A 72,089-nucleotide genomic window follows, 5' to 3' on the forward strand; every position below is an offset into this window, starting at 1 on the left:
AACCTGGTATCTCATCTCGGACCATAACAGACTCGGGCTATAACAAACTCTGCCTATTACATTATTGGCCTCACAAAATCGGACTAGAACAAAATTCGTATATATTATTTGTTATTAAGTCTCCCAATCAAAAAATAGGTGGGAGAGAAAAAAAGATTCTAAAAGTGGGAGGTGGGAGATAAGGGGCGGGAGGTGGGAGAAGGGTACCCCCTGTCCAACCCCTCCCCTATGGAATTTTATTTTTTTTAATTTTCAAATGACTATAACTTGAAAACAGTAAGTGATAGACACACGCGGTCTTCAGTAATGATCACAGGACAATAAAACAAATCAAGTAAAATATAGGTTGAGTCCCTAGGGTCAACCCACCCTCTTTCAATTTGAGAATGTGCTTTATCTTGTAAACAGTCGAGATACCCACACCTAAACCATATATATTCTTGTATGGGACAATAAAACAAATCAAATGAAATATAGGGGGAGTCCCTAGGGGTCACCCCAGCCCCTCCTGTTTGAGAACTTGTAAACGGTCGAGATCCCCACCCCTAAACCATATATATTCTTGTATGGGACAATAAAACAAATCAAATGAAATATAGGGGGAGTCCCTGGGGGTCACCCCCACCCACTCCTGTTTGAGAACTTGTAAACGGTCGAGATCCCAACCCCTAAACCATATATATTCTTGTATGGGACAATAAAAAAAATCAAATGAAATATAGGGGGAGTCCCTGGGGGTCACTCCACCCCATCCTGTTTGAGAACTTGTAAACGGTCGAGATCCCCACCCCTAAACCATATACATTCTTGTATGGGACAATAAAACAAATCAAATGAAATATAGGGGAAGTTAACGAGGGTCACCCCACCCCCTTTCTTTTTGAAAACTTGTAAACGGTCGAGATCCCCACCCCTAAACCATATATATTCCTGTTCATGATTTCAAGAAAATTTGAATGACATGCAGGGTTAATCCCTAGGCGTCACTTATGCATATCACTTTACTAGACCAAACCAATTTGTACTGGACTTTACCCAATGTCAGGCGACCATGGGAATGACTAATTATGGGAGCTTTGTTTGGGAGACTTCGTAACAGCATCCTGTTACAATTATTTCTTGTATTAAGTAAAATATTTTAAAAGTCGGAAAAAACCGTTAACCACACAATCTACTAATCGTAGTCCGAGTTTGTTCAATATATAACAATTCAAACAAGAAAACTAACTGCTTAATTAGTAATAATACAATTTACTAAAAACAAATATGAAGGACCTTAATAAAAAAAAAAAACTTAATCACAGGCCCTTTACATGGGATGGGCACAGAAAGAATTTAACAGAGCTTTCTGTATATTTGATTATTTTAAATCTACAGTTTAAGGTTGCAATAGAAATTATCAAAATTTGACATGACAAACATATGAAAAAAGTGATTTTTGATGATTGCTGATGAGACACTGGTTTAGGGAAAAACACCAAAGCTGTGATTAAATACATAATTGAAATAATACACATCTACAACCTATTTGAAATAATACACATCTACAACCAATTTGAAGTAATACACATCTATCACCTATTTGAAATAATAGACATCTACAACCTATTTGAAATGATACACATCTACTGTTGCAAACTTTCCACAGGTGCTATCCAGCACTTTGATTCATTGAATTGTGCACCGGTGTTAACTTTACAGTCCTTTTTTCTCCTGTGTCTTTATGGCATGTTAACAAAACTTTCCCAAACATATCTGTATATGTTGTCATATATTATTGCATAACTAAATATTAAATATGATTATTTTTTGTCGTTAATTTCCGTAGATATTTTTTAATTTCTTACATGTTGGAAGCGGGAGTATACATCACTAATCTCTGGCAATCAAACATAAATATGACAAGCTAAATTTGTGAAACATTCCCAGAGCATGATTCCATAGAAAATTTTTCTCAGTTATCATGAGGGACTACCGAGAATTGTCCAAAATGTCCAAAAATTGCTATTTTATAAAATCCCCCCTTTTCACCTTTGATCACAGTTTTCAAAAATCTGCACCACTTTGTCACTCTACGACATGCTTAAATCAAAGGGTATTATATTTATCTTCAAAATAAGACCAAAATTAGCTATTAGGTATTTTGATCCATTCATTTTTAGCTCACCTGGGCCCGAAGGGCCCCATGTGAGCTTATGCCATCACTTGGCGTCCGTCGTCGTCCATCGTCTGTCGTCGTCTGTCGTTGTCTGCCGTCGTCGTCGTAAACTATTTCAAGAATCTTCTTCTCTGAAACTACTGGGCCAAATACCTTCAAACTTTAACTGAATGTTCCTTCGGGTATCGTTTATAAATTGTATCCGAAGTTTTGATCAATTAACAAACATTGCCGCCATGGCTAAAAATAGAACATAGGGGTCAAATGCCGTTTTTGGCTTATATCTCAAAAACTAAAGCATTTAGAGTAAATCTGACGGGGTAAAAATGTTCTATAAGTCAAGATCTATCAGCCCTGAAATTTTCAGACGAACCGAACAACCCATTGTTGGGTTGCTGCCACTAAATTGGTAATTTTAAGGAAATTTTGCAGTTTTTGGTTATTATCTTGAATATTATTGAAGATAAAGATAAACTGTAAACTGCAAAAATGTTCAGCAAAGTAAGATCTACAAAACAGTTAATATGACAAAAATTGTCAATTGACCCCTTAAGGAGTTATTGCCCTTTAAAGACAATTTACACAATTTGTTCATCATGTTTGCTAACATTTAAAAATCTTCTCTTCTGAAACTACAGGGCCTAATACTTCTAAACTTTAACGGAATGTTCCTTAGGGTAACTGGTTTATAACTTGTATCCGAAGTTTTGATACATTAAGAAACATGGCCGCCATGGCTAAAAATAGAACATAGGGGTCAAATGCAGTCTTTGGCTTTTATCTAAAAAAATAGTCAATTGACTCCTTAAGGAGTTATTGCCCTTGAAACGTTTATTTTTTACATTTTTTCGTGCGTCTAATTACTTTTTAAAAAATCTTCTTCTCTGAAACTACTGGCCAAATACTTAAAAACTTTAGTTTAATGTTCCTTGTGGTATCTAGTTTATAGATTGTAAACGGGGATTTGATCAATTCAAAAACATGGCGGCAGTTTCTAAAAATAGAACATAGGGGTCAAATGAAGTTTTTGGCTTTCGTCTCAAAAAATAAAGCAGTAAGAGCAAAACTGACAAATGAAAGGGTTAAACAGGTTTAGATCTACCTGTCAAGTAATCTTTAGACCAATAGGACAACTTATTGTTGGGTTACTGTCCAGAAATAGTTAATTTATAGGAAATTTTACAGTTTTGGGTTATGTATCATCTTTAATATTATTATAGAAAGAGAAAAAGTGTAAATGACAAAATTGTTCAGCAAAGTAAGATCTACAAATAAGTCAAATGCCTAAAACTGAAATTACAGGTGAGCGATATCAGGCTCTCATGAGCCTCTTGTTTTAGTTTACCTTACTTGTCACCGTACTACCAGCAATGCTTAATTTCTATGAATGATTTTAAAGGTACGTTTTAAGTTCAACCTACGGTCTTCTACAATGGACATGTCATTACAATTTTTAAGTTTGTAATCCTCCCAAGTCTAGCTATAATATATAGAATAGTTATGAATACATGTAAAAAATTATCTTGATAGCAAAAATCAATTCAGCTTTACGTAAAACAATGATCAGGATCAGGAAGAAACTTCTAATATTTGTTTTAAGGTTTATTAACTTTTTAAACTATACATGCTATGTGAGAGAAAAAGAAATAAAAGAAAATTATAAATTTTAAAGACGAAAATACTGTTGAAATTTTAAAAGATTATTATAAATTGTATGTTTTCTGTACCAGTAAAAAAAAAAAACGATACAGCATCATACTGTATGCTAAATTACGTTTTTGGTAGAATTTGTTGATTCTATTATGTTGATGCCTCATAGTGAAATCTAAAATAGCATTGCACAACTTATCACCTTCTTCATAACCAATGACATTATTGTAATTAGAAAAAGAATGGCGAAACTACTACGTTTTGAATTTCAGGCGCTTTAACAGGTTTTATAAAACATATCACCCTTTCGAGTATTTTTTCTCATAAAAGTATATTCAAGAAGTCTAATAAACTGTTAACACAGAGATATGTCTCGCCTATTTGTTATTTTGCTAATGCAAATGTTGAAATTTAAATAGCAATACTTTGACATGTAAGTTATGCAAATATTCAAAGTCAATGAACCATGACTGAAGGTACAATGGTAAACAATCTCCATGGAAATGAGATGTGCCAATGCTAATACAACTGCATACCAAATACCATTGACTTTTCATAAGTCATTCCCTTTAAACAAACCTAAACACAAACATTAACTTGTAAACTATGTAAAAGTTTCAAGTTAATGAACCATAATGAGGGGTGGGGTTATATAATCTCCATGGAAATGAAACTTGCAAATACATTTGCATACCAAATGTCATTGACTTAACATTAGTGGTTCATCTTAAACTGGCCTTATCACAAACTAATACATGTACACTAAGAAAAAGTTTCAAAGTCAATAGACCATGACTGAGGGTAAGGACCGAATATTCTCTATGGAAATGAAATGTGCTAATGTTTATACAACTGCATACCAATTATCATTATACTACCACTAACGGTTCCCCTTAAACTGACCTAATCACAAACTAATACATGAAAACTAAGCAAAAGTTTCAAAGTCAATAGACCATGACTGAGGGGGTGGGGCTAAATAATCTCCATGGAAATGAGATATGCTAATGCTTATACAACTGCATACCAAATAGCATTGACCTACCACTAGAGGCTCCCCATAAACTGACCTAATCACAATCTAATATATGTAAACTAAGCAAAGTTTCAAAGTCAATAGACCATGACTGAGGGGTATGGGGTCAAATAATCTCCATTGTAATGAGATGTGCCAATACTAATACAACTGCATACCAAATATCATTGACCTACCACTAGTGGTTCACCATAAACAAGACCTAATCACAGACTAATACATTGTTGACGCCGCCGCCGACGCCGGAAAAAGCATACATATGTCTCGCTTTTTGACTCCGTCAAGAGACGTTGGGCATTCCACATTGCAGTCCAACTACAATGATCATAGACAAGATTTTAAACGACAACAAAAATGACCATCTATACTATTAAATGAGAAGACCTCATTTTGTGTGTCGCTTCTCTTCTTTCCACAATAAATTAATCATCATGCCTTTGTGTCCTATAGGTACCATGCATAGTCGCATTTGTCATCCTCGCTTATGATTATTCCGTTTGGGTTATTTTGGGAGGAAAACGAAAATAAAGGCGTCCGGATATTGTTTCCGTCATCGGATGGACTTTTAAGTCATAGACAAGACTTCCGTTTAGGACTGTTGAAGATGATGGCTGTGTTTGGATATACGCCAGAGGTGGCCTATGGTTATCCATAGGTACCTTTGGTTTGATATTCTATATATCAAAATATCAAACCATGGGTACCCAAAGATACCTATGGGTAACCATAGGCTGCCTTAGGCGTATATCCAAACACAGCCAGAGTTTGAAAGAACATAGCCAAAGTAAGGTTACTAGTGGGGTTTCATGTAAAAAAAAATTCTTATAATTCATGGTTCGATTTTGTCAATAAATATGCTATCCATTCTTTATATATATAAATATGCTAATCAATGTTAACAAATATAGGGTTTAGCATTGGGTGTAAGTTAGGCTGTGTTTGGATATACGCCAGAGGTGGCCTATGGTTATCCATAGGTACCTTTGGTTTGATATTCTATATATCAAAATATCAAACCATGGGTATCCAAAGATACCTATGGGTAACCATAGGCTGCCTTAGGCGTATATCCAAACACAGCCATAGTTAGTCGATAACAATGATTTATGCTCACTCAGTCTATCAGAGGCCTTCCAGTGGGGATTTAAATAATGATCACTTGTTACACATTTCGATACATAAAATGAAACTTTCTTTTCACAAAACTTTAAAAGATTTGTTTTAAATATTTTTTATACCATCACATAAAATTGAGAATGGAAATGGGGAATGTGTCAAAGAGACAACAACCCGACCATAGAACAGACAACAGCAGAAGGTCACCAACACGTCTTCAATGCAGCGAGAAATTCCCGCACCCGGAGGCGTCCTTCAGCTGGCCCCTAAACAAATATATATACTAGTTCAGTGATAATGAACATACAACAGTTTCATTTTAAAGAATAATAATGTTCAGAGCTGATATCATTAAATAATCCAAAAATACGTTTATTCATTGTAAAAAACTTTAAGTTGATGGGGTTAATTCACAAAATATCTTATTGATTAAGAGAATAAGTACTTCTACGTTGTAATCATTTTAAAAGAGTGGCCTACTATTTCTTCAATGCATACATGTAGGTTATGTTTGTGAAGAGTTCCGGATAATTAAAAAATCATTTTATTTTTTTGTTTAATACCTTGATTTTTTTACATAAATCGATTCATTCATTCAGATATTTATCAGTTTGCCTTGGCTATTCAATTCCTACACAACGTCTCACGAATTTGGTCTTATCTTACAAAACTTATATTCTTGTGATGTATTCTTTTGTTGAAGAATGAATGTTGCCCTTTTTTTATTTTTTGTCGTTTTTGTGTGTCTCACTAACGTATAAGACAACCGGACTACCCCTTTCTTCATATTTAAAAACATACGAGATGACATCACACAAAATAACTAAGTTAAACTTACAACAGAAGAAAGATAATGAACATCGCTTTTATGGTCTACTTAATATCGCAGTCAGAATGTGGTCTTTGTAAAGATGTTGTAAGTTCATAAAAAACAACAAAAACCAAATAATTTTAATGTTTATATTGGAAAAAGTAACGTTGTGTAAATCATTACAATTATTTTATTTCAAATGAATATCAAGCTGTTGCATTTTTCCGCTGAGAGCAAATTTTGACTTTTGACCGCATTTTTAAAATCAATTTTCTTGTTGTAATTCTGTTGGAAGCTGCGCTGTGTAGTTTATTTTTCTTGTATTGTTTAATGCCAAATATAGTCAAAGACAGATAGAAAAAAGTTGGAAGGTTACATGTTAAAATAGAGAATGGAAATGGGTAATGTTTCAAAGAGACAACAACCCGACCAAAGAGTAAACAAAACAGCCGAAGGCCACCAATGGGTCTTCAACACAGCGAGAAAATCCCGCACCCGAAGGCGCACTTCAGCTGGCCCCTTAAAAAATGTGTACTAGTTCAGTGAAAATGGACGTCATACTAAACTTCTAAACAAATAAATGAACTAAAATTAAAAAACATACAACTTGAAGACTAACAAAGGCCAGAGGCTCCTGACTTGGGACATATACCGTTAGGTAGCTTAACAGATAGTGAACCAACACTCCATGTGGCAGTACAAATCACTGAAGTAATCTTATCCAATAATGTTTAATATTGATATAATATACAGTTCAAGTTGTTACATACATGTGGTGAGTGCGTGTGGTAAAAAGCTACAATAGAAAAAAGGAAACCTTATACTAGCTGATAAAAAATACAATTTAAAGAATACACAGATAAAGGTAAATTATAGAATCAAAAGAATGTATTTGTTTACCAAAAAGCTCGAGAAACGTAGACAAATAATCCTATATATGAAAAATACCAATATATATAGTCTTGACATAAAACAATATATCTCTGATGGGTTGCCATACTTTAGAAAAATATCCAAATATTCATGTGATATGTCTTGTACAATAAACTCTTTAATATTAAATATATCTCAAAAATACACATGCATCTGTATAAAATAAACATCATATATCAAAAATTAACTTACATATTGGTCTGCCAGCATAGGATGACCAAGTTCTAGTTAGATTCAAAACATTTGTCAACCTTGTTGTGGTACACAACATCTATGATTATACACAGGAAACAGGAAATTAACTCTTTAAAGTGAAAGTGAAAGTACTCATTAAAATGAAAGTACAGGTAATTATAAAAATAAAAAGTAAAGGTAAATTTACCTGGAATGAAAAGTGAAAGTAGTACTAAAATGAAAGTACAAATGTAAACAAAGACAATTAGACAAAAAATAAAGTTATCAAATTATAGAAACAATGAAACAGCACACTCCCCGTCTGATATGAAAAATATCACCATACTCATAGAGCAAAAACGTTCTTATCAAAACAAACTTACAAGTGTTCAAAAATACTACATTTCAGTCAAATACTTGTTAAACTTCTTAAATAAAGGTCTCAACTATGACACAGTAAAACAATTTGGCTGATTGGGCGCACATACACACGATGTTGTTTGTCTCTTACAACCCTCAACTGAACTTTACGGATCAAATTGTCTCTACCGGGAAAAACACGTTCAACAAGACCTATTGGCCAGTTATTTCGATGGAGTTCATTGTCTTTAAGAAGCACTAAATCACCTACTTGAATGTTTTGTTTGATGTGCTGCCATTTGCGACGAGTTTGTAACGACTGCAAATATTCTTGTCGCCAACGTGTCCAAAATTTGTCTGCTAAAACCTGAACAAATTTCCACTGATTTGTGTAAACATCATGCGTGTTCAAATGGCTGAAGTCCTCAATATTTTCACTTACTTTCTGTGTTAGCAAAGTATTTGGAGATAAGATAAATGGTGAGTTAGGATCGGATGAAATAGGCACTAAAGGACGAGCGTTCATAATAGCTGTTGTTTCTGCCATGAAAGTACACAAGACTTCATGTGTGAGTCGATGATGTCCTGCTTTAAACAATATTGAGTCCAATATTCGTCTTGCTATGCCAATGAGACGTTCCCATGAACCTCCCATATGGGACGAGTACGGTGTATTGAATTTCCACACAGTTTTTTGTTCTTTCATGAATGATTGAAACAGTGAGTCCTCAACAAAAATAGCTTCTATGCCGAGCTCTCGGGCGCCGCCGATAAAGTTGGTTCCTCTATCAGAAAAGAATTCTTTAACATATCCTCTGATTGATATGAAGCGGCGAAGTGAATTTATAAAGGATGCGGTAGTCATCTCTTCAATTATTTCAATATGCACACCTCGACATGAAAAACAGACAAATAATACAGCCCATCGTTTTGAATTTGCGCTTCCACCACGAGTCCGTCTTGTAACAATGTTCCAGGGTCCAAAACAATCAACGCCAACGTATGTAAATGGTGGGCATGCTAAAAGTCTTTCTTCTGGAAGATCAGCCATTTTTTGAGACGAAAAAGTACCTCTAAACCTTAGGCATAAAATGCAACTTGAAACAATTGAGTATATCAAACGCTTGAGACCGGTAATCCAGTAACCAGCAGTCCTGATTGCGCCCTCGGTAATATGACGTCCCTGATGGTGGACTTTATCGTGGTAATGTAACACTAGTAATCTCGCAATATGGTGTTTACCAGGAATTAAAATAGGATTCTTTTCACCAAGTGTCAATGTAGAGCGATTCAATCTACCTCCTACTCGCAAGATACCATGTGCATCCAGTATTGGGTCAAGTTTTAAAATCGCACTATTTTTGGGAACATTCTGGTCGGTATTTAAAGAATCTATTTCGTGTTCAAAGAATTCCTTCTGTACTTGTCGAATGATCAATGTTTCGGTACCCTTGATAAATTCTGGAGTGTCCTTTTCAGCGCAAATATGCCAACCTTTGCAACGAGATGTAGGTGCACTACTTAATGTCTTAGCTATGTGTCTTAAGAGTGATAATGATCTAACGAGAGATCTCCAACTAGAAAACTTGCTGAATCGTTGAGAGTCAATCTGTAGACTGTCAATTTGTGTTTTACGTGAAACAATTTCAGAACGAATTTCCTTATCGTCTTGTGGTGATAACAACGGAAAAGATACCATATCAAAGGGTTCCTTGTTTAATAACCAATTCGGTCCGTTAATCCAAGAACTAATAACTTGCATGTCTGGAGAGCTAATAAATCTAGTCCCTAAGTCAGCTGGGTTTCTATCCGTTGATACATATGACCACTGTGAAGGTTCCGACACTTTATGAATCTTTTCCACACGATTACTGACATATGTGAAGAATCGACGGGTGGTATTACATATATATCCTAACACTACTCGACTGTCTGTATAGTAATGACAAACACTCGGAGACCGATTCATATGATGACATATCGCTTCTCCAACTTCCGTAGCCAACACGGCACCGCACAGTTCCAATCTAGGAATAGTATGACCTTTGATAGGTGCAAGTTTAGACTTTCCAGTAAGAAAACCTATAAACGCTGAACCAGTTTCATCAATTGCCTCTAGATAAGCCACAGCAGAGATTGCTTGTTCTGAAGCATCAGAAAAAATGTGGATATCAACTTGGCGTGTCAAAGAAATAGATACAGGAACAATCATACGCGGTATTTGAAAACAACTAACAGATTTCAAAGACTTCAACCAGTTTTTCCATTTTGTTGCATGATCAGTAGACAGCGGATCATCCCAATCAGTTCCTGGTGGAACAACTTCTCGAAGTAGAATTTTCCCACTGATGACTAGCGGCGAAATAAAACCCAACGGATCAAACAAACTGTTAATAGTTGAAAGAATGCCTCTACTGGTGATTGGTTTTTCATCATTTTTCATCATCATTGACACGAAAGATAAACATGTCTGTCTGTAAATTCCACGACAAACCTAAACTATGTTGAATAGGCAAAGTATCTGAGCAAAAATCTAAATCTTTTAACTCCTTTCCTAAGTCATCTAAAGGAAAAGCTTTCATTACCTCGATATCGTTTGAAATAATTTTGTGTAATCGTATGTTGCCATTATCCTTGAGAGCTTTTTGTGTTCTTTTCATAAGGTCAATTGCATCATCCTTGTCTGCAAATGAGATCAGACCATCGTCAACATAAAAATCATTCGTAACAAAGGAACGCACATCAGCGTCAGCTTCTAAAACAGCTTCACGTAAGCCATATGTCGCTACAGCAGGTGAAGGGGTATTACCAAAAACATGTGCTGTCATGCGGTATTCAATCAACGGTTTTGTAATGTCATTGTTCTCATACCAAAAGAAACGCAAATAATCTCGATGGTATTCATCAACATGAAATTGATAAAACATTTGTTCAACGTCACCTGTTATAGCAATTCTATTCTTTCTAAAACGCATCAGCACTCCAACAAGGTTATTAGTCAGGTCCGGTCCGGACATTAGAATACTATTCAGAGATATTCCTTCATACAGTGCTGACGAGTCGAAAACTCCACGTATTTGATTTGGTTTTTTAGGGTGGTACACCCCAAAAAGAGGAAGATACCAGCATTCTCCTGGAATCTCTTTTGGTGCCACTTCAGCTGCACCACTACTAAGCACTTTAGACATAAAAGTAACAAAGTGTTCAAGCTTTGTAGAGTTCTTACGCAAACTTGACTCTAAAATCTGAGCTCTTTTCCAGGCTTGGTAACGATTGTTAGGCATTTGTGGTTTCGGTTGTATAAATGGCAAAGGAGCCGACCAAAGACCATTCTCGTCTTTACGAAAGTGACGTTGCATTAGTTCTAGAAACTGTCTGTCTTGAACCGAGAGACCTAATTTGTTGTCTGCCGGTGTACGAACAAAAATTTGATCTTCAACATCATTAACTTTGATATTTAATTCACACAAAGGGAAAGTCGTGTGTCGTCCATCATTCAACACATGAGTTTTACGAACGTTGATTACAGAAGGAGCATGAACCTTCCCAAGACATACCTCTCCAATTACAACCCATCCTAAAGGAAGTTTTTGTGCAAAAGGTTCTCCTTTACCACCAAGAATTTGTTCCGTTACATGGTGTACTTCAGGTAAGTCGCGTCCTATCAAAAGTTCAACTTTACAACTTGGATCTAGTGCAGATAAGTATGGAGAAATACGACGTAGATGCGGGTGTGCATTAGCAACATCCGGAGTCGGAATTTCCGGTAAATTACTCGGAATGGAGTCACATTCGATAACATCTGGCATTTCAAAAGTTGATTGTCCGTCAATTGAACATATACGAATACCACTAGCATATCTGCCTACCATAGTAGAGCTACCGGAACATGACGACAATACGAACTGTTTTTGAGAACCATGAAGTCCAAGTCGATCAAAAAGATCCGGCGTCGCAAGACTACGATTACTTTGATCGTCTATAATTGCATAGACACGAATAGACTGTTCAGGAGAAGCACCAGAGATAACATCAACTAAAACTGTTTTCCCACACGAACGGCCGACACGCATATTTCCACACAATCTCGTACAGGCCGTTGATATTGTTTCTGTGGAAAACTCCCCGCCGTAGTCTTCATCAGTTTTTGGTGTACTGATTTTTTCGGTTGTGGGTGAACGATCTATGTGCATAGATGAAACATGGCGATTGCTTCCGCAAATTGAACATTTAACATTGACATTGCAGTTCCTTGATATATGGTCATTTGATTGACAACAACGGAAACATATTGTCTTTTCACGTAGAAAACGCTGACGATCCTGAAATGGTCGCTTTTGGAAACCGCGACACTCACTTAATGTATGTCCAGCTTTATGTATCGGACAACGATTATTGCTATCACGTATACGAGTGTCACTTTGAGCTGAAACCTCAACCTTCCTAGTAAGAACTGGATTCGAAGAACGCTTTGTATAGCTAGAAGTGTTCGAATTAGAATAGCTAAAAGCAGGATCATTGCGAATTTGACACATATCTCTGATGAAATTGATAAAGAAGGAAAATGGCGGATACGGAACTGAATGGTTTTTCTTGTAGTTTGAAGCTTGTGTTGTCCATTTCTCTTGCAGAGAATAAGAAAGCTTAGATACGATCGGAGAAACACCTGATGAAGAATTAAAGTAACTCAAAAGTGTTGAATACATCGGATTTGCCATTGCAGACTCTATTTCACTTAGTATGTCTAGGAGATCGTAAAGTTTTGAGCTGTCCTTGTTTGTGATAATCGGAAAAGAATTCAATTTTTTCTTCAAAGCGTTTTCTACCATTTCTGGTCGACCATATCGTTCTTGTAGTCGATCCCAAATGCGTTTTAAACCTCTTGAAGGATCGTGTGCATTTGAAGCCCTAAGACTCTTAGCAAATTTCGACGACTCCAGTCCTAACCATTTTATTAACAAATCCATTTCCTCAAATGGAGAAACACAGAGTTCACCAGTAATATTTTGAAAAGATGCTCGCCACGAAGCAAATGATTCTGGTGTGTCATCAAAGTTTATAAAACGTGTCAACAGAAAATCTTTCCGTAGCATAAATTTTGTAACATCAGACATAACATTAATGTAGGGATTATTTGGTGGCAAGAAAGACATAGGCTGAGGTTGTTGATAGTTGGCAACATTTGATTTAAAATGTGATGGTTGACTAGATACGGTAGTATAAATCGGTTGACTTGACACTGTAGCGGAAATCGGTTGACTTAATATTGTAGCCGAAATCGGTTGCATCATTGATAATATTTCAGATGAAACAGGAGGAAGATTATTGTATTGAGGAGCAAACGGAGCTGTTACTGAAATAGACGGCTGATTATCAGAAAAGCCAACAGCACTTGTCCCTTGCTGTACACTATAACTTGGTAATGTTTCTACGTACTTGCTAACCTTGTCGTGTTTGTCCTCTAACGCCATTGGCAATTCTTGATCTTGTTCTTCCAAAATTCTGGCCTCTACCTCTGCTGCTTCAACTATTCCTTCCTGTTTTACAACGCTCATACTTGCTTCTATATCTGCTTTTTGCTTTAACAGTTCACCTTCTCTTTTAACATATTCCAAACGAACCTTTTCTGCCTCTGCTTTAGCTCTTTTATGACTCGCTGATGACCCAACTGTTGATCCACTCACTTCCGATAATTGGTCAACTAATTCGAGTTTCTTTTTCTTAATATCGTTATTAACTCTTCTGACGACGCTAATAGAACTATTAAAAAATTCATTGTGATCGTCCAACACTTTTCTGGATTCGTCCGTATTTGTCCTTTTTAAATAATTTTTATACTCCTCCGAACGACGACAAAATTCTTTAAAATTTGTATTAACATTTTTCTCTAAACTTCTATAATCCTTTATCATCTGACATGATGGAAGGGTAACAATTAAATCCTCCAATTTTGACCATAAATTATCAACTTTGTCCTTTAATTTCTCACTGTGTTCTTCAAACATTGCTTGTCCTTTGAATGTTAGTTTCCTTAGTCGGCTTTCTGACATATATACTGCAATATCTTTTTACTATACCGTTAGGTAGCTTAACAGATAGTGAACCAACACTCCATGTGGCAGTACAAATCACTGAAGTAATCTTATCCAATAATGTTTAATATTGATATAATATACAGTTCAAGTTGTTACATACATGTGGTGAGTGCGTGTGGTAAAAAGCTACAATAGAAAAAAGGAAACCTTATACTAGCTGATAAAAAATACAATTTAAAGAATACACAGATAAAGGTAAATTATAGAATCAAAAGAATGTATTTGTTTACCAAAAAGCTCGAGAAACGTAGACAAATAATCCTATATATGAAAAATACCAATATATATAGTCTTGACATAAAACAATATATCTCTGATGGGTTGCCATACTTTAGAAAAATATCCAAATATTCATGTGATATGTCTTGTACAATAAACTCTTTAATATTAAATATATCTCAAAAATACACATGCATCTGTATAAAATAAACATCATATATCAAAAATTAACTTACATATTGGTCTGCCAGCATAGGATGACCAAGTTCTAGTTAGATTCAAAACATTTGTCAACCTTGTTGTGGTACACAACATCTATGAGTATACACAGGAAACAGGAAATTAACTCTTTAAAGTGAAAGTGAAAGTACTCATTAAAATGAAAGTACAGGTAATTATAAAAATAAAAAGTAAAGGTAAATTTACCTGGAATGAAAAGTGAAAGTAGTACTAAAATGAAAGTACAAATGTAAACAAAGACAATTAGACAAAAATTAATAAAGTTATCAAATTATAGAAACAATGAAACAGCACAGGACAGGAGCAAAAAATGCGGCGGGGTTAAACATGTTTAGTGAGATCTCAACCCTCTCCCTATACCTCTAGCCAATGTAGATTAAACAAACACACAGCAATACACCGCTACATATTATGCCAAAGTCGGGCTGGGGAGGATGCATGTTATACTGATTTAACCCACTGGATTGTGTGCCTGCACCACGTCTGGCCAGGGAGGGATTGCATGTTAAACTGGATTAGCCCCAGTAAATTTTGAGCCAAACGTCCGGCTATCCGGGTTTTGTGTTGTTCATTGTTGATTAAACGTCTATTTTTACTATTTATGAACAGGACTTGATGGTCTTTGCAGTTGTAGTCTCTTTTAATTTTCCTACCTTTTATTTTTTTATGTATTATTGTCGTATAACAGATCTAAAGCCGTTTAACTACGAAACTATCTGCAATATATTTAATAGTCCTAAACATGCATGACAAATTTGACGCTAGACGTAGTTCGCAAACAAAAATCAATACACCAATGTATCTAAAGTCACAATTGATGCAACTTTATATAAACATATAGATGTGGTATGATTGCTAATAAGACAACTATCCACCAAAGTTCAAATGAAGTGGATGTAAGCAATTAAAGGCAACCGTACGGCCTTCAACAATGAGAAAAACCCATACCGTATAGTCGGCTACAACAGTCCCCGACGAGAATATGAAACAATTCAATTGAGAAAACCAACGGCCTTTTATACAACAAAACAATTAACGAAAAACAAATTTTCTGCTGTTTGGTCGGGTTGTTGTCTCTTTGACACATTCCCCGTTTCAATTCTCAATTTTATTATAGATATAACTGCATATAGAAATAAGAATATGTGGTGTGATAGACAATCAGACAAATCCCTTCCAGTGACCAACAGACATTAGCAATATAGGTCACCTTACGACCTTCAACAATAAGCAAACCACACACTGTATAGCATGAAAGCTTAATATGATCTTGTCATGACAAACACGAAATTTGAGTGGATGCAGAACAGAGCGAGAGAAAAAACACGGATACCGCATGGAAACTGGCAAATGGTCCGCAATATTACTTTGGTCAACTCACTAACTTGAAATTAAAGACCTGGCGAATTTAAGTCCTTATCTATGGCTGAGATGTATGTTAAAAAAAAAAGGAAAATCAAGGTTTGTTTGGACATTTTTATAATGCAAGTCTTGGTTTTAAATTATTTGCGAGTAAGCTTAAGGAGTCAATAACAAATAATCACTCCCAGAAAGACGGGCAAATCCATAAACAAAAGAAAAAATAAATATACGAACTACAGTGCACAGTATATTATATACATATTTTATTTGCGATTATAAAATGTACGAAGTCGTCCATTACTATGTAAATTGGGTCGATTAAAAAAAAAACTGAATGCGTTTCTGTTGCCAAGGGTTTTTCACAAGTATAGTAGTTAGCAGAAAATTTCACCAAACTATACATTTTACCTATTCAATAACGTAAATGCAAATTTCACAAGGCTTGTTCCAAATAGCTTTTTTACTGTCTAATAACTTGCAAGTACGAAAAAGACAGGACAGAAGTATATTTTGTCTATATGTTTTGTATTTGCACACTTTTTAAAGTTGATCATGCATTCGTTCTAAAATAAAATTTTGAACAGATAAAAGTTAAAAGATGACATAATTGGATAACCGCAATTGTTAAATCGCTTTGACGTCCGAAAAAAGATAATAATCAACACATGCATTGTAACTTTTAAAGCCAGTTAAATCCTCTTTTTTTTGCTGAAAGAACGTGCGATATCATAAAAATTTATTATCAAAACATAACAAAAAACACAAGTAAAGAACGTTTAAGTATTCAATATAAATCAAAACACAAAGGTTATTCCTGAATAGTTTTTCGAATTATTTTATTTAAGCAGTGAGACCCTTTGGTGACCCCACAGTTTAAATGTCTATAATAAGTACGTCGTGAGCAGTGGGTGTTACAGACGAACGTTCACCTAATCTGACCTAACCCGAATAATTCAGTCGTTATGTCTAGGTTAGTCTATAAAAAGGTATATACTATGAAATTTAGAGCGAGGGGCTTGCCCCGAGCTCTTAGTATATGTAAGAGAATGATAATCCCTTTCTTCATGAATAAGTACGAGCGTTAGCGAGTACTTATCATGAAGTAAGGGATTATCATTTTCTTACAAACTTAGAATATTGTAAAGTGCTTAAGGCTCAAATGATCTATTCAAGAATTAGTTTCATTGTCAGTGCAATGTTTATAATTGATGCTTGACTTCCTTTTTCGGCATGTCATTTATGGATTAGTTTTAGTAATGTGAGGACTTTCATATCATTTGGGAAACATTTTTAAAAAAAAATGCGTTATAGATATTAGGTGACACAACAGTAGAAAGAAAAGGTAGGAATTGTATGTTTCCTGATTGTGAGTATGAATGTAGGAATTATCCGTTTTTTTTATTTACAGTTTAAATCAATATTAATACATTTGAGTTACAACTAAATTTTATTTCACAGCCAATAATTTGGTCCGGCTTTTTACATCAAATACTATTTCATTATGTCAGGGAAATGTTCAAAAATAATGCCCTTAAAAGTTTTTAATATGTTCAAAATTAAATTCCTGTTTTTTTTTATCTGAATACATGTATTGAAAATAACTATTCTTCTCAACCGCTGATCAAGTAATCAAAGTTTTGGAAAGCTAAAGATTTAGGTTATTTTTTATCTGAAAGATTTTTTTTTTTTTGCATTGCTTTGGTATTGTTTAATTTTATAGTAATTTGAAGTTATTAATAGTTTCATAATAACATTCACGGTACCAATTTTACTGCACCAGTAAACTTCAACTTATTTTGAGATTTTTGTTTGTTTCACAATTCAACTTTTAGTCAGGTTCAATCACTGTGTGATAAATCCTTTCAATCTGATAAATGTGCTTCGGGGCAGTTGTAACTCATTTATAGAAACTCTTTGTTTTGAACTGTAAATAGACCAAAATAATAGGATAATCCCTTACTAAGAACATGATTTACATTCATTCTTCACAATTAAGAGGCATCCAATTCTACAATTTCATTGGTCGAGAGTACTTTGCTATATTCTAAATTTCATAGTATATACCATAGATGTATAAACCCATCTATGTATATACCTTTTCATAGACTATCCAATTTAGCACATATTTACAACTCGAGTAATCTTTTAATTGGTCTATTGATAGTTTATTTTAGCTGACTACTTGTATCACAGGTGTTTGTAAAACGGAGCTCATTAACGAAGTTTTGTAAATCTATTCACTAGTATCATTGTAAAATATGTGATTTCAAAAGGCACTTGACTCCAGAATGAAAAGATGGTAGCTGTTGGTGTAAGTATGTATATTGATATAAAGCGGTGTTTTACTATGCATGTTCTTCTTACATGGTAAGATGACCAAATAAATTGACCAAAAGCAGGCAATAATGAAATTGAAGTGGAAGCTTTACATGTTTTGAAAACATTTTTTAATTTCACAGTAAAATAGTTTGTCCCCATAGATATAGTCTAGCAGATAGGCATTAAAAAGCAACTACCAATAGATCAGAGATTATAGGTTTTGTGGTTTTTTTTTTTTTTTTATTTTATTATTTCAAAGTAAAAACTAAAAGATTTATCAGAATATGTTTATATATATATATATATAATTGGCACATTATCTTCAGACATAATCACAGTTTTTCAATTCATGACATAGTCCTGAACATGCATGAAATATTTGCCACTGGAAATTAAGCAACCGATAATCAATAAATCAATCAATTCATGACGAAACAGATCACCTTCCTTAAGAAAGTTTAAAAAATTATCACCAAGTTGCTTTAATTTCCCCTTCACAAGGTTTCATAGTACACACTTTTTGTGTACAAAGTAATTGCATGGATGATATAATTATCATAATTTTAAGATATCGTTGTACTCTAATCAAGGTATAAAGAACCATATGTATTACCCTTTATTTAAATGAAAGAAATGTGATTGCAAAAACATTTTTTAGATCCAAAGATTTTAATAGGAGGATATTTAAAAATCAACGTGAAAACTAATTACAAACTATTTAATTTAATTTGGAACACAGCATTTTATTTCAAAATAGCCAGTGGCAATTTTTGTTTTAAATATCTTGATTACGATACAATGAAATCTTACCCTTGTGGTCATTCATGCGTAGTTACTTAGTACACGGGAAAAGTATGTACTATGAAAATTAGAAGGCAAATATAAGCAATTTGATTGGACGAGAAGTTGTAAGTATGTGCTAAATTGAATTCCACTGCTCTACGATGGCCTCGCGATTGGGAGAGCCGATCAAGGGGAGGCACTGAATTATTCGGGTTAAATTTGACCCAGTCAATGGGATATTTTAGCTCGCCAATCAATGGCCTCGTCTTCACTGTTATGCACATGATTCTATCACTTCCCTTTACACAAATCTAAGATTTAGTGAAATTACGGACGCTTTAAACAGTGTCACGGTGATATATGAAATCCTAGAATACAATATAATAAAACCTAGTTTTGACTATTTACTACAAATAACAAACTATATCCTCCTCAATAATGAATTTACCTTCAACCAAAAATGTTATAGGCAAATTATAGGAGCTAGCCAGGGACATGTGGCAAGTCCTCAAATCTCAGATATAGCCATAAAATTAAATTTTAAAATATTTTTCCACACAGAAACAAAATATTATTTCATAAACATATGAAAGATGATGGATATATTTTATTTCAAGGCACTGAGGAAGAAGTAAAACTTCTTTTCGAAATAGCAAACACAAACCATAACCTACTGCAATTTACTTTTGAAATTGACTGACAAAGTTTGAAGTTTCTAGATTTAGAAACATATAAACTAAGGACATAGATTTCGAAAAGAAAATATCACAAAACCAACTGAAAAATTTCAATATCTACACCAAAATTCAAACCACGCTAAAAGTTGTTTTAATTCCTTTATTAGAAGTGGGACACTTAAAGACGTATCGTATCTGTATCTGATACGTTGACGTATAGGAACGTATCTATTGGTTATTGTTAAAATACATGTAGCAATCGAGAATAGGGAAAAGAGTTGGAAAAAAAGTGAAAGGTTGATGACTATTTTTGGTCTCTATCAATTTTAATACCTGAATGGTTTTTTAATAATTTTTTAAAAGATGTATTTAAAATGTGTTTATATACTTGCTTCTTGTATGTCAAAATCATGACTTCTTTTATCTATTGTTACATTTGTTGCCCTAAAGGTGATGTTTCTACGATATATATTTACAGAAACTAACAATACAATTATGAAAGCATGGACGACAGCAGAAGCTAACATCTACACACATTTAACAATCACTTGTTTGTCGTGTCAATCTATATACTTGTATATGTTTTAGCACTCGATATTTAAATCATTAGAACTACCCAGGCGTGAAGTTGAATTATATTTAACAATTAAATAAAATTGAGAATGGAAATGGGGAATGTGTCAAAGAGACAACAACCCGACCATAGAGCAGACAACAGCCGAAGGCCACCAATGGGTCTTCAAGTTTACGTTGACAATATCTATACGCGTACTTTAAATTTGCTAATAAATGAATCATTCAACATCAGCAGAGTAGGATTGGTGACTGCTACCAATTTTAATACATTTAGCAGGCAATACTTTTTTTTCAAAGAGTAAAAATGAAAGAGAACAAAATTTTCATCACCCTTTCCCTATTTGTTCCCTCTCTTATCCTTGTTCTCGAAATTATCATCACAGTTTTTGACTCAATCATTAACTATATCTGCATTAGTATCATTTAAATTCATGCCTGAAAAGTGATGATCGATGGTTTAAATATCGAGTGTTTAGATATAAACGAGTAAACATAAGTTGAAAACTATCGTGTTAAAAAGAGAGTGTATTAATGACCGAAAGACATCTAACATAACAAAAAAAATCCACATAAACATGTACTATTTAAACATGTAAATAATCAATTTTGATCAATAACCCATAGATACGTTCAGATACGTCAACGTATCAGATACGGATACGATACGTCTTTAAATGTCCCACTTCTATTAAAGGTGAAGGAATACGAATTCTTAGAAATACATGTACCTCTGATCCTGACAAGTTTAATTTTATAGAAAATTTAATACAGAGAGGTTACAAAAACGCTTTAGTGAGTATAAAATATTAAGAAATATTTCCCATACAGAAAGATTAAACAAATTAACAAACAAAGAAACAAGCATTAAAAACAAAAACACAGATACCTAGGCTATAATATATCTTTCATAACACAATACCACGCTAATGCGGAAAATTTAAAATCCATTATAAGAAAACATTGGCATATAATTCACGACAACCCACAGTTCAAAAATCTCTTTGATAAAAAAACCTGCAGAAAGTTCAAACAGGAACATTGGAGAAATCGTGAAGAAACACTTGAAATAAATCAATGTCGTCCAATAGAAATTAATTAGACAGTTACACTAAAACCAAAGGAAGGTGCGCTGACAATAAAAATGCATACTGAAATGTATTTTTAACTAAATCTAATTACACAAATAAGTAATCCATACTTTTATATTGTTCTGTTGATTTGAAAAATGAATGGACGGATCACAGCGATTTATTTTAGAATTATACTTTTTTTTTTAATTTGTGTTTCAGTATCTATCCATGAATTAAATAAGTTCACAATACCTTTAATACTAGAATAATTTAACGAGTGCAACCAGTTTAAAGGTTATTTTTACACTGTTACTGTTATGTTGACATAATAAACTAACTGTACATTATCTCGTGTTACAGTTGACCAGTTTAGTCTTGTGCACATGATTTATTATTCCAAAACAGATGTATTGTGAACATATCATTAAATTCATGGATACATATTGGAACACAGAAACCGAAAAAGAAGTGAGTACAATTTGAAATTGTAAGGGGGTGACTATTCCTGATTCAGTTAAAATAAATCAGCATGAATAAAATTGCAAATAAACGTTAATGCAGAATTGTCTCAAATATGCGTCCTCAAATAAAAAAAAATAATTGAGTAAGACCAAATTCATTGAAGTTACCTGCTTTATTTGTAGTAAAAGAATATAGATCCCGTAACTTTTGTTATACGTGTTCAGGTATAACAAAATCTAAAATAGATATCAATGTTTCCACAAAAGCTACTCTGACTCCAATCGACGTAAATTTTGCACACAAGACCGGATTCATATGCTTCTTGATATTTTCACGAGTTATTTTTTGTTCGAATGATATTTAAATGTTCACGAAAATCTGATCGTTGGACTCGTCTTTGATGGGAATTCAAATTTGTTCCGTGCAAAAAGTTATACCGCCCAGAGGACTAAAACGATTATTTTTTATGAAGGTCCGGATTTCTTATTACCAACAAAAATAATCGTAGTTTGTAAGTTGATCGTACGTTACTCTCATCAGCTCGTACGAATAAATGTTTTCTTTTTTTTAAGGAGCCACATAACGTTTGTGCAAGAAAAAACATAACGTTTTTTCTCGATCACTTGGTGATATCACCTATGAAGAAACTTTTTGTTGTTATTTTATAAATATATTCAAAACAAATTCCTATAAACTTTCTTGCAAACACTTTTATTTTATGAATGGACATGTGTAAAGATAGTAATTATGTATATCCCCATTGCCATTCTGTAATTGCGTGAAGTCTTTGTTGTCGACAGCCAGTGATACACACAATGTGTCCATGTCCACGCTGTTATGAAATTCATTCTATGCATTGAATTTAAATAAATAAATTTGAAAGGTGTATTTAAAAAAAACTTGCAATACACTGTCAACATTTGACTTTATTAAAAGATGGTAAATGTTTCCCTGGACTTTATAGAATATAATATGGCCCTTTTTTATTTGAACTTTGGGTGTTTATTTTCGCTGTTTGATCAAACAAATTCAGCTATCATTGGTTTGGACCTAAAAAATTTGATAATTCCAAAAAATGCTTTTCAAATGCCCTTATATCAGTGGGAAATCTAGTGAACGAAAACAAAAGAAAATTCACTCTTCTTATGATAGAGTCGAGAAAGTCAATAATAAAACAATGCCGGTTACGATACTGATCAAAAGTTATTTCTAAAGAATAATTGTACATTTTATAGAAATTATTTGTTAAACTGTGTTATTAGAAATATACATGCACATACACGATGTTTATGTTCAGTATTTATCGAGGTAATTGCATTAGAAGCTTGTGAAACTGAAATTTAAAAAATGTCAATCTTTGCTGCATATTGATAAAAAAAATTGGAAAAAATCATGTACATACAAAACCTAAAGATCTTTCGGGTCACCAATTTTCGGTGTGTTCCACAAAGTCCTTAGCATGTTACAATTTCCCAAAGTATACTTATTTATTCACCCCTAAGTTATCGAGAACACCGGTCTGCTCTTGTCACATGTACATTCAATAGAGAAATATTGTCTTTTTGTGAATATAAAAATTCAAAAGTCTGATTGTGTAGGTTAAGAAATTAAAGATCTCTATTTTTATAAAGTAGGTATCTTTCTACTATTTTTCATACAATTTTAATAAAAGGTCGTCTCGATTTTTGTACATGTATTTGCGGTCTTCTCGATCTATTTACATTCAATGTTAACATCGAAATAAGGTCCGTTTGATTTTGCTTAGTAACTTAATTTCAAAAGTGCCAATCTTTGCTCCATATCAATCGATTCCTTTGGAATTTTTTCCTTGACTTTCTCTGAACTAGCTGTATATATATACGGATAATGAGCATGTTCCAGAGAGGTATATAGCTAGTAGAAAAATAAATTGAAGTTGGTACTCCAGGAATTTATTCGCATAGCAACATTTTAAACCAATTTTACATCAAGCTTCTATAGCCTGCTGTACTCGTCGTTTGCTACTTAAGGAGGGAAATGATAACATTGAATGGAAGATTTGTTTTTATTTCAACTTATTTCTATTTGAACATTTTCCCGTGAATCCATAATTGATAGCGCCCTTGCTTAAATGGGACAAACATTGAGAAGATCTAGTTTTCAGTGTTTACAGGGGAGGTAATATTTTGTCACTAGATTTCCCACTATATATATAGTTTAGCATTTATTCACCTAAGCAACTGGACACTCTTTTGAAGTATCAGATTTGTTTCAACTAAAAAGTCAAAATTTATATGATTTATTATATAAAAATTCTACCTTACATTTTAAATGTACTTTACATGGAAAGAAAGGTTATTAACAATTATTTGGATAATTGATGTTTATATAAAGGATTATCTCAGTTTTAGTCATAAGATAGGGTTTTCCCTTTTTGAACCTCTAGATCATGTTAGCCTCATTTTCAACTTAGTTTGGGATATACGTCATCTATTTTGCTGCTTTCAGATCAATAGCAGTGCACTTATGTCGTCAGATATTTTCATTACGTTTTGATTGGATTTTCATATTTTAAATTATTGATTGGATATTTATACTTATAAATTGATATTTGTACATTATTCTGTGTGATCTAAGACTTTACGAATTCGTGGTGGCTTTTTCTTTAACTTACTTTCTGCCACGACCTTGTGGAACCAAAATGGCTACAAGGAGGAAATCGGCAAGTCGTGTACAAACAGAAACATTAAACGACCAAAATCCTTCTAATTGGACTGCGTCTCAACTAAAGGCTGCCCTCGGTAAAATCGGGATTAAGATTACGGGACATTTATCAAACAGTAGTTTGAGAAGATTGTACTTAGACAATCAATCTAATGAAAATAGTTCCGCAGGGATTGATAATTCAGAGAATTCAGCAGAAAGGAATTCTGTTTCAGATGGAAGCTATTCTTTAAACGTAAGTGCTGCAACCGGATTTGATTCTATTGACATGAATAATTGTGATAGCGAAGTTAATCCGCTGTTGAATATTCACTCAATTCCAACCGTTCAACAGGAGATCACTACGCCTTCTACCTCATCTGCGCACGCAACCATTCAGCTTCCGCCCATTGCTTCATCTGCGCACGCAACCATTCAGCTTTCGCCCACTGCTTCATCTGCGCACGCAACGACACAGAATGTAAACAATCAAAATGTAAACATGGAAAACCTCCTCATGAACACTATTCAACTTTGTCAACAGTCAATGCAACATATGAATAAACAAGGCGATCAGATACAGCCATGTTTTACTTTATAAACAGCTTTTGGAAATGGTTCAACTTCACCAGGCATTGCGTCGTCATTTACTTCGACTATTCCTGTTTATTCTGCAAATTCTTCAACTCCAGGAAAATTCGTTTTCAGCTGTAGACATGGTTTCCCCCGAATTTAGGAATGACATTATTGCAGGTAAAGATGTGAATCTTAATATGTTATTAATTCCAAACTATGAAAACACTACTTTCAGAAAGAATAAGGAATCAGATGTAAGACTCCAGAGAAATCTATCAATGGACGAATTTGTAATTGCCTTTGGGCGTTACAAACGTAATATGGGTACAGCTTTCCCTAACAGAAACGAGGAGCTAGATTTATACCTGGCACACATTATTGAAACGGCAAACATCTGGCCAGACTGTTTTTATGAATATCACAAAATATTCTCAGCTAAATGTGCTGTTATGCTAATTCAGCACAACATCAAAATAGATTGGTCAAAAGGGGACTCAGATTTACGTAATATGGTATGTGCAGGTTCTAAGATCAACACATGTAGGAAGTGTCACTCAACAACTCACTCCACCGTTATGTGTAGTGTACAGCAGCAAAATTTTCAGCCACAAAGAAATTCTACTTCATACAGAAACACACCTGATTCTTTTGGCCGTGATGTTATATTTGTAGTTGGTTTACCTGTTTGCAACAATTTCAATGGGTTTAAAGGTTGCTCTAAACCTTATTGTAAATACGTACATGCTTGTAAAACTTGTAAAAGTAAAACTCATGGAAAAGTTGCTTGTCAAAACTACAAAGAAGGTCAGCAACACAATGATCAAAACTTAGTTAAAGCAAACAGTAAATTAGTTCCATAAAAATGACTACCTCCTAATCATAGAGCTTCTTCACCTATAAATTGTGACCTGTTAGAATTTGAGCTAAGAAATCACCCTGACAAAAACTTTGTTAGCTTACTGTGTAATAGTGTTTGATATGGTTTTGATATGTTAGTTTCTGACATTAATATTTCTACATATGAATGTAAAAATGCTTTGTCAGCCAGGAAAGATCCAGATTCAGTAACTGCTCTAATTCAAGATAAATTGGTTAAAGGCTTCATTCAGGGACCTTTTTTACACCCCTCTTGTTCTGTTTATAGGGTTAGTCCAATCGGTATAGCAGTACAAAAATATTCTTTTAAAAAAAGACTTGTATTGGATCTTTCCTCGCCTCACAACAGCTGTGATCATGATAGTGTGAATGATTTGATAGACAAAGATTTATGTTCACTTAGTTACATTAAAGTTGATGATGCAATCAATGCAATTCAAGAATATGGTTTAAATAGTATCTGTTGTAAGGTAGATGTCTGCGATGCGTTCAAACAGTTGGCTATTTTACCTACCCAATGACATTTATTTTGTTTTAAATGGGACAATTTTTATTATCATTATGTAAGACTTCCTTTTGGTTGTCGATCTAGTCCCAAATTATTTGATATGTTGTCAAGAAGTATACGTTAGATAGCCAAAAATAATTATAACATTAATGTAATTTTTCACCTCTTAGATGATTTTTTAACAGTTGACAGGCCTACTGAGTGTGGAGAAAGAACAATGGCTTTAATTTCTTTAATTTTTAACAAATTGAGTATTCCTCTATCGAAGAAAAAGACTGTTGGTCCTACTTGTGTGTTAGAATATTTAGGCATTGTATTAGACACTGTAAATATGCAAGCTAGATTGCCCCAAGACAAAGTGATAAGAATTACAGATTTTATAACTTTAATTTGTTAACATAAATGGTTTTCTGACCGTTGGCCTGAAAATTTACCATGCAAATCCGACTTTGCTGCTTCTATGGCCTTTTTGGAACTTTATCCTATAGTTGTTGCAGCTGTTCTATGGGGTAAGGAGTGGTGTGGTAAATGGATTCTTTTTTACTGTGACAATTTAGCAACAGTCCACATTTTTGCTAAAGGTCGATCGAAAGAAACAAACATTATGAAATTAATGCGTAAACTTAAGATGTGTGCTGCAACTTATAACTTTGCTGTCTAAAGTGAACATTTACCAGGAAAATCTTAGCAGAAGTAACAGCTACTCCTTGCCCATAGCTTTCAGACATTCTTTGGACAGCTCAGTAGACACGTTATGGAAATATTCAGTAGCTGATAGTACAAGATCGCATTATACTACAAGTTTTGATCTATATAAGAAGTTCTTCTTATTGCAGGGATCATTCTGGACTTCAAATGAAATGCCGCCTGTTTCAGAAACTTTGTTAATGCGATTTGTTGCCTTTTGCGATGAACATAAAAGTTTAAAATATAGCACAATTAAACTGTATTTATGTAGTATAAGATATTATTACCTGAAATATTCAGGAGTTAGTCCTTTAGAACAATATGGCAAGCCATTATTATGTTTACAAACAATTTTAAATGGTTTAAAAAAAGAAGCAGAAAGGTTGTGTTAAAAGGCCTAGATTGCCAATTACTATATCTTTGTTGTACAAAATGGTTATGCTATTGAGAAGCAATTTTTTCAGTCTTTTTAACAATGTAATGTTAGAGGCAGCTTGTGTTGTAGCTTTTTTTGCTTTTTTGCGTTGTGGAGAGTTCACTATACTTAGCAATTTTGATTCGGAAACACATTTGTGTGTTGGTGATTTAGAAATTTTCGAAGATCACATTTTGTTATATTTGAAAAAATCTAAAACAGATCCTTTCAGACAGGATGTTACTATACCCTTATACAAAAGTGGACATATTATTTGTCCTTGCATTGCTGTTAAAAATTATTTGTCTCTTCGGAGAAAAATGTCAAGTATTACATCTGATGCTCTGTTTGTCTCTGATGATGGCAATCCTTGAAGTAGACAATTTTTCATCAAACATGTCAAAATTATTTTAGACAATTTAGGTCTTCAAAGCAAAAAATATAATGGACATTCTTTCAGAATTGGAGCAGCAACAACCGCACAGGAAGTAAGATTAGAAGACCACTTGATTAAAACATTAGGCAGGTGGTCATCAGATTGTTATACTAGGTATATTCATATCTGCCCAAGAGTAATTCAACAAGCTCAAAATCAGTTAGTTTCATCAATTTCCTTGTCTTAAACTGTTGTACTGGCAATAAAAGGAGAAATTAACTTGGGGCTACAGCTGCTTATGCATCTGTATTTGGACTTTTCGATAAAATTGTATACTTTTATAATCAAATTTTATCTTATCCCCCAAGTTTTCTGTATATTAATTTTCATTTATATGTTAAAAGGGGGATAACTCTTAATGTTTATTATGTGTATGCAGCTATTAGTCCCCAGTTTTTCCAATGTAATATTTCTATTTTCATATTATATATTAGTTTTAATAAATAGTTTTATTAGCGCTGGATCTTTATTTAGTCTGAGGATACAATTATTCCGAATTGAAAAATAACACATAGATACTTGGTCACTTATCACGATACTGGATATGAAAGGAGATGCAAGGTATACATCAGTGAGATAGTTTTGTCTTGGAAACATAAGACATTATTAAGGTCAAATACAGTCTTCGACAATAAAGTTATTTCGCTCTCTGTCAAACTTAAGGATGAATATAAACAAATAGCATACCACATGAGTATAAAATGGTCTTAGGCCATGTACGACTGAATATTATGTTAGGTCAATTTAGGCCATAACACATATCTCTATATATGAAAATGCATACAGAAGCTATTAGATTTATTTTAATTTTTGTTCATTTCTATGTTAATTGTGGAGAGTTGTCTCATTGGCAATCTTATTTTGATGTCTTGTCATGATACAAGAAGTCTAAATACAAAAGGACTCTTGCATTCCACTTCTGTGCAGAGACTCGTATGGTCTGATGCAAAGTTTTTGCACTTTTCATCAGAAAACTTGTATGTAACTTTACCCAACAGGCATATATTTGAACCACTTACTATTCTACAGAAGAAAATAAAGGTAGTATATGAAATGACACAGGTACACCCATCATTGTAAAGAGCTCTTTTTACATATAAAGTGAAATATTTACGAAAGACTTCATCTTTTATGTACAAAGCTCCTCATTCGTATTTTACTTGCATCAAACAGGCCACTTGCCCAGGACCATAAATATAACATTTTGCAATTTTTTCTACTTTTTCTCTAAATTCAGAATTCACCAATGATTAATGAAACTTGACTAAAGCTTGGAAACACAAATATCAAAACAGTCAGATAGACAGTAAGCAAGCCTCTTGGATATAAAAATGGAAACAGCTTTAAAATGCTTATTTTGGCATTATAATGCCAAAATGGGACATTTTTACAAACATATTTGCATTTTTTTCAATATTTCCTGAAATCGCAGCAATCTAAATAATAAGTGCCATGACAAATTTCTTAATTTATTTGAAATGACATTACCTTTTTAGTGTTATATTTTGTCTGTTTGGCTTTTTCTTTACTGGTGTGACTTCTGTAGAAGATTTTATTTGTCATTTTCTTTTTCAGTAAACAGTATATAATTATTATCCCTATAGAATGGATTACATGGGCTTGAGTTTAACCTTATCATTTTTCTTCAATATGGTTTTAAAATTGTCACAAAATGGTCAACTTCATAGCCAATGTTGCTTGTTGTTAGAAATTAACCTATCTGATTTGGGTTCTAGTGCGGATTATGAACAATCAAATCTTTTTGACAAAAAAGCAATATTTTTGATAATTATGCAATGATCTGTTGTATAGAAAATGTTGGACATACATCATTACACTAGCCATAGTATGGGTTTATCCAGACAAATCATCAGGTAGCATCAATACTAACCTGGACAAATTAAAAAATAGTCCTTGGCTAGTAATCGGTATGTATTTCTGGTTGTAATTCCACTGGACGAAACCATGGATACCAAATTATCATTTACGAATTGGGTTGTAATTCATCTGGACGGAGTATAATTTCATTTACGAACTAATTATAATTTACAGTCGTAAAATAAATAAATAAATAAATAATCTTTATTTCAAGAGGATAATCCCATTAGTTAAAACTAATCTTCCTGAGAGTCCTCAAAATAATAATAACATATTTATAAGTACATACAGTATTATAATGATATATTATACACAATATACAATTGTATCTAGATAATAATGAAAAAGCATATTAATTTGCACAATTGATGAAAAATGTGTTACATTTTGTTTTAAAAGATACAAGTGTATTACTCATTTTTATTTCATTTGGTAAACTGTTCCATATTTGAGAACCTGATTATGTAAATGTTTTCTTTAAAAAGTTTGTTTTTGGTTTCGGAAGATTTAATAGTTTTTCATCAGCTGAACGTAAATTATAATTCTGATTACCAATAAAATGAAAGTTTTCTTGTAAATAGTTAGGAACCATATCATTTAATGATTTAAATACAAGTATTGCCTTTTGATATTGAATGCGTTTTTCAACATTTAACCAGTTTAAGCTATTAAACAACAAACTGGATGATGTCATTATGTCAGCTTCTACTATAACCCTAGCAGATTTCTTTAATAACTTATTAAGTTTATTTAGTCCACTTTCATAACAACTTCCCCATATATTGCAACAATAATCAAACAATGGCAGAATATAAGCATTAAAATAAATAATACGTATATGCATAGGCAAATATTTTCTTATCTTTTGTAATAAATTGATTCTATTTGATATTGTACATGACATTTTATCTATTTGCTTATTCCAATTTAGGTTTTTGTCGATATATAAACCAAGAAGTTTTTCACAATCTACATTCTCTATTTGTTCATCTGAAATTTTGATATCTAAACTGTTCCCAGTTGAATAAAGCCTCTGTTTTAAACCAATAATCATTGATTTACACTTTTTGGTATTTAGTTTCATACAATTTTGCGAACACCAGTTTTCAATTACATGAATATCATTTTGAAGGTTAGCAGTTAACTGAAGTACATCATTACCTTTACTATGTAATGTAGAATCATCTGCATATAAATCTATTAATGAATTTTCTATGTTCAGTGGTAAATCATTGATATATAAAATAAATAACAGAGGGCCTAGGATAGAGCCTTCTGGTACACCAGTTTTTATGCATTTAGTATAAGACATGACGTTATTGACCTTAACTTGTTGACTTCGTTCATACAAGTATGACTTAAACCAGTCTAGTGTACAGTTTGAAACATTATAATATTCAAGCTTTTTTAATAAAATAATATGATTAACCAGATCAAAAGCTTTCTTTAAATCTAAAAATATAACTCCGTTTATTTCTCCATTATCTATATTTGCTAACCATTCATCTACTAATTAAGTAAGTGCAGTTGTGCACGAATGTCTAGGTCTGAATCCTGACTGTGTAGTATTAAGAAGGTCATTTCTATTTAAATATATATACAAACTATTAGCTATATGTCGTTCTATGATTTTGGAGAGACAAGGCAAAACTGCTATTGGTCTATAATTATCAGGATTACAAGCATCGCCACTTTTAAAAATTTGGGCAAACTCTTGCAGTTTTAAAAAATATTTGGAAATTTACCACATTTGATGCTTAAATTAAATAAATATGTTAAAGCTGGTGCAATGACATCGCTGTCCATACTCAAAATATTTGGTCCAACATCATCTAAACCAGTTGCTTTAGACTTGTCAAGTTTTTTTAAATACATTTTTACATCTAAAATACTCATTTCTGGTACAATGAATTTTTCACTACCACTTTGTAATTTTGATTTCACAAATTTGTTGAGTACATCGAAACTTGGACCTTCATCATTATTACATAATTTGTTATCAACTATACCTTCAGCAATATTTGTGAAATGCACATTAAATGTATTTGCTATATCAACATCATTTTGAATTACATTATTTTTATTGTCGAGCCTGCGACTTTTGTCGCAGAAAGCTCGACATAGGGATAGTGATCCGGCGGCGGCGGCTACGGCGGCGGCGTTAGCTAACTTCGTAAAAGCTTTATATTTTAGAAGGTGGAAGACCTGGATGCTTCATACTTTGTATATGGATGCCTCATGTTACGAAGTTTCCATCAGTCACATGTCCAATGTCCTTGACCTCATTTTCATGATTCAGTGACTACTTGAAAAAAAAGTTAACATTTTTTGTAATGTTAAATTCTCTCTTATTAAAAGTAGTAGGATAACTATATTTGGTATGTGCGTACCTTGCAAGGTCTTCAGGCCCGTCAGACAGTTTTCACTTGACCTCGACCTCATGGATCAGTGAACAAGGTTAAGTTTTGGTGGTCAAGTCCATATCTTAGATACTATAAGCAATAGGTCTAGTATATTCGGTGTATGGAAGGACTGTAAGGTGTACATGTCCAACTGGCAGGTGTCATCTGACCTTGACCTCATTTTCATGGTTCAGTGGTTATAGTTAAGTTTTTGTGTTTTGGTCTGTTTTCTTATACTGTATGCAATAGGTCTACTATATTTGGTGTATGGAAGGACTGTAAGGTGTACATGTCCAACTGGCAGGTGTCATCTGACCTTGACCTCATTTTCATGGTTCAGTGGTTATAGTTAAGTTTTTGTGTTTTGGTCTGTTTTTCTTATACTGTATGCAATAGGTCTACTATAATTGGTGTATCGAATGATTGTAAGGTGTACATGTCTAGCTGGCAGGTGTCATCTGACCTTGACCTCGTTTTCATGGTTCAGTGGTCAAAGTTAAGTTTTTGAGTTTTGGTCTTTTTTTCTAATACTATATGCCATAGGTCAACTATATTTGGTGTATGGAAATATTTCATGATCTATATGTCAGTCACGCAGGTTTTATATGACCTTGACCTCATTTTCACGGTTCATTGATCAGTGTTAAGTTTTTGTGTTTTGGTCTGTTTTTCTTAAACTATAAGCAATAGGTCAACTATATTTGTTATATGGAAGAATTGTTAACTGTACATGTCTGCCTGGCACGGTTCATCTGACCTTGACCTCATTTTCATGGTTCATTGGTCAATGTTTAGTTTTCTTGGTTAATGTTAAGTTTATGTGACAGTTGTAATAAAGCTTTATATTTAGGACTATCAACATATATATCAATGATTAGTAAAGAAGGCGAGACATTTCAGTGTGTGCACTCTTGTATTCCAAATGCGTGATATTATTATGTAATTTTTTGGGATTTAGACTTTTGACATTCTTCCAAATAGTTTTACTATCTTTACAATTTGAAATAGCATTTTGGAAATAATTTTACTTTGCCTGTTCTACTAAAAATGTAACCTTATTACGCCAAAATTTATAATTATATTTATTATATACTTAGTAGTAAATACAGATAAATTGTATGTGTAATACAATCATTGGCAAGCGTGCTGTATCAGCCGCCCGTGATGATATCGATATCAGCACGGTTGCAAAGGCTTTATCACACCTTTAATCTGTATGACGTCACGTCATCGATTGCAGTCACTGTTGCAAAGGCTTTATCAAACCCCTAATCTGTATGACGTCATGTCAAACCTATAATCTGTATGACGTCATTCAAACCTCCTTACCTGTATGACGTCATGTCACATAAAAAACAACTACGTGAGGTATATGTATATAATAAAGTGTATATGATATGGCTTTTTCAATATCACACACCGTATCAACCCTCAACCAATATAATCCCTCGAGCAGAGCTCTTGGGATTATATTGGTGTCTCGGGTTGATACGGATGTGATATTGAAAAAGCCATATGATATTCTCTATATATCCCCAGTTCTATGAAAATAATCTCTTTGGTGTCTAGCGCTATTTATATCAGAAGTCTACCACTCTGGTTGTTGAGTATTTTTCACCCTTTTAATTTTCTTAGGAGCATGCTTGTCTAGGGTGCTCAGAAATAGATTATACCAATAATTAGCTGCTTCATCAACATCTCCAATCGATTCAATGAGATGAAAAGGAGCATTTGTTAAATTTTCAATAAATTTATTTTTATCAAATTGTTTGAATGATCTATATTCTATGGACAAATGCTCTATTTTTGATATTTTTGGGTTAAGTTTTCTTGTTACGCAAACGGGATAATGATCACTGACAGCATTTATAACTAGGCACATTTACTTCTGTAATATGGTCTACATCGGTAGTATAAATATGGTCTATAGTAGTTACACATTTATCTGTTACTCTTGTGGGTTTATGTACAATTTGTTGTAAACGATACAAATTAATACAGTCCTTCCATTTTTGATTTCCGACAACTGTATGATCTATATGTGAATAGTTTATATTGAAATCTCCTAAAAGTATAATTTCTTTACTTTCTGCTGACGCTTTTTCTATTTCTTTTTCAACTGAATCAATCCAAGATTGCAATGAACTCGGTGGACGATAAAAAATGCCTATTAAAATAGAGTTTGTGTTTGGAAAAATAATTTCAATCCATAAAGATTCAATACTACCTATTTCTAAATCGATTCTTCTCTGGTGACATACACTATTTCGTATGTACGCAATCATTAATAGCGTTTCTATCTTTTCTTTCTATTTTGTAACCTTCAATTTGTAATGTTTCGGTACCAATTTCATCATTTAAAAATGTTTCTACCATACCAAATATATCAAATAATTGTTCATATTTTAATAGGAATTTTATTTCTTCAATTTTTGGTTGTAAATGTTGAATATTTAAACAACCTAGTTTAAACCCTTTTTTAAGTAACCAACTTGCTTCATTATTTCTACTTCTATTTACAGAACTATGTGTTTTATTTTGACTCGTTCTATTTCTCTTTTGAGGTTTTCCCCAATTAATATTATTAATGTTTATATTACATGTACATTGTATACTACTACATAACAGATTTAAAATATTATATCTGTTTGAAAAATTAGAACAAGCTAAATGCTACCTCTGAATATAATCTGACTTACGTACAGAATTTGGTAAATGGAAGTCACAAAATGGTGCTCTATCTACATTTTGTCTATTTAGCGCATTATTGTTTCCTCACGAGTCACGAGAGTTCATATTGAGATCATTCCTGTCCTTTACGTTTTTAGTGTTGACTCCTGAATGGTTGAAATTTCTTCCGCTGTCTGTTGTGTTCATGTTACTCCGTGATTGATATCTTGGTTTTATAGGGCTCCTTCTGAAGTTGTTTGTGTAATATTGTAATAAATTTTCAAATGTTGTTTTTGGAATTGTTTGATCTTCATCTAACATTTGGGTACATTGGTTACTGAGATTTTCCACCTGCGTAAAGCTTTTTTGTAATTTAACTGTTTCCACTTCGTATAGTTTTATTTTATCACTTATGCTCTGTGTTTTTCCTTGTAACATGTTAACTTTTTTTATCCAAATTTTTATTAACATTTTGAATTTCTACTTCCATATCCTGCATTTTATCCATTGACTGTTGATCATGTTGCATACGCACCTTTGCCAAAGGTGTCATGCGATCATTTAAAATTTGCATACTACTCGCATTTGACAAAGTGTTTGTTTGTATAGATATTTCTAATTCGTCAACTTTGTCTTTTAAATGTGTTACAACAGTAGTTAATTTGTTTATAGTTGTAATGAAGTCCTGCATATTCAACTGTGGTAATTTGTCACCAATTTCATCTGAACATGTGCTTCTATCATTTGAATTAGTCGGATTTATATCTTTAATTTTTGCTTGTATATCATCTGGAGTATCTGTAGTTGTAGCTACTGACGAAATTGACGGTTCCCGATCTGTATTCGACGATACATCATCTTTTATTGATTTCATTGTGTTGTTATCGGAACTTGATATTTGAATGGTACATGTACCACCGGAATTTAATGGTTCCGTTTTATTTAAATCTTTTACAGAATTGTTATTGCAATCTTCTTTTCCTTGTTTTTCCATTAAAATCACCTCTTCGAAAATTTTGTTTAGCTCATTTAAATTTACATCTTTCCCATTGATTTGACATTCTTTCATTTTAACTACAATTACCGGAAGATCTGTTTCACAAAATGTGTTCAGTCCTTTTCCATTAACGAGTATAGAAGATGTTGTGAAATATATATTGATGCATTAAGATTTTCGTTTGATAGATCTTCCCAACGAATCAAAACCTTTTTCGGAAACTTTAATTTGTTCTTCAACGGCATTTTTATTATTTTTATCGCTGATCGGAATAAATGCTATTTCTCTGTTATCTCCTCCATTTGTATTAAGATGTTCAAAATAGTATGTGCATGCCCGTTTAAACACTTCAAAACTAGACGTGCTGAAAAACAGCCTAAGGCCACCACCGGTCAATTTATAACTTAAATGTTCTGATCTCGTTGCATCTAGTTTCTTTAATAAGGCCTTTGATTTATTTAAAGTGTAGTCTCTTGAGACATTTTGGTGTTGAACAGTTTGTTATTATCTGCGCTTTGAATTTTTTTCATGTTTGACTTTTATTGTTTTTGTTGCTAGACGCCATTTTCTTAAACAATTGCAGAACGTAGCACACACAATAGGAAAACGTTACAGAATAATCAGGGTTGTTATTATGACGTTACTCGTTGGAAACGCTTCAAATCATGATGAACAGCAATACCGTTTCAAATTAAAATTTTCAAATTGGTACAGTTTAAGATAAATATTTCTCACCAAAAGCTTCTTGAAATTCAAATGAATATATTGTACCTTTTTTTCGAATAATTCCGATCACAACAGGTTAAATACACACTTTTTCTACGGAGCAGTTTACAAGCAGCTACGCCATTGCACATCCGGGCTTTTTTATTCATCGTCTGGTATAATATAATCACAAAGTATCCCTGATCTGACATTAAAATCGCCTAATTGCAGTACTTTGATCTTTTATCGTAATTAATTCTGTTTCATTTCATCAAAGGCATCCTTGGAGGAATAGTTTGAATTTTCTGGAGGTACATAAATACAACCAAACATCATTTTAGTTAAGTGCATTGGGATATCTACTTTAACCCAAAGTACAAACTCAGAGTCCGTTTCAATAAATTTAAGAAATTTTTTTTGAACATTTTTTTATAAATGAATGTTATGCCTCCCGATTTTCGCTCAATTTTTTTTTTCTATTTTTGGTAAAATAATCATACCCCTCAGGCAAATTAAGCTTATCTAAATCATCTATTTTTGACTCAATACATACACAAATATCATTTAGTTCAATCAAATCAGTAAATTCTTTAAATACTAATCTATTTTTAGGCCACATACATTTAAGCATGAAATATTTAATGGGTAAGAATTGTTACATATATTGGTTTTTAAGTTCAACTGTCCTCTTGTATGCCTGTCCTAGAAGGGACGACCAAAACCTGCTCTTTGTCCGGCGGGTGGGTCAAAGTGCTCCCTTAGAAAGTGGCTGCCTTGTTGAGTTGGATACATGTTGTCTTGAGAAGAGTGGTTTTGGGGTAAATTGGGTGCATTTTTCTGAGCTTCGATAACATCTTCAGGATAGATTCTGAGGCCATTTATGTATAATTTGTCTTCCTTAAGTAGGGCATGACTTCCTAGACGCTGTTCACGGTTGAAAATAGGCCGTAGAACACTCATCTTCCAAAAGTCAATCAACACACATAAACTACCTACAGACTGGAAACATGCAAACATCTGTCCTGCATTCAAAAAAGGAGACAAACACAATGCTATAAATTACATGCCAATTTCACTTACATGTACACTTTGCAAAATAATGGAACATATCATAGGTAGTCAAATAATGGAATATCTCGAAGAAAACAATATATTATATGATCTACATCATGGCTTTCGATCTAAACGCTCATGTGAGACACAATTAATAGCTTTCATACAGGACCTTGCAAAAGGATTTTTCAGTATATGGTTATTGATAGTAAACTGCACATTGCTAGAAAACAAAGAAATATTGATGACATCGTCAAATACGTTAATAAAGAAATACAAATAGACAGGAAATACTAAAAAAAAAAAAACATTGATTAATATTTTTTAAATCTGCTAACCGAGTCCCTGTGAAACTGATGTCTTGCCAAAGCTTTTGACAAAGTCCATCACAAAAGGCTACTGTATAGATTACAATACTACGGCATAGACAATAATACCTTGGAATGGATTGGTGATTTTTTTTACATCAACGTACACAGACAGTCATGCTAGATGGAGAACAATCAGAAAAAATCGGGGTTACATCTGGAGTGCCACAGGGCACTGTCCTTGACCCAATTTTATTCCTCATTTACATAAATGATTTCCCAGAATACCTACAACATAGCACCTTAAGGTTGCAATTCTGTAAATATAGACAATGCAATTTCCCATAGGAACTCCTTTTGCGGCTGAAACTGTGACATTTTTACTATGTTTCGTGAAAAATAATATCCCAGAACGGAAAGTTTATATGCACTACTATTTTATTCAAAGGTCAAAATATAGGGCTGTGCGGCATATTTTCAACATTTATATGCCCTGAACTTCTAAGAGTTTAAACTTGTACTAAAATTCTATACTACCCTTACCTCCATATTTGGACCTCCTAAGAATTAAAATTTAGGCGCTACCATGTTTTTCTATACTGGTTACATTCCCAAGTGATGTCTCTATGAGATGAAACACAGAGATCATAAATGGGAACCAGTACGTTAACAAATTAACATATCTATGAATATTATATATCTCCCCAAAAGAGGTGTGGTTTGAGAAACAGCTGTATTTACAAAGTGCAACCTTAAGGTTATTTGCCGATGACAGCATCATCTATAGAAACACCAAAAACAAAGATGATGCATCCAAATTACAACAGGATTAGATTCAGCAGCACAGTGGGAAAAAGATTGGTCAATGTCATTCCATCCAGACAAAGGACGACAAATGCTTCATACTCAGAATTACACTTTATATTTTAGAAGGTGGAAGACCTGGAAGCTTCATACTTTGCATATATATGCCTTATGTTACGAAGTTTCCGTCTTTCACATGTCCATTGTCCTTGACCTCATTTTCATGGTTCAGTGACTACTTGAAAAAAAGTTAAGATTTTTTGTAATGTTAATTTCTCTCTTATTATGAGTAATAGGATAACTATATTTGGTATGTGCGTACCTTGTAAGGCCATCATGCCCGTCAGACAGTTTTCACCTGACCTCGACCTCATTTCATGGATCAGTGAACAAGGTTTAGTTTTCGTGGTCAAGTCAATATCTCAGATACTATAAGCAATAGGTCTAGTATATTTGTTGTATAGAAGGATTGTAAGGTGTACATGTCCAACTGACAGGTGTCATTTGACCTTGAACTCATTTTCATTGTTCAGTGGTTATAGTTAAGTTTTTGTGTTTTGGTCTGTTTTTCTTATACTGTACGCAATAGGTCTACTATATTTGGTGTATGGAATGATTGTAAGGTGTACATGTCCAACTGGCAGGTGTCTCCTGACCTTGACATCATTTTCATGGTTCAGTGGTCAAAGTTGAGTTTTTGAGTTTTGGTCTTTTTTTCTAATACTATATGCAATAGGTCAACTATATTTGGTGTATGGAAATATTTTATGATGCACATGTCAGTCTCGCAGGCTTGATTTGACCTTGACCTAATTTTCACGGTTCATTGTTCTATGTTAAGTTTTCATAGTTAAGTTTGTTTCTTAGATACTATAAGCAATAGGTCAACTATATTTAATGCATAGTTCGATTGTAAGATATACATGTCTGCCGGGCATGGTTCATCTGACCTTGGCCTCATTTTCATGGTTCATTGGTCAATGTTTAGTTTTCTTGGTTTAGTCTGTTTCTTAGAAACTATAAGCAATAGGTCAACTATATTTAGTGTATTGAATGATTGTAAGGTTGATAGTTGTAGTAAAGCTTTATATTTAGGACTATCAACATAATACCAATGGTTAGTAAAGAAGGCGAGACATTTCAGCGTGTGCACTCTTGTTATTAATATTAGCTCTTTTGGGAGATAGTTGAACTTTGTCATTTTGTTGGAGTATTTACTTGCATAAGAGGTGCATATAGCGTTTCCGGATAACTCCTCCTACAGTGAACCATTGACCTTTGTGCTTCCATGCTCAACTTTGTGTATTTTAAATTAACACTTTGCATCTGCAGGGGCATCATTTGTGTCTCCCAGACACAATAATATCTCAAAGAAAGTACTACATTGACTTTGTTATAATACAGTTACTTCAGAGTGGAGTGCGGGGGCATCACTTTGTCTAGTTTTTATGCGCGATATTCAACACTTTCTATCTTGTCCGCCATTGTATATCAAAAAGAAGATGAAAGCAAATGTTTATTAATTGGTTCTCAATAAATAAAATGAAAGCTACTCCAGAAAATGTCAGGTGATAGCTGTAAGTAAAAATTATAAAGACAAAAACTTAAAAAAATTTAATTTACAAGGTATTGAAATAGAATGCAAAAATGAGGTTGAACTTTTAGGACTTTAAACCAAATTTAAATGAACATGTCTCTATAATATGTAAAAAAGCACCAAAACAGCTCAATGTATTAAAAAGATGGAAAACACCTGACTAAACTTAGAAAATTAACAATTTATTATTCTTTCATAATGTCCAATTTCAAATACTGCCCACTTAAGTTTGGCACTATTGTGGGGAGGTTAATACAAAACAGATTGAGAAAGTTCTATAGAGAGGTCTAAGATTTATTTCATGAAGACTATTCATCAAGTTATGTCTTTAAATATCTTTAAAAATTAGAAAAATGAGATAATTGTCTATTGAAGTTTTCAAAATTATTAACAAAGAATGCCCTGTTTATCTTCATGATTTAATCCCCTTAAAGGAAAACTCTTACTCTTTTAGATACCAGAACACAGTGGACCTAACACATGTGAGAACAACTGCATACAGCCTACAATCTTTAAATATATGCAGGTGCTAAACTTTGGAATGAGCTGCCAGATGAGCTGGGTAAGCAATCATCTTTAAATCAATTTAAGAACTTAATAAATTATTGGTCTGGCAGCTCATACCAATGCTTTGCCTGTTTTCAGCATTGCAATTTTTTAGTTAGCTTTTACTGCTTCTGCCAATTTATGCTTATTTTAGTAACTTAACAAGCCTCTTTGTACTTTTTTATGTTGTAAACCTTTTTATCTTTGCTATTGTGTTTTTACCCCATAAGTGCATACATCAGTGTGTGTTTAAGGTGCTTGATGGAACTTTTGTGTTGTTTGTTTGCATTATATGTACTCTTGCTTTCTATGTTTTAATTGTAATGTGTGCATGAATTGATATATAGATATAAGAAGATGTGGTATGAGTGCCAATGAGACAACTCTCCATCCAAGTCAAAATTTATAAAGTAAACCATTATAGGTCAAAGTACGGTCTTCAACACGGAGCATTGGCTCACACCGAACAGCAAGCTATAAAGATGTATGTTTTGTTTGTTGTGCTTTTGTTTTGTTGGTTTTAAAAGCTCTTCATAATTTATGTTTGTAATTGAATTACATTTACAGACTTTAAATGAAGCTTTATGTCTTATTTCTCATTTTTGTGATTACGACTAAAAATTGCCAAAAATCTACCAAACTGCAGTTTTGAGCTTTCTGTGGCATTTTGGTAACATTTTCGGAAGTACTCCCTTATGTTGTTGCAACCTCAAAGTTGGCATATAAATCTGTCACGCTGTGAAGCTTGGATGATTTTTTAAAAATCGCTGGTGTGAAATAAATTCAAAAGGAATTGGCCCAACTTAATTGGTAAATTTTGCAATGGTGTATTAAACGAATTCCAAAATGCATGAATTGCTTGCCACTGAACATTAATCAAACAAGAAACTGTCAATCTCATCGTGATGCATATATGGTAGTATGTTAATTTGGATACTTTTTTTGTATCATACTTTGATATTTTGATATATTATATCTGATTAGTTAATATCTTTAATTTTAAGAACTTCTTGAGTATAGTGTGTAGTCATGCAACAGTGGTTTTATTTATTGTTTGACTTCTTCATGGCTCAGTGTGGTTTGATAGATTTGGAATTTGTTTACCTCTAGGTTTTACTATAGTTTGTGTTATGAAAACTCTCTTTTCTTTATGATAATTGGTTTATTAAGTCATATGTCTTTTTTGGAGGGAAATTCTTTTGTTTGGTTAGAATTTGCTTATAATATTTTGATCTGAATGGTGTTGTGCTGTTCCTTGATATAATTTGTATTGATATTTGGTGGACATCTTTGATTTGATCAAATAAGGTCAGTTTTCTCTAATTAATATCTCTCATTCCTACTAATATACTGATATATAGATATAAGAAGATGTGGTATGAGTGCCAATGAGACAACTCTCCATCTAAGTCAAAATTTATAAAAGTAAACCATTATAGGTCAAAGTACGGTCTTCAACACGGAGCCTTGGCTCACACCGAACAGCAAGCTCTAAAGGGCCCCAAAAATTACTAGTGTAAAACCATTCAAACGGGAAAACCAACGGTCTAATCTATATAAAAAACGAGAAACGAGAAACACTTATAAACCACATCAACAAACGACAACTACTGAACATCAGATTCCTGACTTAGGACAGGTGCAAACAATTGCATCGGGTTTAAACGTTTTAATGGTACCACACCTTCACCCTTTTTCTAAAACAATAGTGTAACATCACAACATAGAAAGACACACTATAAAATATCAACTGAATAGCTTAACTCAATCAAAGGACATATTAACACCAGTGAACATACACTGAACAAATAAATTTGACCTATGATACAATGTAAATACAAAATAAATAAACTAAGGGAAGAATAATAAAAGTAACATGTTATACCGCTATGAAATGTTAAACAATTTAAGAAAAACAATATGCTCGAACAAAAATATCAGCCATTTGCAATTACTTTAAACACAGGTAAATGGAAATAATTTTGTTGTGGTATACGTGTACAGTTCAAATAGAGAAAGGAAATATTTTTTCAAAATAAATAATTTTGATGTTCATAGTACGAAGTGAAAATTTATAGTAATACCAAACACTTATCAAAGCTGATATGAATGTTTTTTATAGATGATTTTGTATGAATGGTCAAAATGAATGATTTCAGAATAAAAGGCGCATATGAAAGATTAACTTCCATAAACATTCATGAATATAAAATATTGGTTAAATCAGATAAAATAAACGACCCGGTCAAAATAATCATTATGTAAGTATTTAAGCCAAATTATATGAATATCTCGATCAGTTTTAGTGAAAAGAAGCAAAAGTAATAATGTAAAAGCAAACAGATAAAATAGTTTTTGGTATCAAAAATAATATTTTGTATGTTGATATTTTTTGTATATACTCAAAACTATTAACAACAACAGTTATGATTATGTTTTAATTACAGATATTGAACCATACTGTTCCAATATTGTACATGATGTAGTACCATAGGTTCCCAAGTTTTGTGTATGCAGGACCTTTGTACCTCATACATGGTAAGTTTTGTTTTCTGTGTTCTGTTTATATGTTTGTTTTTGTGCTAAAGCTTGGTTGGCTGTAATATATTTCAGGAAGCTTATTGTGTTTTGTTGCTGTATATTTTGCTTTATGTGTACTAGTACAATGTTGATATAATGACCTGAAAAATGGCTGTCAGTAGAATATTTGGTAGAACTTGAATGTTAAGATGTATAATTTATGATGAGTTCAAAATTTCCCACGGTTTACATTCTTTATACTTAATTTTATAAGTCCAAAACATGCAAAACTGTGGTACAAATATTTGAGAACTGTATTTTTGAGTTATCTTTCTTTGTACTGATTATTGTCGAGCCTGCGACATTTATGTCATAGCAATCCTAGATTCCTTCGGCGGCGTCAACATTTATGTTCAGTCTGTGGTTAATGTTTTTTGAGACATCAATAACTTTGTCAAACCTTTGTGGAATATTATGAAATTTAGACAGAAGGTAGTTTATGACGAAAATACAGTATCCAGAGCAAAATTTTGAAAATATTTTATTTTCATTTTTCCTTATTTTACTGATAAATATCATGGACTTAGTTTTTTTGTCTCGCCTGCGACTTTCACGAGACATAGGTATTACTATCCGGCGGCGGCATAAACTGTTTGTATAAAGCTTTATATTTCAGAAGGTAGAAAACCTGGATGCTTCATATCTTGTATGCAGATACCTTATGTTACGAAGTTTCCGTCAATCATATGTCGATTGTCCTTGACCTCATTTTCATGGTTCAGCAACTGCTTGAAATTTTTTTATAGTTTTTTTGTCATGTGAATTTCTCACTTATTATGAGTAATAGGATAACTATATTTGGTATATGTGTTCCTTGCAACGTCTTCATGTCCGTCAGACAGAGTTCACCTGACCTTGACCTCATTTAATGGATCAGTGATCAAGGTCAAAGTTACGTGATTAGGTCCGTTTCTCAAATACTATAAGCAGTAGGTCAACTATATTTGGTGTATGTCATGATTGTAATGGGTACATGTCAGTCTGGCAGATTTTATCCGACCTTGACCTCGTTTCCATGGTTCATTGGTCAATGTTAAGTTTTGTGTTTTGGTCTGTTTTTCAAGTATTATAAGCAATAGGTCAACTATAATTGGTGTATGGAATGATTGTAAGGTGTACAAGTCTGTCTTACAGGTATCATCTTACCTTGACCTCATTTTCATGGTGCATTGGTCAATGTTAAGTTTTTGTGTGTCTGTTTTTCAAGTACTATAAGCAATAGGTAAACTACATTTGGTGCATGGAATGATTGTAAGGTGTACTTGTCTGTCTGGAAGGTATCATCTTTCCTTGACCTCATTTTTATGGTTCAATGGTCAATGTTAAGTTTTTGTGTTTTGGTCTGTTTTTCAGTTAGCATACACAATAGGTCAACTATAACTATATTTGGTGTATAAAAAAATTGTAAGGTGTATATGTCTGTCTGACAGAATTTATCTGACCTTGACCTCATTGTCATAAATTTTTAAAAATATTATAATAAGTTTCTGTAATGCTTTTTAAAGTAAAACCTTTATTTTTAAGACTTTCAACATAAAATCAATGTACAGTAAAACAGGCGAGGCATTTCAGCGTGTGCACTCTTGTTTACAGTTTACATTCAGATTCAGTCTGAGATTTAAAGTTTTTCAGTTATCATTAACTTTGTCAAACCTTCATGGAATTTTATGAAATTTGGACAGAAGCTTTTTAATGACCAAAATAACAGTATCCAGAGCAAAAAAAATTTTTTCCGTATTTTACTGATAAATGGACTTAGTTTTTTTTTACATTTAACATTCAGATTTAGTCTGAGGTTAAAGTTTTTCAGTCATCAATAACTTTGTCAAATTTTATGGAATTTTATGAAATTTAGACAAAAGCTTGTTAGTGACCAAAATACAGTATCCAGAGCAAAAGTTTGAAAATATTTATTTTCATTTTTCCGTATTTTACTGATAAATGGACTTAGTTTTTTTCTTTGGTCAAAGTTTGTTACACATCAAATACTTTGTCAAACCTTCATAGAATTTTATGAAACTTTGGCAGAAGCTTGTTTGTGATTAAGAGATAATGTCTGAAGCAAACTTTTGAAAATATATTTTCATTTTCAGTATTTTTTTGATAGATGGAATTAGTTTGTATACACTCGTTTACAGGACTTATTATGGTATACCGTTATCCGTCCGTCCGTCTGTTTGTCCGTCCGTACGTCGTCAACATGTCGGACAATAACTTAAAAACACTTTAACCAATTTGCATGAAACTTTGGTGAATTGTTTATATCTATTGACGTGAGCTCCCTTGCGTTTTTTATAAATTTTAGATTTTACGTTTCCGATTTATGGGGTTTTATTCATTAAAAAGGGGGGATTTTCCAGTTTTCGGACAATAACTCAAGAATGCTTTCAGCAGTTCTCATGAAACTTTGGTGAATTGTTTATATCTATTGACATGAGCTCCCTTTCAATTTTTATAAAATTTAGATTTTACGTTTCCGAGTTGTGGGGTTTTATTCATCAAAAAAAGGGGGATTTTCCAGTTTTCGGACAATAACTCAAGAATGCTTTCAGCAGTTTTCATGAAACTTTGATGAATTGTTTATATCTTTTGATGGGGTTTTATGGGTTTGATGGGGTCCCTTTCGATTTTTATAAATTTTAGATTTTACGTTTCCAAGTTATGGGATTTTATTCATAAAAAAGGGGTGATTTTCCAGTTTTCGGACAATATCTTAAAGTGCTTTGAACAGTTTTTATGAAACTTTGGTGACTGGTTTATATCTATTAAGATAACCTCCCTTTAGTTTTTCATAAATTTCGGATATGACATTGAGAAGTTATTGAACTTATTTCTTTGAAAACGCGATGGGCGAATCATGCGCTCATGGCGCAGCTGTTTAATTACCGTCAACATTAAAGACGGTCTGGGATTACATTTTTTTGACAGCATAAGTTTGTAAACCTTCATGGATTGTTATGAAACTTGGACAGTAGCCAATCTTCAAGACCAAGAAATAGCATCTAAAGAAAAAGTTTTAATTTTTTAAAATTCTGTATTTTACTGATAAATGGACTCACTTTTCAAGTTAACATTACATTTTTACACTGACAGCAACAATCGTAGGCGAGACACAGGTTCCACGGAACCCCTTACAATTTTTTTGTATTGCAGGGTCATTAAAAAAATTATTGACCTGAGGGGTTTCTTTTATTTTACTGCCAAAACTACCTAGTTTTATACAAATATTTTTAAAAATTATGCCTATTTGTTCTTTCCAATTCGTGTTTTTATGTTTTGCAGGAAATGATTAATAGTGACAATCAAATGAAGAATCTTCAGAGTTAAATGCATTAAAAGAAAGCCAATGCATGACATAAGGAGAAGCAGTTATGAATTTCGAGATTGGTATAAAGGAGAGGTCATACATCAGAGAAGACTTAAAGCAAAGTTTACAGGTAGGAGACTTGGATTGGTTGAATTTTATCAATTGTCATAAATTAAAGAGATGTGGTATGATTGCCAAGGAGACAATTATCCACCCGAGTCCAAATAATGCAGATTTAAGCAACTATTTATATAGTTTACTATACAGCTTTCAACAATGAGCCCAACCCATACCATATAGTCCGCTATACAGCTGTAAAAACATTGCTTGTTTACTGTAGTGTAGGAAATGTTTCATACATATTCAAGATGATCTACAAAATGATAGATCACTCATGTAGCTTCTGCAAATTTTTTAAAAATTGTTGGAGAGGGGAGGAATTATCACTGACAAATAGGATTTGTTGGTGATGGTTATTAAATTTGCTCTGCAACAAACTATCTGTAGATTCTTCATATAAGGAGTTGTTACAAAGGAGAATATTAAATAGAAATAGAAACATTTTTCATAAGTAATTTCCCTCAGAATCTTTTATCAGATCAGACTTTTTCTGTGAAATCATATTGGTATGCCATCCTTTTAGCATTTGCTCATCCCATTTCTTTGGAGATTATATGGTAATGTTCCCTCATTATGGTTCATTGATTTTGAAACGTTTGTATTGCTTATATGTTAAAGTTTGTGTCTTGTCCAGTTTAAAGGGAATCTTTGGCTTTGGATTGTTTGCATTGTCAGAGACACACACATATATATAAAAATCCAAGAGTCTATCTATCCTAAATTGAGGTAAAGTATATGGCCTTCCAAATACCGTTTCGATTCCTAACATCACTGAAGAGACATTTAGGGTTTAAGAACATCAGTTGTTCGACCTGCTAGTCAAATGCGTTTTGTTAAAATATACTTTTTCACTCATTTGTTCTTTTGGAAAATGTTGTTTGTGCTGTATTTAGACCCCTCTACCAAGAAATTTGTTTTGCATGCACACGTATAAAAAGTGCGGTTTTTATCCAACGCAATCATAGGATAGAACGTAGTTTTCAATTTAGACTTGTTTATATATTTTCGTTTTGGGCTTGTATTATATTTGCCTTCGGGTTTATATGATCCTTTCATCCTATTTTGACTCTTTCAAAATTCAAGAGTCTATCCTAAATTGAGGTAAATTATATGGCCTTCCAAATACCGTTTCGATTCCTAACATCACTGAAGAGACATTAATTGTCGAAATCCGGATATGGTGTACAAAAACCTTTGCACCTTTTGTTTGCGGTATACCAATTTTTCCGCAAGTTTATTGTTTTCTGTTTAGTATTAAATTTATAATTGTGATCCATCTATTACATTGGTGATCCGTTTATTTGGCAATCGCCAATGGCAGTCATCAGAGTTTAAGATCATCAGTTGTTCGACCTGATAGTCAAATGCGTTTTGTTAAAATATACTTTTTCACTCATTTGGTCTTTTGGAAAATGTTGTTTGTGCTGTATTTAGACCCCTCTACCAAGAAATTTGTTTTGCATGCACACGTATAAAAATTGCGGTTTTTATCCAACGCAATCATAGGATAGAACGTAGTTTTCAAATTAGACTTGTTTATATTTTTTCGTTTGAGCTTGTATTATATTTGCCTTCGGGTTTATATGATCCGTTCATCCTACTTTGACTCTTTCAAAATTCAAGAGTCTATCCTAAATTGAGGTAAATTATATGGCCTTCCAAATACCGTTTCGATTCCTAACATCACTGAAGAGACATTAATTGTCGAAATCCGGATATGGTGTACAAAAACCTTTGCACCTTTTGTTTGCGGTATACCATCTTTTCCGCAAGTTTATTGTTTTCTGTTTAGTATTAAATTTATAATTGAGATCCATCTATTACATCGGTGATCCGTTTATGGGAAAACGGTACTATTAATTCTGCCATAGGCGACAATATTAACATTTTCTAAATTTACCACTTTTTATAATAAAAACCCGGATAAAACAGTTATGTGTGGTGTTAGTACTTTATTATTCTGTTTTAAAAATTGAAGCCAAATTGTATCATGACCAACTTCCAACGGAGCTTGTTAATGTTATCCATGCCCACCATCATTTTACACCAAATTTATAAGATTTTTGAAGTCTTTTCGAATAATTCTCTAGAAAATATTTCAAAAGGTTTCAAAATTTATATTGTAAATATACACACTGCAGTTATTTATAGATAAATACAAAAATATATTGTACCCTAACATCCAATCACAGCGCTCCTAAGTTGACTTCCTTCACCTGCCTTGGGTACACAAAAGGCCAACCTAATGCTGGGAAAATGTAATAGTACCGTTTTCCCTTATCTGGCAATCGCCAATGGCAGTCATCAGGGTTTAAGAGCATCAGTTTTTCGACCTGCTAGTCAAATGCGTTTTGTTAAAATATACTTTTTCACTCATTTGGTCTTTTGGAAAATGTTGTTTGTGCTGTATTTAGACCCCTCTACCAAGAAATTTGTTTTGCATGCACACGTATAAAAATTGCGGTTTTTATCCAACGCAATCATAGGATAGAACGTAGTTTTCAATTTAGACTTGTTTATATATATATATATATAAAAGTCTAAATTGAAAACAACATCCGGATATGGTGTACAAATTTTTGCACCTCATGTTTGTGGTATACCATCTTTTCCACAAGTTTATTGTTTTCTGTTTGGTATTAAATTAATATTAAGATCCATTTTGTTAGATCTGGTGATCAATTTATTTGGCAATCGCCAATGGCAGTCAGCAGGGTTTAAGAACATCAGTTGTTCGACCTGTTAGTCAAATGCGTTTTGTTAAAATATACTTTTTCACTTTTTTTGGTCTTATATATATATATATATATATATATATAAAATGACTGAATAATAGCCAACGATAAATCTTACGGGGCGATGGATCATATAATTATGATACAGTTCACTACAAAATATAATATATAACCAGTCTAAAAGGGTACAACATAACCAAAAAATAACAATAAAATGAACAAATGTAACTATAAATATTTCGGATAACAGATATCCTTCATCAGTATGATCACGATGTAAAATGAATCTGATCAACCTATTCTGATTATAAAACTATAGCAATCTTGAATTCTATACAAAAAACAGTTTTACCAGAACATCATAGAGACGCTAGTACAATTCAAAAAATCCCAAACACGGCGCAACGACATACCTAAAATAAAAATAGTAATAATTTGCGATATGAGCTTGCACAACTTTAAAATTCCAACGGTGACGACAGTTAAGATGTTACAACAACTGCGTGGAAATACATTCCCAATAAACAGCACTGACCGATCTAAGCTTGTATAATATTCCAAATTTGACAACGGTAGAGTAATTAAAACAAAGGCTGCGTATTTAAACACCCCAAATAAATAGCAGTTTGATAATGATAAGAAAAATAATTGAACGAGACTGCGTACTTTTACATCTATCCCTAATGAGTAGAACCCTGTAATTAAAACTAGTATAATTAAAAAAAATCTTTAAAAATGTAGGAGTCTAGTACAGAAGTCGGATTTAATGGAAACAAGTGATGGCAGGAAAATAAGTGATGGCAGGAAAATGAGTGATGGTAGGGAAAATGAGTGAAACATTCTATGTTTTTTCATTTATGCCCTCTGGGGAAACTGTCCTTAGCTTTCTTATCCAAGACCTTTCCCGAGCAAGTCTGTCGGCCCTTGACCAACCCTCGTTGTGGTCTATGATTGTGATGGTAAGGTTTTTTGAGATCAGCTTGGGCGTGCCTAGGTGATCTCAAATGACGATTAAGGGGAGGTCGGGCTTGCAGGTGTAGTCACTTCGATGACCATTCATGCATTTGTTGAATGGCTGTTCTGTCTCGCCAACATACTGCATGCCACATCGACACCCAAGAAGGTATACAAAATTTTGGGTTTTGCAAGTTACATAACAAAATATAGTGTACACAGACCCAGTGGAGTGGCAAGTAAATGTTTGAGTATTTAGTATTTGTTGGCAAGTCAGACATCGTCTGTTACCACACGACGTGCACCATCCTGCAGTTGAACCGCTTTTATTAGAGGAGACGTCAGCTCCCACAAATAAGTCTTTCAGACTTGCTGGTCTTCGAAAAGCTAAGACAGGAGGATTGGGAAAGATCTTGGATAATTTTGGGTGCTTGGCAATAATTGGCATTTTTGCTTGGCAATAATTTGCCAATTAGCACGTATCAAACGTGAATGGTTAGTAAAGGCAGGATTGTATGTTATTAAAACAAACGGAACTATTTTACTGCAACTCTTCTGTTTGTACTGTAACAGTACTACGGCTGTTATTGTTAGCACGCGCAAACCCCTTATCTATGTCCCATTTTTTATAACCTCGTTTGGTCAAAAATCCGCGAAGTTCCTGTAACCGTTTAGTGACAGTCTCCTTAGAGGAGCAAATCTTCCTTATTCTGAGAGCTTGACTGTACGGGATACTTTTTGTACAGTGTTTGGGGTGACATCTTTGGGGAGAAAGGTACTGATGTTTATCTGTAGGTTTACAGTAGAGGTCTGTTGATATGACACCGTCCTTTATAGATGTAGTAGTGTCTAAGAAAGATATTTTAGAGTCGGAAATTTCATATGTAAATTTAATTGACTGGTGGGCGTTGTTTGCATGTCTGATGAAATCATCCAATTTTTGTTGGGATTCAATCCATTTCATATCAACATCATCGATGAAACGGAACCAAGACAGAGGTTTGGATAAAGATGTTGAAATAATTTGTTTCTCTAATTTGCCCATGAAAATATTGGCGTAAGACGGTGCCATTTTCGTCCCCATCGCTGTCCCGTTTATCTGTAGGTAATGTTCACCATTAAAAGTGAAATTGTTGCATTTCAGAACCAGAGAAAGCAGCTAGACTAAACATTCGGTAGGCGGTTCTAAAGTGTTGCGCGAGTCCCATACTTCTTTACACTATTGTATTCCGTCATCATGAGGTATTTTGGTATATAATGAGGTGACATCTAAAGTGACAAAGGAGGGTTTCCGGAGGAAGAGGGTTCATGGATTCCATTTTACGAAGATAATCTGTAGTGTCTTGAATGTGAGAAGGAAGATTTTCTACATGAGATCTTACGAATTCCGAGATTTTCTCAGTCGGGTGACCGTTTGCGGATACAACGGGTCTTACCAGGGTTATTAACCTTGTGTATTTTGGGAAGAAGATACAATCGACCAGGCTTGGCGTTCTCTGGTTTTAAACATCCGATTGTATTCTCATCTATGTGACCGTCATTGTGCATGGTTTGTAATGCAGTAATAATTCTGGAACTAAACTCGGAAGTAGAGTCATAGTCAAGGTTCTTATAAAATCTCTCATCAGAGAGCTGACGCTCTGCTTCTGCGATGTAGTTAGCTTTGTCCATTATCACAACGGCACTTCCCTTGTCTGCTGGTTTTATCACAATATCATCTCGGTTTTGCAGCGATTGTATGGCTTTTTTTTCGTCAGAAGAGGTGTTAAAAAACGACGAGTACTTGTTGCTAGCTAGATGAACAACATCCGATTTGATTTTGTCGATATCATCTTCCAGTGTAGCAGATTTGCTTGGTTTTGGAATCCATGAACTCTTCTTTTTAAAATGCGGAATTCTGATTTCTTCCTCAGAATCAGACGTGTCTGAGTCTTCCTCATTATCCTTGTTACCAAAGTATTCTTTAATTCTGAGGGTTCTGGCAAAGTTATTGAGGTCATCTTCCAGTTTCATATTATCTATGTTACTGGGAGTAGTGCAAAAATTCAAACCCTTAGATAGAACTTTTATTTCATCCTCAGTTAAAGAGACTGTTGACAAATGAACAACCGTGTTATTGGGATTGACCGGAATTTGACTTTTTCTTCGAAATGTACGGTTCCGTATACATATACAATGGTTTTTGTCTCGCCTTGATGGAGTCAAAAAGCGAGACATAGGTATGCTGTTACCGGCGGCGGCGGCGTCAACAATGTATTAGTTTGTGATTAGGTCTAGTTTATGGTGAATCACTAGTGGTAAGTCAATGATTTTTGGTATGCAGTTGTATAAGCATTGGCATATCTCATTTCCATGGAGATTATTTGGCTCCGTCCCCTCAGTCATGGTCTATTGACTTTGCAACTTTTGCTTAGTAGCTATCTGAAAACTTTGAAGACATTATCAGAATGACTCCAATCAGAAATATGAGTATCCTATTGTGAGTTAGTCTGACTATATTACCACTGTTTTTGTTTTAGACATGAAGGGACAGGTACACAATACGACTCGTGTTATTGCGACATAAAGTAAAAACGGCTAAAAACAAACTTTTATTTTGTATTTACATTGTGTCATAGGTCAAATTTATTTGTTCAGTGTATGATCAATGGTGTTAATATGTCCTTTGATTGAGTTAAGCTATTTCAGTTGATATTTTATAGTGTGTCTTTCTATGTTGTGATGTTACACTATTGTTTCAGAAAAAGGGTGAAGGTTTGGTACCATTAAAACGTTTAAACCCGCTGCATTTGTTTGCACCTGTCCTAAGTCAGGAATCTGATGTTCAGTAGTTGTCGTTTGTTGATGTGGTTCATAAGTGTTTCTCGTTTCTCGTTTTTTATATAGATTAGACCGTTGGTTTTCCCGTTTGAATGGTTTTACACTAGTAATTTTTTAGGGCCCTTTATTGCTTACTGTTCGGTGTGAGCCAAGGCTCCGTGTTGAAGACCGTACTGTGACCTATAATGGTTTACTTTTATAAATTTTGACTTAGATGGAGAGTTGTCTCATTGGCACTCATACCACATCTTCTTATATCTATTTTAACCAAATAATCAAATAAACCAGTGACAATTCTGCTTCTATTCGTATCAAATTCATTAAAATCAAACCAGGGTTGACCCCACAATATTTTTTGAAAACCCATAGTTTTGAATGAAATTCACAGTGTAGTGTAGAATTGTAGGTAACGAATAATTACCGGTATATTGCATGTGAATTTGTGTGTTGAACTAGAAATACATTGGCATGTCCGTGTTTTGTGCAATTGAAAATTTTAGGACATGATTTATATTTATGTAAAAAGAATAAAAGATACTAAGGGGTAATCGACCACTAGTGCAACATTTATAAGTAGAAAAACAAAGACAACAACATAAAAAACCATCAGATTCCGTCCACAAAACATTACACAGAAACTAAAAACTGAGCAGTATAACATTTATCTCAGAATAAGTAAAATCGAAGTCATCCAAATCACGGTTTTCAAGGTGCAGAGTCTTCTATAGAAATTTGTTTTCTTTTGTTGTGCTTTTGTATGTCATTCAGAAGTAGTGAATGCAATTTTGAAGTAAAATTTCTCTTCTCAAGTCTCAATTTAAGATTATGATAGAATATAGCATAATGTAGTATAAGGTAGGAGAAGGGGGAGGGGTGAAGAAAATAATGTATACAGTATTGGGGCCTTTTATAGTCGACTACTAGTATACGGTATGGATTTTTCTCATTGTTGAAGGCCATATGGTTGGCTATAACAATTGCTTACATCCACTTCATTTGAGGTAGCTGGGGTGTCTAAATGTACGACGATAGATTTTTCTTAAACTTCTGTAAAAGACTTCTGGGTCAATGTAATTTTAAATTTCAATATAAAAACTCGGGATATTTCTGCTGACCTTGTTTTTTCGTAATAATACATTAAATTTAACGAAATTGGGGTTATTTTATATTATTTATATAGGGGAAACTTAAGTTTTCCTTGACAAGGAAACATTAAACAATAGAATTGGCTAAAATTCGATGAGAAAATTCTTTTACATTAATACTTCTGAAATATCAAATAAAAATTTTAAGTTTTAGGTATTTTGTTGTATATTGAATGATACTTGGTAAAATATTTTTAAAACAAAAACGTATTTTTGCAACATGACCAAAACGGACGCTCCGAAAAAGACACCCGATCTACCTTAAACTGTGGCAAATAGTTATCTCATTTGCAATCATACCACATCTCCTTATTTTTATATTATGTTAATAAAAAAGCAATTAGTTTGCATTATATACAGGTGCAATTCGTATGGCACGACACTAGGTAAACTCGTATAGCATTACATTATGAACAGGCTCCTTGCATTACACTAGGTACATTCTAATAAAATTACACTAGGTACATTTTTTTTTAGTATTAATATACTGGATGGATACATTCTCATAACATTGGGTACATTCTTATAGCATAAATACATCAGTACATTTATAGCATATCACTATACACAAAGCTTTAGCATTACACTATACACAAAGCTTGAGCATTACACTATACACAATGCTATAGCAATAAGCATTACAATATACACAATTCAAAGGCATAACAACACTGGGAATGATCTGCTACGGGAAGTTGTAGCAAAAACTCCGATCTGTTTTATTTTTCTGAAAATCATATGCGGGTTCTTCTTTTGAACTTATTACAGCCATAAAAATTGTCAAGATAATATGCAGATGCAGTTTTCTTATTTTTTTCCATGTTTTACCTGGTACTACTATGATAATTAGTATCTAATCTAGGATCAATATTTTGACCCCACTCCATTTAGTTTGTATTTTACTATTAGATATTGGCATAGCTTTTTTGCAGTCAATTTTTTGGTACAGTATATGTGATTATAAAGATTTCAAAATTTGAATAACTTGTCAAAAACCTCCCTGGAAAAATTTGGACAGAAGCTTCTTCATAATCAATTGAGAATATCCTGAACAAAATTTAGACTTTTCTCATTTATTTACTATATTTTATTGATAAATGCCAATCAACATTAAAGTTTTGCACTGACAGCAGCAGTAGTTGTGGGCGGGACACTGATTCTACTAAACCCTTTACTATCTGTTTTCAATCTGTACTAAAATTTATAAAATGATTGCATCATAAGCATAGTTTAAAGTTCTAACAATATTTTGATTTACTTGTATACACATTACTAAATTATAAATGCTTATAGATAATTAGCTAAAAAAGATTATTTTGTCAAATTTCTAGAATTTATGATCATTTATCTCAAATATGTTTAAAAGGGGCATTCTCTACAAAAACTAATGTTTGAAATAATCATAATTGTGAAATTGTTTTTTGCAGATTCAAATAAATACATTTGGGTAAAGATGTCCTTCCGTTAAAAATTCCACAATAACTTGTAAACTTTCCAATATTTTACAAAATTGTCTTTAACAACATTTAAATTAATTATGCCCTGAAAGTCATTTTGTTTTATATGTAAAATCATTAAAAGTGGTTTAAGTATAGTGTATATCTGGGTCTTCTGGGACCAAAATAAGATTATATACTACTCCAATTCTAGTATGATTTAACATACTTTCAGATTTTGATCCTTTTAGTGGCTAAGGTATGACAAGCTGTTTTGTATATTTATTCCAATATCAAGATATCTTATAAAGTTTAAGATATCTTATAAAATAGATAAATGTCTAACTATCAGTACATGTCGGTTTAACAACTATTTTGAGGCCCTGTCCCCTAGGTCATGGTCCAGTGACTTTGAATTAATTAGCCATTTTGAATGTAAGTTAGTTTGATAGGAACATATTTGTGATTAAATGATATTTTCTATAAAGTTGCATTACTATCAGTTCAAATCAGTTTGACGACTATTTCGAAGTCCTGCTCCTAGGTCATGGTCCAGCAAATTTCAATTAATAAGTAATTTTCAATGTTAGGTTTTCCGCTTAAGTCAGTATACTTGTGATAGATCAATGATATTTTCTATAAAGTTGCATTACTATCAGTACATATCAGTTTGACGACTATTTCAACTCCTTGCCCCTTAATTCATGGTCCAGCGACTTTGAAATTATTAGCAATGTTGCTGTCCATCAGATTGTCTTTTTCTGCATTTTCTGCAGACAGACAGGACATAATCATATCTAAGTCAACAGTTTCTTAAATATATGTTTTAGGTTTAAAGATATCTTGTTGCGTAAAAAAATATCTTGTTTATCATAACTGATATCTGATATATTCATTTGTTTTAAAGATATCTTATAAACTATTAATAAACTAAATTGAAAACAACGTTGAAACCTATGAATGCGTTGGATAAAAACCGCATTTTTTTATACGAGTGCATGCAAAACAAATTTCTTGTTAGAGGGGTCTAAATACTAAATTCTCCCCACTATGATGATGATTTCTTAAAATTGGAGACAGAAATTACCCAAGTGTCTGATAAAGGTAATGTTCTGGTAATTGGGGATTTTAATGCTCGAATTGCAAATCATGATGATTTTATTGCAGATGAAAATAAAATTCATAGCTCTCTACAAGAAATACTTCCAGAGGACTATGTTCAAGATTTTAATATAGATAGAAATTCTTTAGATAAAGTTTTTAATTCCGAAGGCCAGCAATTGATTGATCTCTGTATCGCCTCTCAGCTAAGAGTTTTGAACGGTCGTTTTATTGGTGATATGCTGGGAAATATGACATGTTTTAAACCCAGTGGGTGTAGTACTGTTGACTATGCCTTGACCAGTGTGGACCTTATTAACTCTGTTAGTTTTTATCAAATTTTAGAACCTTCATATTTATCTGATCATGCTCAGATTGTAGTCTTTTTAAAAGGTTGTATATCCATGCAAAATATGAATATAGATAGAAAATATATTGAGATAGATATGACATTTAAATGGGAGACTATTTCTAAGGAAAAATTATGTACTGTTTTAGAAGAAAGCAGCACTAGAGATGAAATACTTGGTTATGAAAATACACCATTTGAAATAAATTGTTCTGGGGTTGAGAGAGCAGAACAACAACTAAATAATATATTTAAAACATTAACCATGCGCTCATGTAAAATTATTAAATCCTTTCGTAAAAAGAAATTAAAAAAGAAAAAGACATGGGAAGATAGAGAACTAGCTGATGTAAAGAAAACTGTATCAAATCTAGCCAAATTATTACGAATAAATCCTTATAACCTCAATTTAAGAAATAATTTTCTTGGTCACTGTAAACTATGTAAAAAAATTAATAAAAAGAAAGAAAAATCAATTTAAAAAGGAAATATTTAGTAAGCTTTCAGCCCTTAGAGATACAGAACCTAAACAATATTGGAAATTATTAAAATCATTAAAATATGAGAACACTAATAATAAAATTGAGCTTCAAGCTGGTTTTCCAGAAATTATTGATCATTTCAAGCATCAAGGAGAGACTGTAAACTATGATAAAGAATCTAAAACTAAAATTGAAACCGATATATTTAATGAAACTGATGCACTTTTATTCAATGAGGTAACTGATAAACCTTTTACTATCAATGAAGTAAATAAATGTATACAAAAATTTAAAACTGGGAAAAGCTCAGGTCCAGATCAAATTTCTAATGAAATTATCAAATATAGTGGTGTTGTTACTTGTAAAGCTATTATTAAGCTTTTTAATCTAATTCTTGATTCTGGTAAATATCCATCAAACTGGAGAAAATCTTTTACCATACTTATTCATAAAGCTGGAGACAAGCTAGATATTAATAACTATAGGGGAATTTCCCTTCAAAATTGTATTGCTAAACTTTTTAGTGCTGTTATTAGTTCTAGAGTTGTAACTTACTATGAAGAAAAGTTTTCAGTTCATCAATTTGGATTTAGAAATAATCATAGGACAGCAGATAGTATTTTTATTCTAAAAACTTTAATAATAAAATATTTGACAAAAAAGAAGAGTAAAATTTACTCTTGCTTTGTTGATTTGCGTCGTGCATTTGACACCGTTTGGCATGCTGGTCTCTTATACAAATTAAAGAAGGATGATATTGGAAAGAAAATACTTGAAGTAATTGAAGATATATATAAGGGTTGTGAATCTTCAGTTAAAATAGATAATAAACAATCTGAATTTTTTAAAATAAATAAAGGGGTCAAACAAGGGGACAGTTTGAGCCCCACATTGTTTAATTGTTTTATTAATGATCTCCATTCAATTTTTGATGGGACATGTGATCCTGTGTCCTTAGATAAAACACCAATAAGTAGTCTTAGTTTTGCTGATGATCTTTTAATATTACCAGAATCACAAAACGGTTTACAATCTGCTTTGAATAAATTGGAAAAATATTGCTACAAATGGCAACTGACTGTAAATACAAATAAAACAAAAATTATGATTTTTCATTCTAGAAATTCTTTTGAGTCGAAATTATTTAATAAACAAAATCAGTTAACTGAAGTTAAAGAGTATAAATTTCTTGGGAACATTATTGATAATAAAGGAAAATTTAAGAGATCTACACATGAACTATCCAAGAAAGCGCTTAAAGCGTTATTTTCATTAAAAAAATATATGTCTAATTTACATCATGTCCCTGTTGATTTATCATGTAAATTATTTGATTCACTAATTAAACCCATAATTTTATATAATACTGAGATCTGGTTTATGGAAGATTATTACTCAATTTTTAGAGCCATAAATAGAGCCACTTTGCATGGAACTAACTGTGATATTTTATCATTGACAGATAGATTCAGCTTTGAGAAAGTGCATCATAAATTTTGTAAAACTGTTCTTGGAATTAAAAAAACCTCATGTAATATAGCTGCAAAGTCTGAGTTAGGACGATTTCCGCTTGACTCCTTTATTAAAACTCAAGTTTTATTATATTTTTGTAGAATAAACTGCCATGAAATAAACCCTCTTGTTAAAGAAGCTTTTGCAGTAAATAAGTCTATGTCTGAAGATGGAATATATACTTGGTACATTTTGCCAAGCATATTTTTAAAGAATTTAATATTGATGAAGAAGAATATGTTGATTTTGATAAACCTTTTAAGCTTATAAAAAGATCACTCAAAAAAACTTTTAAACATATTGTGAAGGAAAAGTATAATAACATCACTCTTGAAAAACTTTCAAATATTGATAATCCATAGATAACAGTTCAAAACTTTATCTTTATAGTAAACTTTAAAATGAAATTAAATTGGAGGACTACTTGCACAATCTAAACAATTTAAATAGTCGTCAACTTTTGACAAAATTACGTGTAAGTAATCATAATTTGGAAATTGAATTAGGACGTTATAAAAAAATTCAAAGAGAACACAGACTGTTCAAAGTTTGTAAAATTTTAAATGAGGAACACTTTTTCCTTCATTGCCAAATTAACAGTAATGTAAGACATTCCCTTATAAATGCAATTAAAACCCATTATCCTAATTTTAACCAGCTTGACTCAAACTCTAAACTTAAAACTATTCTAGATCCCAATAAAGATATTTTGTCTAGTGTTGTAGACTATATAAAGCAATCTATGGAATTGCGAAAATAAGGTCCATATTGGTCAATTATTATATATATATATATATATATATATTATTAATATCAACTTGACTTGTTTAAGGTTCATGTGGACCCTTTGACTAAAATGGCTGCATTTTCACCTCAAAATTTACTCTGAGTACAGACAAACCTGTGTATCTGGAAAAGTTTTAAGGCATAGCATGCCCTAGATAAATAAAACTCAAATATATTTTATGTTTTAGAAAATTGAAAACTTTACAGAATTTTGCAGTGCACTTTTTTTCAATCCTCCTGTAGATGCCAAAATAAACTAAGTTGTGAAAGAGGTTTGAGAACTTCCCCACTGGTAATAATTGAAGTGAACTGTATTAATTGACATGGACAATAGATGGACAATAGATACCTGACAATAATTGGTGATTTAAACTGTGTACCTGAGTGGACCGTATCAAGTCAAACTCAAATTTTATCATCTTCTGCAGGGACGAAAAAAAGTGCACTGCAAAATCCAGTTGAGTTTTAAATTTTCTAAAACATACAATGTATTTGAATTTTATTTATCTAGGGCATGCTATGCCTTAAAACTTTTCCAGATGCACAGGTTTGTCTGTGCTCAGAGTAAATTTTGAGGTGAAAACGCAGCCATTTTAGCCAAAGGATCCACATGAACCTTAAAACATTTATCATGTATTATATTTCTTGTCACTTGTGTATACAATGTACTATGTTTGAATTTTAACCCGCCAGGGTTTCATGTTTTGCAATAAAGTTATTAATTATTATTCTAAATTTAGGTCCGCGCGCGCGGTGCAGTCTGTGTAATCACGTGAAGCTCGAATATATATATGTCTGGAACGATTTCTGTGTCATTAAAGCAAGGACTGTATAGCCAGTCAAGGTCGTTAAAAACTTCCATTTGTGTCATTGATTTTAATTTTCTCAATCCAGGTCAGGTCGTCAAGCGTACCACACGTGTATTTATAGTGCTAACGGGAATATACTTTCTTGATTCATTATACAGGTAAACTATTGTATAATCGCAGATCACGAGTCTTCATTCATTGCATGCACACAAAAATAATGCTGTTGTTATAGTACTTTAACAAAACGTTGATCGATTAATTTCAGAAAATACATGAATTGGAGCATATTTTTTCAGGGATGGATTTCTATTTCAGAAGTTTGTACATAAGAAGGATTGCACTTTTACAGTATAAAAATGTACGGGACTGAAGGCGATTTTCTTTTCATAGAAATGGGATAACTAAAAAAAATCAGTTAGAAAAAGGGGGAGGGGAGTGTAGTGGTAGACTTTTGGTTGATAATTGAGATAAGATACATTTACGACATGATAGCTGCAAAGTTTGCAGTTTAAATTAGCAATTTGTTGATTTGACCATTTCAGGGGCATTGGCCTTGCAATAAAATGATGCATACCATTTTGACAAAAAATTTCCAGTAATGACATGTCGCGACAAACATTTTGGTTAAATTGTTTTGTCGATACCTAGAACTCTTTCTTGGAAGTAGCGACATAAAATTAACGTAAAAAATCAGAACATGACCTTGACCTTTGACCTTAACATAATTTTCTTCTTTTTTTTGGACCAAGGACCTCAAATCAATAGACCCTAGGTCTCTATCACTTAGGGTTTACCAGTTACAATTATATTTCACTTATTTGAATACAAAAGGGGAAATAACTCTCATATGGAGTCTCCGGATAGCTTAGGTCAAAATAAAACGTAACATTCTGAGGATATAATGAGCAATTTGGAAAAATAAATTTGTCGTTTTCTTTTACGGTTTCGAAGGAGATCTCATAATAAGAAAAACAGTGTTTTGGGAGATAACTCTTTCAAAGAAAAGTATTTGGTTAAACAGGGTCAGTTTCAAAAGCGTATAGACTGTATGATATCATATACAAAAAATCTAAGCGACATTTTTTTAAACAAAAATACAGGACAAGAAAAAAATAAGCCGGAAGAAGAAAAAAAAAATAATCAGGACAAAACCAATAGGTAAGTAGTGTATTATGGAAAAGTCAATATAATACTTCCATGGTTCAACGATCTCCCCTGAAAAGGTATTAATATTAACTCCAGACACATATATTCGAGCGTCACGTGATTTCACAGACTGCACCGCGCGCGCGGACCTAAATTTAGAATAAAACATTCCATATCCAAACTATAGAAAGTGAAACTTCCAAGACTAATTTAGTAAAGAAGTGGGGGGGGGGGGGGGTCAGTAAATGTTACTCAGCTTAAGTTTAAACAAAATGCACACACAACAAATAGATAAAACATAATGTCCAATTTTCCGTAGAAAAAAGAGAAAATTCATATAAGGAAGATGTAAGCATTTTTTTTGTATTGAGGCGTCCGTTAAGCTGTGCGGGATAGGTACTTGCGCAGCCACGTTCGGTTAGAATACGGAGGTTAAAGTCCGATGTCTCGCATAGAGAGAGTCCCATGCAAACAATCAATCAATCAAGCAACCAATCAACTCAATAATCAATCACTCAACCAACCAACCAACCAATCAATCAATCATGCATGTGTATAATACGGTGTCCAAGATCTCATTTGTTTCTTTTTCGCTTGTTACAAGAGACCCTATCCCATGTGTTTAATATGTCAATCAGCCAGCCAACCAACCAACCAACCAATCAATCAATCAACCAACCAATCAAATAATCAATCAATCAATCAATCAATCATGTTTCGGAGGAAAAAGGACCGTTAACAATTGTTTGTAAAATAATTGATTTATATTTTAGTTTAATTAGTTAATAAGATATCTTTAAAACAAATGAATATATCAGATATCAGTTAAGATAAACAAGATATTTTCTTACTCAACAAGATATCTTAAAACCTAAAACAGAAATTTGACTAATTTAATTATGTCCTGTCTGTCCGCAGAAGAAGACAATCTGATGGACAGCAACATTGCTTATAATTTCAAAGTCGCTGGACCATGACTTATATGACTGATATGTACTGATAGTAATGCAACTTTATAGAAAATATCATTGATCTATCACAAGTATACTGACTTAAGCGGAAAACCTAACATTGAAAATTACTTATTAATTGAAATTTGCTGGACCATGACCTAGGAGGAGGACCTCGAAATAGTCGTCAAACTGATATGAACTGATAGTAATGCAACTTTATAGAAAACATCATTTAATCACAAATATGTTCCTATCAAACTAACTTAAGCAGAAAACTTAACATTGAAAATTGCTAATTAATACAAAGTCACTGGATCATGACCTAAGGGACAGTGCCTCAAAATAGTTGTCAAACTGATATGAACTAATAATAACTTCATACAAAATATCATTGATCTATCACAAGTAGTTCCTATCAAACTAACTTAAGCAGAAAACTTAGCATTGAAAATTGCTAATTAATTCAAAGTCGCTGAACTATGACCTAGGGGGTAGGGCCTAAAAATAGTTGTTGAACTGATGTGTACTGATAGTAATGCAAATTTATATCAAATATCAATGATATATCACAAGTAGTTCCTATTAAACTAACTTAAGCAGAAAAATGAACATTGGAAATTGCTAATTAATTCAAAGTCGCTGAACTTTGAACTAGGGAGCAGGGCCTCAAAATAGTCGTCAAACTGATATGTACTGATAGCAATGCAACTTTATATTAAATATCAATGATCTATCACAAGTTAAGTTCCTATCAAACTAACTTAAGCAGAAAACTTAACATTGAAAATTGCTAATTAATTCAAAGTCGCTGAACCTTGACCTAGGGGGCAGGACCTCAAAATAGTTGTCAAACTGATATGTACTGATAGTACAGCAACTTTTATTAAATATCAATGATCTATCACAAGTTGTTCCTGTCAAACCAACTAAATAATTGTTGACAAGTCGTCGCCGGAAATGCAATCCCTATGTCTTTTAAAGCATAACATTATAGATACAGTGTGCTAAATGTCCTCCTTAACACCATAACCCATGGTAGTGCTCCTATTAAAGGAGGAAGATACATAACATACATACACAACAACCGGAAACTCCATGTGACATATACTATTGGTATCGGTATCAGATTCGACCCAGAAACTTGTTAATTATTGGTTATATTAATTATGTGGAAAACAAAAGGGCCTGGAATGGTGTCATTTTTAATCTACACCATTGTCATATATTAGTTATATATAAAATTGAATCTCTTTGATTCGTCATTTTTACGTCATGCCGGCTAACAAATTGGACCTTGTTATTTTAGTAGTATATATATATATATATTGACGGTCAATACTAAAAATTTTGCGAAATTCTATGTCTATGTTTCTATTTATATATATATATATATATATAATGACTGAATAATAGCCAACGATAAATCTTACGGGGCGATGGATCATATAATTATGATACAGTACACTACAAAATATAATATCAGTATAACCAGTCTAAAAGTACAACATGAGTTTGTACCCTTTTAGACCGGTTATATATATATATATATATCACAAGTCTAAATTGAAAACAACGTTCAAACCTATGATTGCGTTGGATAACCGCAATTTTTATACGTGTGCATGCAAAATAAATTTCTTGTTAGAGGGGTCTAAATACAGCACAAACAACATTTTCCAAAAGACCAAAAAATTGAAAAAGTATATTTTAACAAAACGCATTTGACTAACAGGTCGAACAACAAATGTTCTTAAACCCTGCTGACTGCCATTGGCGATTGCCAAATAAACGGATCACCGATGTAATAAATGGATCTTAATTATAAATGTAATACTTAACAGAAAACCATAAACTTACGGAAAAGATGGTATACCGCAAACAAAAGATGCAAAGGTTTTTGTACACCATATCCGGATATCGACAATTAATGTCTATATATATATATTGATGATCAATATTATAAATCTTGCAAAATACAATGTAAAATACACAGAAAACACTGAAGTCCATTTCCATAATACACTACTTACATATGTTATTTAAGAATTAAGGACTTTCACTCAGTCAATAGTCCATAAATGATAAACATCTCATCAAGTATTTAAGATATCTTTTTAACTCCAAATTAAATAAGATATCACATAAAGAATACTGCATATCGTATTTACTTTGCAAAATATAATATTTAATTTATAAGATATCGTCTTTAGTTTACAAGATATCTTATTTAATGTATAAGATATATTTTATTAGGTCTTTCCACTTTTCTAACTATATCAACTAGCAAATACCCCCGCACATGGAATTCCCTAATGACAAATACACCGACAGAGAAAAGAAAATCTCAATATAAAGAAAATTTGTGAAAATATCATTTCTCTCATCCAATCAAAATACAGCATTATTACATAAGGTGGAATTAGTTAAAATATCTTTTAAAAGATATAAAATATCTTATTAACTTTATATGATATTTAATTGTGTTTTTAACTATATATGATATTTAATTATCTTTTAAAGTAAACAAGATATCGTATAAAAATTATAAGATATTTTATAAACTTCAAATTAAATAAGATATCTCATTACGAATACAAGATATATATTTAAAAGAGGGGCGAAAGATACATTCAAACTAATAAACAGAAAATAAACTGAGAACGCCATCATGGCTAAAAAAGAAAAAGACAAACAGAGAAACAATAGTACACAAAACACAACATAGAAAACTAACGACTAAGCAACATGAACGCCAACAAAAACTGGGGGTGAACTCAGGTGCTACGGAAGAGTAAGTAGATCCTGCTCCAAATGTGGCACCTGTCGTGTTGCTCATGTTAGTACAAACCCGGTAAATTGTCTAATTCGGTAGGTCACATTCGTGAAAAGGGAACGGGATTGTAGTTCCGACATTAGGAACATATCCGCTATCATCTGTGAAACGGATATTCCATAACTGTCAACCAACTCGTGATGGCGTCCGTAAAATTTACGAAGGGATGATTTCAACTTCACCATTTGGAACTCTTGGTTTGAATAGCTTCCTTGTGAGCAGCAACCCTCTTTCAAGGAAATCATGATAGGAAATACAAGCCCTGGAATGTCGTATCAATTGGGAGATATATAGTCCGTATGCAGACGCTGCGGGAATGTTGCTACATGCTATGTTGCTAAATGTTTAACTTTATTAGATATCTTGAAATTGAATAATATGAAAACAACTTGCCATACACAGGTACAGGGAAATCAACCTTTCCTCTTTCTCCTTGCCATTTAAGGCATCTGATACCTATTGCATTGTGTAATTTTTTGTAAACTATTTTTCATTTTGTCCTTAGTTCCTATGTACATACATGTTTATCTTATGACCTCCCCCTTTTTCTTCTTTTGCATTTATCTGACATTAAAACTTTTATTTTGCTCACTTCTTACCTCAGGAAACTTAGACTCGAGTTTTGTATGTTATTATTGCAGTAGTTACATTTTATAAATTATTTTCAGTGACGGACATGAAAAACATGATAACGTTACTTATCAGTAAGCGTTGGATACTTGTATACACTTACGGGAAGTTAAGCTGCTTTCTATGTTTAGGGTTCATAGATGCTATACCTACCTTTTAGGTATAGTAACGTCCCCTACCATACGTACCAAGTATCCACTATTACTGGTACAAACTGAGTGCGGTGGGCACTGGCTCAGTTTGACCGAGTGAGGTGGCTCAGTAAAAACCTTTTGGTGGGTGATGATATTTTATCTATCTGTACCAAATTTTAATTGGGGATATTTTACTGTTTTTATTAAAATTTTAATTGGGGATGTTTTAGGGTTTTTATCATTATTTTAAAGCGACGGGGTATTTTATATGTTTTTATTCAATTCTTATTGGGATTGTTTTACTGTTTTAATCCAAATTTTAAATGGGTCATTTTATTTGTTTTTATCAAATTTTAATTGGGGATGTTTTAATGTTTTTATCCAAATTTTAATCGGGGATATTTTAGTGATTTTATCCAAATTTTAATCGGGGATGTTTTACTGTCTTTATCATTATTTTAAAATGGTCATTTTAAATTTTTTTTAACAGGGACGGGGTATTTTATATGTTTTTATCCTATTTTATTTGGGATTGTTTTACTGTTTTTATCCAAATTTTAAAAGGGGATGTTTTAATGTTTTTTATCAAAATTTTAAATGAGGATGTATTAGGTTTTTTTATCATTATTCTAAAGGGACGGGGTATTTTATGTTTTTATTCAATTCTTATTGGGATTGTTTTACTGTTTTAATCCAAATTTAAATTGGGTAATTTTATTTGATTTTATCAAATTTTAATTGGGGATGTTTTAATGTTTTTATCAAAATTTTAATTGGGGATATTTTATTGTTTTTATCAAAATTTTAATTGGGGATGTTTTACTATCTTTATCATTATTCTAAATTGGTAATTTTATTGTTTTTTAACAGGGACAGAGAGAGTTACGAATGTACGATGGAGGCACGTATAAAATCGCTCTGCAGATAAGTCGATATATTTATATAATTTTCAAAAGATTTTCGAAATGTAACTGAGAGCATGATTAACGATGGGATGTGGGATCCAGCTCCCGTTTTCACTTTCTGCTGAAAGACGATATTTTTTGGGAAAACTTAGATAATCTATTGACATTACTTAAAGTTATTGATAATACCCGAGAGTGCTTGTTTATATACCAGAATTGTTTACCTTATACCTACCCGAGTCCCGGGGTATTTACAATACATAAACAGTACAACCCATATTTGAGGCTCTATACGAGTGCGACAATGGATAGTACAAACACAGTAGCGGAATTGGTCAATGAAACGGTAGAGAAGTATTGTATGGCGAAACTAAGGAATGTGTAACACTTGAAAACTTGTATCAGCTTATGGTTGGAATGAATGAGAGATTAACCACAATTGAAAAAGGGATGCTACAAGTTACACAGATAAATAGAACTCTAACTACAATGGTACATAACTTTGGTGAGCTTAAAACGAAAGTAAGCAACGTGGAGTCTGATGTAAATAAGCTAAAAAGCAAGTGTGATACGACCGAATCTGATATTGCTTCTATAAAGAATAAGAACGTTAATATCGATAGGGACATGAAGCAAATGAAGAAAGATAACAGCGACATGCAAGGACTTAGCGATTTCATTGACGATTTTAGAGCCAAGCATGAGAGTAATGTAAAAGAAGTAAGTGGAATAAGAACAGCGATGAGCAAGGCGGTAAATGATTTTGAGGACATGTAACACGAATTAAAACAGGAAATAAAGGTTTCGATCAACGAGGTTAAGGAAGAGAATTATGAGCTTAAAGATGATCAAAGATACCATAATTGATTTACAATGTCGCTCAATGAAAAACAATCTCATTTTCACAGGCCTAAGAGAACCAGAAAACGAAAACACAGAAAACTTCATTCGCGGTTTTATTAAAGACGAGCTACACATCTACCACAAGCTTGAACTAGGGAATGTGCATAGGTTCGGTACCGGAGCCCAACCTGGAAAACGTGGACGTCGGCCTATCGTCGCAAGGTTTATTTACCACAATGATCTGGCAATGGTAATGTCAAATACCTATAGACTAAAGGGAAATCAATACGGTGTAAACAAACAGTTTCCAGAAGCCATCGAGCAGGCCAGAAAAAGTCTCTATCTTATTATGAAAGAGATGAAAGCTGAAGGACATCGTGTGAGACTTGTTAGAGACATCTTATATGTAGACGGAGTAATATACAACCATCAGACTTTAAATTCTCCATCGCCTAACAATCGGAGAGAAGTATTAAATACGCCTGAAAACTACCAGTCGCGCAAGAGACGACGAAGGGAATCGCGAAACTCAACAGAACACTCATAGGGAGCCCCAGAAAAGAACAAGTACAATGAACAATGTTTAACTAGAACGAGTAACTGTAAAATTAATATGTTAACTTTAAATTGTTGTGGTGTAATTAATTTTCAACGGTTTAGACGTGCAAACATTACTTTTTTCTTTTGTACACCTTTATTTACTGCATTGTGTTCGGTAAAATGTGCATTTTCATTCTGTTTGGGCGAGGTTATCTGTTTTTAAGTCCTAACCAGGCCAGACTATTAATTTTTACAATTCTGCACCCCCTCCTCAGAATATCAAGTGGTCGTCCCCTTACATACAGAGTCAAAATAAAGGTGATTACAGCAACTAAAGGTAACCATACGGCTGCAAAATTATTAGCAAACCCGATAGCCTGTAGCCTGTAGTCAGTTATTAAAGGCCCCGACATGACAAAATGTGAAACAATTCAAACGAAAAAATCAACGCGAAACAAACATGCCTTCAGAGTTACATGTGATCCATTAGCAAACAAGATTCGGCAACAAAGAGTAATCAAGTAATTGATGAGCTTTATACACCAAACAAACTAATTTCCAGGTATTCGAAGCGTTCAAGCTAAATAGTTTTCTCAAGAATTCATTGGGATACAAAGGACAATAATAGATAACCAAGTAGTAGAGAAGACAGTCGAGCAGACTACAAACAAGGCTAGTCGTGAGATTTGTCAAGGTTATTGTAAATTGGGTGTAAACGTATGCATTATCCAGAATTTATAGATATGGTTCAGAAATTTGATTTTATTTCTCTTGTTGAAACTAAAACAGATGATCTAGATAAGATAAATATTCCAGGATTTACTTTTCATCTGAGAAATAGAAAAAAACATAGCAAGAGTAAATCGGGGGCATAGCTTTCGGCTATAAATCACACTTGGAAAATTTTGTAAAGCCAGTTGAAAATTTCAGTAGTTTAGTATATTGGTGGAAAATTTCTTCCGATTTACTTAAAACTGACCAAGATGTCATGATAGGAAATATTTATATTCCTCCAGGAGGTTCCTGATGCTTTTAATGAATTAGAACAAGAATTTCTGAAATTTTCTGTAGAGTACAAGTATATACTTTTAAATGGTGATTTCAATAGTAGAACTAATCGAGAAGAAGAATATATTGAAATTGTTCATAGTCAGCATGATATTGTTGATACTGATAATGTAGATATTTTAAACAATCTAGAAATACATGATATGTCTAAAGTTAGATGTAGTATGGATACAAGTAAAAACTCTTATGGTAACATGTTGTTAGAAATGTGTAAAAACAATAATATAATTATCCTTAATGGTAGAGTGAATGGTGACAAAGAAGGCAAATTTACTTGCCGTCAGGCCAGTGTTGTTGATTATTTTATTTGTACTTATGATTTTCTGTGTTTCGTTGTAAATATGTATGTTCAAGACTTTTCCCAGCTGTTCTCAGATGTCCACTCTCCATTAATTTTATCTTTAAATTTTAAAGATGGTATTGAGGAAGATGTGCATATTGCTGAGAACAGCGTGGAAAATGCAAGAGAAGTAAAACGGGTACAAAAATGGGATGTTGAGAAAAAGAATGAATTCGTAGAATTTATTGATAAGGACACAATTTCAGATTTGGTTGCCGAATTAGATTCAGTTGACAGTAACCTTTTATCTCAAGGCAAAATAAACTAAGTAGTTGAAAAAAATTTTGATTCTGGTACTTTACCTAAAATATGGTTTATGGGAAATATTATACCTTTTTATAATAAAATGCTCCGCTGGGGCGCAGCTTGATACGACCGCAGAGGTCGAACCCTGAACAGTTGGGGCAAGTATGGACACAACATTCAAGCTTGATACAGCACTGAATTTGGATTGTAATTAAATATTTGAGACAGCATAGGTTTCTGACACAGAATGAATGTGGTCTAAGAACTTAAAAATTATTAATTTACCTATTCAAACCGCATCATTATTATTTGCTTTTATATATAAATCAGAAATAACCAATTTAAAATGGAAAATTTTAAAGAAAAAAAAAATCCCCCCCCCAATTTTTTGAACCCCCTTATGATTCATCACCCCCAAACTCAATCCCAGCCTTCCCTTTGTGATATGGAACCTTGTAGTACAATTTCATAAAGATCCATACACTTACACACAAGTTATTGTCCTGAAACTAGAAAAATGCTTGTTTTTTTGCCCCTTTATGGCCCCTAATTCCTAAAATTTTGAGGGAATTACCCCCAAAATTAATCCCAGCCTTCCCTTTGTGGTATGGTACCTTGCAGTACAATTTCAGAGAGATCCATACACTTGAACACAAGTTATTGTCTGGAAACTAGAAAAATGCTTATTTTTGGCCCCTTATTCCTAAACGTTTTGGGCAATTACCCCCAAACTCAATTCCAGCTTTCCCTTTGTGATATGGAACCTTGTAGTACAAAAGATCCATACACTTACACACAAGTTATTGTCATGAAACAAGAAAACTGCTTGTTTTTTGCCCCTTTTCGGCCCCTAATTCCTAAAATTTGGAGGCAATTACCCCCAAAATCAATCCCAGCAAATGCTTATTTTTGGCCCCTTTTTGCCCCTTATTCCTTAACAGTTGGTACCATAACCCCTAAAATCAATCCCCACCTTCCTTTTGTGGTATTGAACCTTATGGTAAAATTTCATAAAGTTCCATTCACTTAAACTAAAGTTAGAGTGCGAAAACCAATGTGTCTTCGGACGACGACGACGACGACGACGCCAACGTCATACCAATATACGACCGCAAAATTTTTTTGCGGTCGTAT

General features: G+C 33.0%; 2 protein-coding genes across 3 annotated transcripts; both read right to left on the reverse strand.

The window, feature by feature from the left end:
* Window positions 1-7,483: 7,483 nt before the first annotated feature.
* On the reverse strand, window positions 7,484-10,645 carry LOC127724660 (uncharacterized). Of its 2 annotated transcripts, none has more exons than XR_007992638.1 (2): window positions 7,897-10,645; window positions 7,484-7,567 (listed from the first exon to the last, which is right to left on the reverse strand). XR_007992638.1 is itself a non-coding variant. In XM_052231694.1 (2 exons), the coding sequence occupies exons 1-2, from the start codon at window positions 10,448-10,450 to the stop codon at window positions 8,321-8,323; spliced, it is 1,770 nt and encodes a 589-aa protein (XP_052087654.1). In that variant the 5' UTR covers window positions 10,451-10,645; the 3' UTR covers window positions 7,484-8,320. The 2 variants fall into 2 exon arrangements, 1 of the variants encoding a protein (XP_052087654.1); XM_052231694.1 differs by having other exon boundaries at window positions 7,484-8,769; window positions 9,130-10,645.
* A 25-nt stretch (window positions 10,646-10,670) lies between these two features.
* LOC127724954 (uncharacterized) lies at window positions 10,671-15,081 on the reverse strand. The gene is made up of 2 exons (XM_052231955.1): window positions 14,789-15,081; window positions 10,671-14,459 (listed from the first exon to the last, which is right to left on the reverse strand). Exon 2 carries the CDS (start codon window positions 14,286-14,288, stop codon window positions 10,671-10,673), a length of 3,618 nt encoding a protein of 1,205 aa, XP_052087915.1. The 5' UTR covers window positions 14,289-14,459; window positions 14,789-15,081.
* Between the last annotated feature and the right edge of the window lie 57,008 nt (window positions 15,082-72,089).

This window comes from Mytilus californianus, unplaced genomic scaffold (genome assembly GCF_021869535.1).
Source record: "Mytilus californianus isolate M0D057914Y unplaced genomic scaffold, xbMytCali1.0.p SCAF_14, whole genome shotgun sequence".
NCBI classification, from domain to species: Eukaryota; Metazoa; Mollusca; class Bivalvia; order Mytilida; family Mytilidae; genus Mytilus; species Mytilus californianus.

Bases quoted from the DNA above. Each gene is read 5' to 3' on its own strand.
- LOC127724660 (XM_052231694.1), bottom strand. From the start codon at position 10,450: ATGATTGTTCCTGTATCTATTTCTTTGACACGCCAAGTTGATATCCAC. The intron at 8,770-9,129 runs GTGTGCATATTG...CAGAAACAACAG, and splicing joins TGTCTGTTTTTCATGTCGAG to CTATTATGAACGCTCGTCCT.
- LOC127724954 (XM_052231955.1), bottom strand. From the start codon at position 14,288: ATGTCAGAAAGCCGACTAAGGAAACTAACATTCAAAGGACAAGCAATG.